The sequence below is a fragment of the Coregonus clupeaformis genome, unplaced genomic scaffold (genome assembly GCF_020615455.1).
Source record: "Coregonus clupeaformis isolate EN_2021a unplaced genomic scaffold, ASM2061545v1 scaf0053, whole genome shotgun sequence".
Lineage (NCBI taxonomy): Eukaryota > Metazoa > Chordata > Actinopteri > Salmoniformes > Salmonidae > Coregonus > Coregonus clupeaformis.
The window spans coordinates 692,988-764,698 of NW_025533508.1; the positions used below are offsets into that span (position 1 = coordinate 692,988).

The following is a 71,711-nucleotide window of genomic DNA, read 5'->3' on the forward strand; positions in this document are numbered from 1 at the left end:
TATAAAACATATTTTGATTTGTTTAACACTTTTTTGGTTACTACATGATTCCATATGTGTTATTTCATAGCTTTGATGTCTTCATTATTATTCTACAATGTAGAAAATAGTAAAAATAAAGAAAAACCCTTGAATGAGTAGAGTTGTCCAAACTTTCGACTGGTACTGTATATGTTTGTGCCATTCTGACAAATTAACTGCATCTAATCTAGATTTAAATGGAAAATCATATTATCATTTACCAATTTTCCAAGAGTGATCCAAATGTTTGCTTTAGGATGCTCAGTATTAGCTTCACTGTGTCAATACCATTCGGTTCTAGTGTCACGACTTCCGCCGAGGCTGCCTCCCCTCCTTGTTCGGGCAGGTTTCGGCGTTCGTCGTCACCGGCTTACTAGCCACTGCCGCTCCCATTCTCATCACTCCACTTGTCTTGTCTTGTCAATCACACACACCTTGTGCTCATCCCCTAATTAGTCTGTGTATAAATGTTCCCTCTGCCCCCTTGTCTTTGTGAGTGATTGTTCTATGTGGGAGGAGAGTAGCTCGGTTGAGATAGTCTCTCATTTATTTTGCCAGGGTTGATTTTCCCCTGTGTCATTACATTTATTGTATTTTCTGAGACTGTGTTTGGTCAGGGAGGATTGTTTCCCCTGTACCTGTTTCGATTGCCGTTGAAGGCACATTGTATGTCTGGAAGGAATAAATCTGCATCCGGTTATTTTACTCCTGCACCTGACTCCGTCCATCATTCACCACATCTAGCTTGAAATATACTTATTCATCTTACCATACTAGAACTTATTAATTACTTTATATGCATAAGGAATGTATATGTTAGGGGTCAAGGAAGGGTAAAGGGGAACTTGGTGTGTGGAAAGTTATTGAGTGACATGGAAAGTTACTGAGTGAGAAAAGGGGAAGTGCAGAAAGTTCATATTCTGTTCAGATATATTATTGTTGAATATGAATGTTCCTAAGGTGGGAGGCAATGGGCAACAGTCGAGTTTCATTTCTTGACAAGGCAGGCCATTTGCTGCGGAACCAGGACCATGAGGGATGTGGAACTTAACTCGAGACAAGGTCAACAGTTGAAGAGAGAAGATACTGCTGGAAGGGGGTCCATAGGGGCCCACATTGAAGAACATTTGATTACAGTCCTATCTCACACATACATACTCACTTCTACGATCATGAAGGTCATAGAGTTAAGCAGGGCCATGACAATACCAGTAAGAGGAACCTACTGTGTTTCTGCCTAACACCAAAGAAGGATTGGTTATCTTAGACATGCAAGAGGGTGACTCCGCCTAGTTGGAAGGTATAAAGATGTGCTTGTGTGACTTGTATGTTTCTAGTCGTCTGTGAGTTTTTACGCTGTTTGTTCAGAACCTAACAATACAATTCAATAAGACACATGCGATACCATTATTAAAATAGTAAACATATTCTCTGCTGTTCACAATCCAAACTTAAACACTTTGACTCTGTATGGGGTGCCGTGTCCCTACATGAAAAAGCATCCATCGTTTTGGCAGTCATTCTAAAAAGTCATTATGACACCCCCATATTGTCAGATAACACTATTTGTCTGTCCTTCTATTAATTGCCAACCTCCATTACCCGTTTGAAGTTTTTTATTTACAAATGTTTGCTAGTGATTACAGGACCCCTTTTCCTCCTATTGATATTGTTTATATTCTTAACATGAGAGATCAGACAATCCTTAGATCAAGGCCACATCCCTCGTTAATTAATTGCAACATCCACCTTTGTTTAGGCTAGGAATGGATCATAATCTCTTCAAATCAACAATATAGATGTAATGTAAGTTCAAGGGGCATGAACTTAATGCCAACACCGATTAGGTGTTTTTTTGGTAAAACCTGGACTTCTTCCATGATCTCTGTTACGGTTTGTCGGATGATGTGTAGATATGAGTTAACAGGTCTTTGCAGCAGTGCTGCCAACCGTCCACTACCTAGGATTCTCTCCAAGCTACTATGTGAACCTAACATTTTAGAAAAGTAATTGTTGCCTTAAAACAGATAGTGTATGTTGTATCTGTATATTGTATGCATTTGTCTATGGAACAATATAAACAGCCCCCTTCTATTCTTGTCCTATCCTCTAGTCCATCACGTCAGGCCTTCGTACCTTTATTTTTCTTTAAGAGATTTTTGGCTCACAAGGGGGAGTCTTTCCTTCCTCTCAAATGTATAATTATCTTACTATCTAAATATAACTATTTACAGTATTCACATGAACCAAGCCAAGAATGAAGACAAAGGACTGTGAAATGCTCCTTTGTGAGTGTTACTCATAGATTGCTGATGTGACAGAGAATGAAAGCTGTTTGCTCTATCAAGATACATTTTCAGAAATTACCTAAATCATTCCAGTGTCGAGTCAAAGTATCTGTAATGGTCTAGTCCAGAGAGTCTGAGAATAAATTTTTATATGCCATTCACGCACACAAATGACATCTAAGAATAAAGAGGAATTAAGTTTTTATTGAATTCAGCTGAACAGGATTTAATTATCTTGTCTATTGTCAACAGGAATGTGCTTGGAGTTCCCAAAACCTGTGGTCGATCTCAGGGTTCAATCCAGTTTAGTGTTATGATGCTTGGGCTATAAAATCATTTTCTGCTTGAAAACCTTATATACAGGTTCATTCATTGACCTCAGTATTAGAGATGTCCCTACTCGTTATATATTTCATGGCCACGCAGGACTGTGACATACACCCTTAGCTCACCCTTTCCCTCCATGTGAATGCAAGGCATGTTGTGCTACACATTTATATCATTTTATCTGGGCGAAAGGGATCCAATGGGGCAAAACCAACGCCCTATAGACTCCTTGGATCCTTTCAAATACGTATTTTACGTAGAGATTGTAATAGAAATCGTTTCAGAGTGCATTCACAGACTGACAGACAAGTGAGGGCAAGCAACAAGGGGGAAAAAGGAAAACAACAGCTGTTATATTTCTCCAGACTTTCAAGTTCCTTAACCCTGTCTAAACTTTCTAGTCACAGAATTGTTCATAAGCATAATTATGACTCTACATGGGAAACATCTTCCACCCCAGCCTCCAACCCCCAATCCAGTCCAGCCATCTACAAGGCAACTTGAGGGTGTGTGGCAGAGGAGGCTGGTTGGAGGAGCTATAGGAAGACAGGCTCATTGTAATGGCTGGAATGGAATCAATGGAACGGAGTCAATATGTTTGATGTGTTTGATTTCGTTCCATTTATTCCATTCTAGGGGCCCCGTGTAGCTCAATTGGTAGAGTATGGCACTTGCAACGCCAGGGTTGTGGGTTTGATTCCCACGGGGGGCCAGTATGAAAAATGTATGCACTTACTAACTGTAAGTCGCTCTGGATAAAAGCGTCTACAAAATGATTACAATGAGCCTGTCATCCTATAGCTCCTCCCACCAGCCTCCTCTGGTGTGTGTCACGAGAGCCCCTTGATGTCTGTCCCCGTCTCCTCCTGTCTGGGGCTTCTGTTAAGAATGTGTGTGTGTACAGTACGTGAGGGGTGGTGGTATTTGTGTTTTTATTATCTAAACTAGTGTTGCAATTCTGGCACCAAAACAACACCCCATTGTTCATCTGGCCATTGTTTGTTTACCAGCATGAGAGGTGGACAAAGAAGGGAACCGTGCCTGGTCTACACTTTGGGGACTGGCGTCATGTGGCATCCCAAAAACATGAGGGTGTGGGGTCCTTGTTTTGGGGAGTGTGCCTTGACTAGCCATTGTCACCTGAGACTGATGGTATTTTACTTATTCATCAACTAAGATCTGGACCCAAGATAACTCACCTAAACAGTCAGGGCTAGTTCATATTCCTTTTCACCTAAAAGGATAGTGGTTTTGGTAGCTAGCTGCATTGCCAAACTTCCCTGTACTTCTCTGAATCAAGGGATGAACATGACAAGAAGGAGGAGTGAGAAAAGAAGAGAGGGGAGGAGGGAACAAAGATAATCACAGCTGGGAACGGCACTTTTTCCCCGTTGTGTGCCAACTTTCATAAAGAGCACGCTCCCCTATAATGAGAGAAAATGAGAGGCTGTTGATAATCGCTGTGATAGGCAGCCTCAATGGAAGGGCTGGGTCTCCAATGGCTGAGTGGACCACGGTCCGGAGCCTGCGATTGACTCACTATCAGCGTCGAGGTGCTGGGAAGGGCTGGCTGGCACTGGGACCCCATGGCTGATATAATGATATGGCTTCAGAGGTGTGGCGGCCTGGTTGACAACACTGGAGTGATACTGAGCTCCTACTGGGTGGCGGGCCAGATAAAAGGAGGGTGATGATGCTGTTGGAGTGTGTGTGTGTGTGTGTGTGTGTGTGTGTGTGTGTGTGTGTGTGTGTGTGTGTGTGTGTGTGTGTGTGTGTGTGTGTGTGTGAAGCTCAGATATACCAGAGATGGTCAGTGGCTGTGTAGTTAGTGAGATGAAGGATGACAGGAGACAACAATTTTAGAGTTCATTTTCTAGTGTATAGCAACAGTTGTCTCCTGATCACATATAGTTCTAGTAGGGTATATCCTGATCTAGTCGGCCAGTCCCAAGACTGTGAATAGGATGCTTTCATATATGATACATTATAAATACATTCCCCCTCACCCACCCTTCCCATGTCCAACAACGTCAGACTTTTATTCTAGTGTATGGCGACACAGTAGTCTCATCAATATGACATGACCTACCCTGGTGTAGCCCAGCCTACTCCCAAGAGTGTGACTATGATGTTTTCCTATAGGATTCCTATACAGTGAGGGAAGAAAGTATTTGATCCCCTGCTGATTTTGTACGTTTGCCCACTGACAAAGAAATGATCAGTCTATAATTTTAATGGTAGGTTTATTTGAACAGTGACAGACAGAATAACAACAAAAAAATCCAGAAAAACGCATATCAAAAATGTTATACATTGATTTGCATTTTAATGAGGGAAATAAGTATTTGACCCCCTTTCATTCAGAAAGATTTATGGCTCCCAGGTGTCTTTTATACAGGTAACGATCTGAGATTAGGATCACACTCTTAAATGGAGTGCTCCTAATCTCAGCTTGTTACCTGTATAAAAGAAACTTGTCCACAGAAGCAATCAATCAATCAGATTCCAAACTCTCCACCATGGCCAAGACCAAAGAGCTCTCCGAGGATGTCAGGGACAAGATTGTAGACCTACACAAGGCTGGAATGGGCTACAAAACCATCGCCAAGCAGTTTGGTGAGAAGGTGACAACAGTTGGTGCAATTATTCGCAAATGGAAGAAACACAAAATAACTGTAAATCTCCCTCGGCCTGGGGCTCCATGCAAGATCTCACCTCGTGGAGTTGCAATGATCATGAGAATGGTGAGGAATCAGCCCAGAACTACACAGGAGGATCTTGTCAATGATCTCAAGGCAGCTGGGACCATAGTCACCAAGAAAACAATTGGTAACACACTAAGCCGTGAAGGACTGAAATCCTGCAGCGCCCGCAAGGTCCCCCTGCTCAAGAAAGCACATATACAGGGCCGTCTGAAGTTTGCCAATGAACATCTGAATGATTCAGAGGAGAACTGGGTGAAAGTGTTGTGGTCAGATGAGACCAAAATCGAGCTCTTTGGCATCAACTCGTCGTGTTTGGAGGAGGAGGAATGCTGCCTATGACCCCAAGAACACCATCCCCACCGTCAAACATGGAGGTGGAAACATTATGCTTTGGGGGTGTTTTTCTGCTTAGGGGACAGGACAACTTCACCGCATCAAAGGGACGATGGACGGGGCCATGTACCGTCAAATATTGGGTGAGAACCTCCTTCCCTCAGCCAGGGCATTGAAAATGGGTCGTGGATGGGTATTCCAGCATGGCAATGACCCAAAACACACGGCCAAGGCAACAAAGGAGTGGCTCAAGAAGAAGCACATTAAGGTCCTGGAGTGGCCTAGCCAGTCTCCAGACCTTAATCTCATAGAAAATCTGTGGAGGGAGCTGAAGGTTCGAGTTGCCAAACGTCAGCCTCGAAACCCTAATGACTTGGAGAAGATCTGCAAAGAGGAGTGGAACAAAATCCCTCCTGAGATGTGTGCAAACCTGGTGGCCAACCACAAGAAACGTCTGACCTCTGTGATTGCCAACAAGGTTTTTGCCACCAAGTACTAAGTCATGTTTTGCAGAGGGGTCAAATACTTATTTCCCTCATTAAAATGCAAATCAATTGAAAACATTTTTGACATGCGTTTACCTGGATATTATTGTTGTTATTCTGTCTCTCACTGTTCAAATAAACCTACCATTAAAATTATAGACTGATCATGACTTTGTCAGTGGGCAAACGTACAAAATCAGCAGGGGATCAAATACTTTTTTCCCTCACTGTACATTCCCTCTTTCCCACACTGCAAAGCATATACCATAATGGCAGACTGGGATCTGGGGAGTGGCAGACGTCATAAATGACGATTATTTGGAGGGGCGTGAGCATGACAGCCATGTTATGGGGAAATTTGATGTACAGTTGTAGGATCTTAATTTGATCACCCTGTTGAAGGATAACTTTTCTCCAATGTAGAACATGTAAACCTTGTAGTTTATTTGAGGTTTAAAAAAGCTTCTGAAGTTAGTAATTTCCACTTTGAAATTCAGACTTGATTTTCCCTTATGAAAAATGTATCAACCCCTACAAAAATGTCAGTCAATTCTAATGAACATAATCATTCACATTTCCTGTTGCTGCAGGATTCTTTTCCTGCTGTAGAAAACTGGCTCAAATGAAGATACTACATCTGTATCCGGAATTTACCAAGCTATACAATCTCATCAAAATAATAAAACAATCCATAAACAATAAAGGGCATGATTATTCGAAACATGAAATTAGCAATTACTTGGCCTTGTTATCTACATTTAGTTTGTTTTTAAAGAAATTAAAAACATATTTTGCTTTTTTTACTTCATCATGAGTAAAGAAAAATGTATTGAATGATGGGCATGCATAGACTATACGCCACTATCAATTGTTTGAAATTCCATCAATTGTTTAACTCAGATGCTCTGGGAGAGGACCTTGTTAACTTTCTTGCAAAGCACAATATCTCAATGCGTTGGGTATGTCGCCGGAGAAACCTTATTGTTGCGCTCCCTAAAAAAAGTATAAAATACAGCCTATGGTCGATTTATCACGTCTCATACTGCACCTCTCAGCTACGTCAGAATTACTGTAGTGTGAAACTCATCTTTACATTTAAGTCATTTAGCAGACGCTCTGGATAAGAGCGTCTGTGAAACTCATCTTTACATTTAAGTCATTTAGCAGACGCTCTGGATAAGAGCGTCTGCTAAATGACTTAAATGTAAAGATGAGTTTCACACTACAGTAATTCTGACGTAGCTGAGACTTAGAGTTAGTGCGTACATTATTATTATTTTAATTTTTTCATACTGGCTCCACGTGGGAATCGAACGACGCTGGGCCAATTGTACGACGATCTCCCGGTCGTGGCCGGCTACGACAGAGCCTGGATTCGAAACAGGATCTAGTGGCACAGCTAGCACCGCGATGCAGTGCCTTAGACCACTGCGCCACTTGTGCAGTTTATTTTGGAGTTGGATAATTAAAATAAGTGCTCTCCATAAAATAAGTGCAACTATGTACAATCCCTGCATCTTGAATATTTTTATTCTGACACTTTATTTTCCCATTTATGGCACACTGTAATTTCGGCTACTTTGGTTGTATTGTTTTCTCTTTTTTACCTAGTGTCATTTATGCTGAGAACATAAATTATCAACATTTTGCATTAGCTATCCAGAGAAATCTGACACAAAGTGTGACATTTTCTACATACAGCAAGTATGGGAAAGAAATGAATAGGCTTTACTAAATCAAGAATACATGTTTTATTTGCATAGCTTAATTTCATCATATTTTGAATTCAGATGAACTTGCTCTTTAACTAAAACTGATGGAGTCGAGTGATAAAAATATCTTCTTCCATCTCTTCCCTGAGGAAGTGGGGAGTACGGAGTTCCTTTTATCCGGTGTTTTGGAGGGGATGCAGGGGCCTGCGGTGGCGCCTGATAGGGTAGGGTAGGCTACTTTCAAGCATTCATCTTCCCCGGTGGATGATCTGAACCGAAAATGTTAAGGGGTGTGGATTTGAGCAGGGGAGGGGGGCGTGCAGAGATTTGAGAGATTGTGGGATCTCCGTTTGTCTCCCTGGTTCTCCCCTCTTTGCTTATAAAAGCATGAAACACATGTCTCCACCACAGTTGTATTTCGCGCGCATTTGCATGCAGCAGGTGTCAAGGACTACATCAATCCATTCATTGAGGAAAGTGGCAACGTTGAGGTAGAAATGGCTGAATCGATGCTCATCTTGAGAATGTGTTCCATAATGCTGGTCCTTGGTTTTTCAGGTAAGAATACAAAATCCTAAACTGTTCTTCAAGGTTTGAATATTTCTATAAATAATCATATTAATTATGCCTACTTTGATATTTGTTGGGAGTGGGACTATTTTTTGTTTTTAATTGTATTTATTCGATTATTTATTTGTTTATTTGTTAATTATTTGTCAATATGCATTTGCCTATAGTTTAAATAATATATACATATATAGACACAAAATGTCACTGTTGGAGTTCATTTGTTTGAATATGGGGTATGTATGCCTCAGTGTAATGACTTTCTTCATTAAAATCCTTGGCAGAAATGGTTTTTATCCATATCCAATATACTATTTAAATATCAGTATATCAGAGCTGGTATAGCCTATATATGAAGATCATATCACTGCTGCAGATGTAGGATCTTAATTTGATCACCCTGTTGCAGGACAACTTTCCTGCGATGTGGGACATTTAAAACTTGGTGTGTGTTTAAAAAGGCTTCTGAAGTTTGTAATTTGCACTTTGACATTTCAGACTTGATTTCCACTTAAGATACATTTATCAACCCCTACAAAAATGTAAATTAATTATAATCCACATAATAAGTCATATTTCCTGTTGCTGCAGGATTATTTTCCTGCTGTAGCAAACTGGCCTCCTCTCACAGGGAACATGGTTCACAGTTTGTGTTCTGTCATGAGATTCACTGGACTTGTTTGTCTTACTTTTCATTTACATGTTTTTTAATCTTACCTAAGGGATTCAATCCAACTTTACAGAGCTAACTAATGTGAACATTTTCCTTGCCAATTTTCCCTACATGTACAGTATACAGCATTTTCAACACATTCCTCAAGTACATGAATGTGGTACTACATCTATACAGCATTCCTAATACTAGGACATAGGAGAGAATACTGAGTTTGGTCATTATGTTAAAAAATTTGATTGGATTTATTCTATCTCTACTGAGTTTCATCAGCGTGAGGTGTACCCAGAGCAATGTTCAAGCTCATCTGTTCCTGATGCTGAATTGTAATTAGGAGATAAATGCTTTCTGAATCCATCCCAGCCCATAATTTGGCAGTGATCTTTAAAATGCCGAAGAAGAGATGCCAACTAACTACTCTTATTCTAATTCCCCCACATCTAAACTCATCCTAATTAATCCAGACGTGATTGTTAAAGCTGTATCTTCCCTCTGCTGTAATTTGGTTTTGGCTCCAAGAGCCCCCTGACCTTGTTTTCCACCCAAATTGATGATAGGGGATAGGAAAGCAAAAGGTTGGAAATCTATCCAACCATTTCACCTTTCAGTGGCCAAAAGAGACAAAGGACATAAAGAAAGAAAGTAAGTTATGAGGCGAAGGAGATGTGGCCATCTAAGAGAACTGGGACGCAGACACAGAGCCTGTCTCATCCACAGCCACAGAGCCTGTCTCATCCACAGCCACAGAGCCTGTCTCATCCACAGCTACAGAGCCTGTCTCATCTACAGCCAGTCTCAGCCTCAGCCATATAGCCTGTCTCAGCCTCAGCCATATAGCCTGTCTCAGCCTCAGCCATGCAGCCTGTCTCATCCTCAATACAGGAAGGAATAGTGTGCTGCTCAGGAAGTCCACCACTGCCAAGGTCCCTGCTTGTCTTTTACTGGCCGCCTGTCAGCGTGCTGCAATTAGTCCCTAGGAGCCTATTTATAGGCCTATCTTACTATCTCCAGTTAAACAATAGGACAATAGGGTACACACATGCTCTGTCTGATGGCTGATGGCAATCTGCAGGGCTTCAGCGTTGACAGGAGCAATTGAGACCTCTCTCCTTCAGCAGGTTTCCCAGGTCAAATCAATCAACTGATCTCTCTTGTAAATGTACAGTGTTGATGAGTGCACCATTACAGTCTGTAGTAGAGATACAGTGTAGAACATAGATGGTAGATAAATGACAGGTGTGGTTTGGTGGTATTTGATTAATCATACTAATGTATTCTTAATCAATTCGATAGGCAGGCCCAAATGTTTGGCTCTGGGTTCTAATTTTCAATAGTTATTCCAGAATATGGAAGTTTCAAGTGGTGTTACTGTTAAGTGTCTAAAATGTTGTTATAATATTGCTCTTCTTCTTCACTGTCTCAGAGTCCAAAATGCAAATCATCTCCCACACAGCAGATGTGTTACTGGGTGAGAATTCCATGCTCCTCTGCAAAGGTTGGTACAATGTTCTGGCCAATTCCATAAGAGCAACATTTTACCCTGCTTGAACAAATACAATATAATGCGAAAAATGTAAAGGGTAGAGTGTCTTCTGCATATTGTAGTACACTGGCATATGCAGTTGTATGAATTTATATATCCTTAACAAATTATTAATATATGATACACACAATCACACATAACCCCTCTTAGCTGGTGGGGAAGGAGAGATCACCTGGCAGAAAGATGGAGAGGATGCTGAAGATGAACAGTTTCAGAAAGTGGATGAGACATCGTCAAAACTGTTCATCAGGAATGCCAAGATGGAGGATGCAGGACGGTACACATGCCTCTGTGAATTTGAGACAGGTCACAGAGATAATGTATCCTTGACCATCTTTGTCTACGGTAAGATGTTTAAAGTAAAACTTTTCACCTGGCTAATATGACCAAGAGTCAGTGTTGAAGGGTATTTCTCGTATTGTTTGAGTATTGAGCTAATTAGTGTTGGCTTGCAAGATCAAAGACGCTATATTGCTCATATCCCTGTCACACACACACACGTTTGACCCTAACCCTAACCCTTAACCCTAACCTTAACCCCAAACCCCAACTCAATTCCTAACCCTAAACCTAACCCCTAACCCTAACCCTAATTCTAACCCTAAACCTAATCCCTAAGCCTAAAATAGCCATTTTCCTTGTGGGGAATGGTGAAATTTTCACAGTGACCCTCTCGCTCTCTCCATCCCTCTCTCAACTCACCCAGAGCGGCCATCCTTCGGGCAAACACCGGTCTACCATGAGTTCCTGGAGGGTCAAGATGCGGTTATCACCTGCATGGTCACTGGCAAGCCGGGGGTGGAAGTCAACTGGGAGAGGGACCATCAGAAACTGCACTCTGACGGTAGGAGGGGTGCCCTCGCAATGGCCGCTTCTGATAGTTCACGTGGTATGGGGGTCTCTTAGCTTCCTAGCTCCTCACACTAGCTGCTGCGTGCCTGCCTGTGACTGATGGAGAGGTGGCGATGGTGGACACGCTGTTGAGGGGCGGGAGGGGTCATGTAGCTCATAGGCTAATCCGATTTGCCAACAAAATCGAGGGATGTTTTGCGGAAACATCTGATTAAAATCTGACAACCTTAAAGAGAGAGCGTGATTGCTTTTTGAAGCTTGGTTATAATGATGATGAAGCAGACAGAACGTGTTCCTGACGCTGAGATGGGGCTGATCTTTCTTTTCCCTGTTGCCATCTCTTGCTCCCAGCAGGTCGGATCACAAGACTGAAAGACAACTCTCTACAGATCAAGAACATCAACAGGAAGGATCATGGATCCTATACCTGTGAGGGCAAAATCAAGGACCGGCACATTTCCGAAAAGATCGTCATCACCATTTTTGTCAACGGTGGGGTCTACTCAAAGTGAAGGAGGGAATAAGGGATATTTTAGGATCTTTATTTCATATAAACTCTGTATAGACCAGAGGATTAGGTGTGGTGTTGTAGTTGACTATAATAAATCATGTTCCTCTGACCCTCCTGCTGTAGTTCCTCCCACAGTGAAGATCCATGAGGAGGTGAAGAATGTCATGGCCGGACCAAAGACCAATGTCTCCCTCAGTTGCCTGGTCGAGGGAGTCCCCCAACCGAACATCACCTGGACAACGTGAGTGTGTGTGTGTGTTTGCTCACACCACTCATGTGCATGTGTGTAAAGCCAGAGTTTCCTGCTCGATACAGTTTGCAATAAAACAGAGAGAGATCGAGAGAGAGAGCGAGAGAGAGAGAGAGCGAGAGAGAGAGAGAGAGAGAGAGAGAGAGAGAGAGAGAGAGAGAGAGAGAGAGAGAGAGAGAGAGAGAGAGAGAGAGAAATAAAACAGTGTATTGGAAAGTGTGTGTTTGGGTGAAGGCATCCAGTGTGTCTATATTTATGTGGTCATCTATGTCTCAGTGCACCACTAATGTGGCGTGCCATCCTGTCTGTGAGGTTGACTGTGTGTCTCACTTCCTGTCAGCTTCCTTATCAGCACCGTGCTAATGTTCTGTAGCACCAGGCCTCACGTCTGTCTGTCTGTCTGTCTGTCTGTCTGTCTGTCTGTCTGTCTGTCTGTCTGTCTGTCTGTCTGTCTGTCTGTCTGTCTGTCTGTCTGTCTGTTGGCGCTTCCCTCCTCAGCCCAGACTCTTCAGATGAGTCCCGCTACAAGTACAACTCAGACAAGAGTGAGCTGATTATCTCGTCCGTAGTCAGGAGTGACTATGGAGAGTACATCTGCACGGCCAAGAATAAGATCGCAGAGAGCAGTGCCATGATCATGCTGGATGTCTCAGGTGTGGTTTTTTAGAGAAAAACATACAGCTTTAGCTTCATAAAACCAAGCTTTCTCCAAAAGAACAGATTAAAAATAGCTTGTTATTTGAATACTTCCTTCCAGATGTTTACGTTCCTGATATACAGAGATATCATGGAGAATTTGATTCTGTGTATGCAACCATTTTCTGTCAGACAGTCTAGTGAGCCTGAGCCAATAGAAGCTGTTTCGGAAAACAAACCATTTGATCCCATTCAAACCCATTACCTGTGTACCATTTTCAATTTGAACGTTAAACCAGGGAAAAGCAGCAGTGTGTGTCTCTCATCAGATAATAAATAAAAGTTAATCTTCAGGTGTCTGCACAGAATGAGTACCTTGGAGGAAAATGGGGAAGGTTCATGGTTTTTCAATTTCAGTCAAGTGGAGGGTTTAGTATTTTTTAAAATCTAGTTCTGGGGAGGGTCATGTAATTTGTAATTGATGAAATTTCAATATTTCTCAGTATTTTAGAATGAGTTGCTTATTAGACTATATATGGACGTGTGCCTGATGCCACCCCTCATCTCTGATTCTCCACTGGTTGGACAATATCAGGTGTGCCTATAGGCTATTTAGAGTGGTCTTAATCAAATGTAGGCTAAAGGCTACGAAGTGCATGCTCGGAGAAGCACAGAGCAAAGTTATATTCCTAAGATAGCTGCTGGGATGGTGTAAATAAAACTAGGCTGCATTACACACTGCAATGGATATTCCAACCCTGAGCCCCGGCCACCTCTGCTCTTGTTGATCAAAAACATTTTTGTGTCCTGCCTAACCAATGGCTGTGCTGTGTAGGCCTAAGGTGGCAGTTCAGGAGGAGAGTCCTTTTTATTAGGCCTAGTCTAAAAATGCACTATCTTGAGCGCAGACTAGCCTATAGCCTATGTTCTGTTCAGTTTGAGGAGAGCACAAAGATGAGAAGGAGGATCGGAGGTCAACTTTGATAGCTTGCTACTACTATCATTTATTTTGATTAAAAACAATATGTTTCTTGCCCATGTATTTCTTCATTTTAATTCAACTTTACTAACAACAAGAGGGCTTTGTGTTGGAGCATATTTCTTCCTATTTAAGAAATAAGAGGTAGGTCTACCTGGTTGACAGACGAAATTAGGTTATAGGCTGCTATATCCATAGATTTGTCGGTCAATTCCTCCACCCACCATGCACTCTTTAAATAGCCCACCTCCGTGTCAGTGAAGGGTTGTTAAGTTAAAACCAAGACTCAAATTGAGGGGGTATGAGAGGGTATGCCATAGGCCTCCCCTTTATTAAAGAAAAGGACAAAAAGCACAGGCCTACCCCTTGTTAACTTAAGAATTTGAAGAAAATAAAACAGAATCCGATTATATAAAATGATCTACACTAAATGTACAAAACACCTGCTCTTTCCATGACATAGACTGACCAGGTGAATCCAGGTGAACACTAATGATCCCTTATTGATGTCACTTGTTATTCAATCAGTGTAGATGAAGGGGAGAAGACAGGTTAAAGACAGGTTAAGCCTTGAGATTATTATTATTATTATTATTACAATTGAGACATGAATTATGTGTGCCATTCAGAGGGTGAATGGGCAAGACAAAATACTTAAGTGCCTTTGAATGGGGTATGGTAGTAGGTGCCATGCGCACCGGTTTGAGTCTTGGGGAGGGGGGGGTGCTGAGGAATATTTCTGTCTTTAATAACACCATGTGATGTGAAATCCATAGATTAGGGCCAAATGAATTCATTCATTTTTTTGTTCAGTATAATTCTGTCACTATCATTTGATTAAGCTATTCACTTTCTGTCCAATAGAATATGTTTAAACCCAGACAGCTTTTAGGGAAACACTTGTGACCTTCTCTCGTTGGGTTAAACCATGGAAGAAGAGTAGCCAGCAGTTAAAGCTTACATTTTTTGCGTCGGTAGGCGTACTCCTCATATGTCTCAGATTTAATTATTTACAAACAGGGACAGTTTCGTTGCAAACAAGACAAACTGATTTGGCATTGGAGAAATACAGTATGATAAGATGAACACATAGGCCTATCTCTCTGTCCATTCTTAGCCTGTAATTTCGGTAATTTGTGTGGTATTAAAAAAGATTCTGCTAATATGTAAAATTACGTAGAATTACATGAAATGTTTATACATTTTTTCTCAGACCTGCAAATACGATGATAGATGTATGCAGTGCTTTTACTATAAAGGAAATCTTTCCACCTCTACTCTTGTCCACGGTGGTCTGCAAACCCATAACCTTCTGGCCCTGCCCGCAGCCCTGTGCGCAATCAAAATTCCTGCGTTGCCATTACAGGACAAAGAACAGTTTCTAAAACGTCATATCTAAGCCTCTGGTCTGTCCAAGGAGAGAGGGTAAACAGTAGACATGTTCCCAGCTTTCCGCTTTATGTTTTCATTATTATTTTGGGTATAGGGGAGGGTTACTTGTTATTTGTTTTTTATGTTCAGGGAGGGTTTAGGTTAAATATATTTTGCTGAAGGGAGGCCCATCCATTTTCATTTCAGAGAGGTTCGATTTTCTCCATGTAACCCTTATTATAAATAACGTTCACTCCCTAACCATACACAAGACCAATATCTTGCTGGCTTAACCATACACAAGACCAATATCTTGCTGGCTTAACCATACACAAGACCAATATCTTGCTGGCTTAACCATACACAATACCAATATCTTGCTGGCTTAACCATACACAAGACCAATATCTTGCTGGTCTTCGAAGCCATCTGAACACACAACTCACAATAATTTTTCCTATTTAACAGAAGATGAATATATATTGTTAATAATTTGCACATATTCTTATCTAATGTAATTTGTTTGTGATTGTCACACAAAGCACTCAGTTTTTCCTGTCTCTTGTTCTGTACGTGTCTCCAGAGCGTCCTGGAGCAATGCTGAGCCAGGAGAAGATGGAGGTGGAGCCTGGCCAGACACTCTCAGTGTCCTGTAACGTCTCAGGACACCCTATGCCCGCGCTGCAGTGGGTCAGGAAGACCAACAATGACCACCTCATAAAAGTGGTAAGACAGACGTTTTTTTTAATTAAAAAGACTGATGATATGATACGTTCACACAGTGGCATTAATTACTAAAAACATTGGGGGAGAACCAGGCAGAGAATTAGTTTTTTGTTATATTTCTCTCCTCGGAATTCCTGTCTGGTTGTGTTTGTGTGGACACAGGACGCTGGTGGAGGTCGAGTGAGAATGGAGGATGGCTATGTCCTGGTCATTGACAATGTGACACCCTCTGATGGAGGGCTATACAGCTGCATGGCTATCAGTCCTGTTGGCAACACCTCCACAGACTTCAGCCTGCAGAGTAAGGCCACTCTTGACCTTCCTACTCTTTTATGATAATACTTAGCGCTAACACAACATCCCACTGGACACAGACGTCCGTTCAATGTTTAGTTTTGATTTACAGTTGGTTGAGTTGTCAACTAACGTGAATTCAATGTCACCTTGAATTCACGGGGTAAAAAATATATGAAATTCCTTTACGTTGATGACTTTTTTCAAATCCAATCAGTTTTTTACGTTGATTCAACATCATCGCATTTAATTTTTTGGTTTAAATGACATGGAAACAACGTTGAGTCAACCAGTTTTCACCTTTCTATAAAGGGACAAGCAGCCACAAACCACTATAAAATTAAAAAATAACTGAAAACAGTGGGAGATTTTAACTAAAGTGTAGGTACTCTATTTACATTAGCAGTTTTCAAATTTTTTTGTTTCTAATGGCAATGTTCTTCTTCTTTCATCCTGACATGCTCATTCTCTCTTCACCTCTCTCTGTCTTTGAACTGCTCTGCACCTCCCTCCTTCCACCCTCTCGTTCTCCATTTTTCTCTTATCTCTCCTCCCCCAGCCTGGCCAGGTAAAGCATCCCAGGTGAGTGGCACCCCAGGGCCCACATCGGTCCACTTCACCATGGGGGCTTCCCTGGTGGACGGGGGCTCTCCCATCACCAACTTCATCCTCCAGTGGAAGACAGGAAGTGAGAACAATTGGCAGGAGAGAGTCATCCAGTCCACAGGTAAAAACCTCTCAGTGACCAATCTATTTCATGAAATACTGTAGATGATGTTTGGGACAGTTACATAAGATGAATCCAATGAATACGTTGAGGACTAGAAGTCGTATCTGAATACTGATTTCCCTAAAACCAGGGGAGGCCTCTGATGACCATTTTAGTGATGTGACTGAGTAGTTTGAGTGTATAAATATAAAAGTGATATGTGTGTGTTCATGCACTCTGTTGTTTGTGTGCAGACCCCCTGGTGATCACACATCTGTTTCCCTACACCTCCTACTCTGTCCGATTTGCCCCTCAGAACAACCTGGGTCAGGCAGGTTTCTCAGACGAGCTCACCGTCCGCACACAGGGCATACGTGAGTGTCACCCTCCTCTTTCTCCTCTCTCTCTCTTCACTCCGAATCGCATCATATCTAGGCAAATGCAGTATAATTATTATTAAATGTCACCAACTATCATTGTTCAAACTGCATTACTTGTGTTAACAAGCTATATCCATATTGTGATACAAACTATATCCATATTGTCTACTGTTTTGAGTGTCTATCTATATTGGCTGGAAGAAATGTTCATCTGCCATCATTCACTCATTCCACTGTCACATGATCATCCACATGACATCGTCACCTGCTCGCTGACGGCTACTCATGCTTCATTATTGCCCCACTCCTGATGTCATCATCCCATTCCATTGGCATTCGGCCCCGCAGGAGGTAAAGTACTGACACGTGTTGTGAAACTCTACAAAGACAGTTTTTTCATGGATAACCAACCTACCATAATGACAGTAGATTTTACTACAACACTGTGTAGTTATAAGCTGACTGATGCATGAACACGCCTGACCTCCTGTACCTACTGTACCAACACACTGCCCCTCCCTCCCTCCCCAGGGGAACCAGATAGCCCGTTCCTGGTGGCCAGCGAGGGGAAGGTTGAGGGCAATATGTTCTCAATCCCTTTAACGCAGTTGGACAACGGAGGCTCCCCCATTATCCACTACATTGTCCGCTACAGAGTGGTGAGTATGCATGCGTTTTTGTTTTTCAGTGAAGACAAAAGATCAAGACATTACAGAGTGTGCATGTCCTTAACCCCCACTCTCTGTCTCTGTCTTAGAATAAGGTGGACAAGGACTGGAGGCAGAAGGACCTGCCATCCAACTCGACAGTGATCAACCTCCATGACCTGCAGTATAATTCAGACTACCACATGGAGGTGCTAGCCGTCAACCCCAACGGCTCCTCCAGCCCCGCCAAGCTCAACTTCAACATCCCACAGCCTGGTAAGCTGCTATGGCATACTGTAGTAGTGAAATAAAGCTTGAGACCATCTGAGAGGTGGGACAAAAACAGGATTGAGCAGAGTAGCGTAGTGCTGCCACCACCTTTCGATTAACCGGTATGGCCCGGTATGGTCAGGTGTCCGAGGCAAGGACACACCAGAACTCAACAACAATATAGCAAACAATTATATACTTTATTAAACATTTAATTTCATAAGACTGCGTGGATTATCTGAGATAGGCGCCCTACTATATTTATGCAGTCTATGCAACTCAACTGGAGCCTGAGTAGGAAGACAAAAACTGTGGTGTAAGGTACACATAGGCTATGAGCTTAATTACACACTAGGAGGTGACACTGCACACAAACGTAGGAACATGTGGTTACATGGCAAACTGGACATCAAATACTCTTAAAGCATGCGACCGACTTCACTGCAGACAGGTGCTTGGACCAACACAAACAGTCAAAAGACCCACACGATAGTGATAAAGGCATATATAGGACCCAGCCCTCTTAAGCTACAATAACTGTTCTGCCCGCCCTTCATAACCCCTGCTGTAATTTAAAAAGCTACTCCTAACAACTAAACACATTTAACAGGACTTAGCCAACAGAATAGGTACAGACATGACACTAAACATTTAAATGTCATATTTAAACACATTTAGCTTGTCTAGCTGACGAGACGCTCCTGTGGGGTCTGAGCGTGTGCACCCTTGCTGAGACGGCAGGCATGGCAAGTTGCAGGCCGACAGTAGGTACATACCTTAGATGCACTGAGTTGCCTTAGCTTTAAGCAACAACCCAAAAAATTGCTTTCTTATCTGGTTGCCGTCGGCAGCCCTACACAGCAGCGAATGACACCCTCCCACCATTATAGGGTGAGTGCAATATAATTGCTAGGGCTACAGAGCCTCACGTTCATAGAAGGACCAGCTCCCCCGCTACCACCTTTCTGCTCTCTCACCTTATAAGAGTTTTTCCAGAGTTCCGGGTAGAGCTGGCAAACAGGCACAGGTGCCAGCAATTAGTTCATTATTTGGTGATGTCATTCCTTGCGAGCTGTTTCACAGCTTTACCACAGTTACATACTGGAAAACGGACTATTGCCCAAAAGAGAGGAAAATATCTCTGAACTAAAAACAATTACAGAACAGAGCAGCCAGAGCAGGATAAATATGATTATCTCTCCCTCGCTGTGTCTCTCTCTCCTTCTCTCCCTCCCTTTCATCCCCTCTCTCACTCCGTCCTTGCCTTCTTCCCTTTCAGTAGCCAAGATGAATCAGGGTGGGATGGGCAAAGGGGCTGTGGCAGGCATTGTCATGCTCATCTTCTTGGTGCTACTGATCGCCATGGATGCCACCTGTTGCTATACCAACCGCTGCGGCATGCTGATGTTCTTGGCTGTCAAGCTGTTTGGGCAGAAGGTCCCTGGGATGAAGACTGTGGAGGAGGGTGACGGCATCTCTAATGGGTAACACTGTTCTCTAGCCTACTGTCTGTCTGTTCCTCAACGTAACATATTCAGAGGGTTGTAGTGTGGTTATGTGTGTTTCTCTATATGAACCCTCCTGAGCCTCATTTTATGTGTGTCCTTCAATGCAGAGACTTGAAGTTGAATGGGCTAGGCATACCGAGGGATAGCATCCCAAAACTGCAGACACAAGATGTGGCAAAGAATGGGTTGCAGGCGGAGGTCACGTGCGACAAAGCGCCCCTCACCAAATTCGAGTAGGTGGCCCATGTTGATGTCAGAGGGGTGGACACAGCCCACCCTCGCCCTAAACGGGCTGTGATCCATAAAAAATGGCAAAAAGAGGCACCTTCGCACTTATAAGTCAGCAAGTGTGTTTGATCACTGACTAATTATATTATAAGTAATATAACCATGTGCAAAGTGACTCCCTTAGCCATTTTTTGATACCCATTTTAATTGTTAGGTAGCCACCACCCACTTGCCACTGCTAGAGTCTTTGATGACTTGAACTGACAAACACAGGAATACCCTCTCAGAATTAGAAGGCACACAGTCTTATTTGCATGTGCGTATTTCGTTACTGAGGTAAAGACTCATTAAATATTTCCATGGCTAGCTGTATTGAGTTGTATTTTATTTCTAACCTGACCCATCATTTCCTGTCAGGAAAACGTCCCCCAATGGAGATCCTGCCACAGAGGCCTGAGTTACTGAACAGGAAGTGACATCATAGTATCTGAAGAATGGAACCCGTAAATGCCAAAGTTGAAAGGAGGAAGTATTGTGAGTTGGGGGTCTTAGTTAAATGTTTTTTGAGAGTTCCCAAGACAGTCCAAGTTGAGAAAGAAAAAGGATTAGGAAAGTTATCTGTGAACTCTAATGTCTAACATCAACAGACGGTTGTAATTTCATCCAACCCTGTGCAATCTCATGTTAAGTGTTACGTTTCCCTGATTTTATATTTCAGTACATTCATGTTATATTTCAGCTCTTTAAGGCTGCTGTAAATTGTCAGGGAGACCTTCGTAGTTTATGAATTGAATCATAACTCATTATTTATTGAAGTCTATATTCACTTTAATCTGCAAAAAATCTGTAAGTGACATATCATTATTTAATAAGGACAGTTTATCCTAACATATTAACATATTTCCACATTCAATATACAGTATCCAGCATAATCACATTAACAAATAACAACGTGTCAAAATTACATCTCTTCAAGGATTGTAATCATGACAAATATACAGAACTCTTATATATTACAGAGAAATATGATATGCTTATTCTTTTAATAATCTGTTGTTAAATTGCATTCCCTGTGTGCTCATGTAATCGTTTTATGTTTGTATTTGTATAATACTGTTTATTTTGTAAATTGTACACTGTACATTGTTTGTATATACACATGCAGTATAACAGCTATGTATTTAGCTATTTTAAAAAATTGACTTAAAAACATGCTTGTTTTCATTCACTTTTCTTGAGATGACCATACTGTAGGCCAGGACTGCCCAACCCTGTTCCAGGAGAGCTACCGTCCTGTAGGTTTTTGCTCCAACCCTAATCTATCACACCTGATTCTAATAATTAGCAGGTTAATAAGATGAATCAGGTTAGTAACACCTGGGGTTGCAGTGAAAACCTACAGGAGGGTAGCTCTCCAGGAACAGGGTTGGGCAACCCTACTGTAGGCCTTGTGGTCTAGATATCAAAGTTCTCTGACCACCTCAGTATGTTTGTGGTTGGCTGTAGATAACTGCATCATCATCCTCTGCCTTGTTATTATGCTGCCTCCTTTTAAGGGGAACAGGTTTTAGTGCAGACCTACATTTGTATTTACCCAGTAGTTATTACTATATTACAGACACTACGATATGTAAGCCTGTTATTGCATTATTGCGTACACGTTTTTTGCAAGTTATTATGCAAGTGTTTTGATACAAAAGAAAATCCTTGTGCAATTTACTTTGAGAGTCTCACTCACTCTGTGGTTATTTACCTGGGTGAAGGAGCAGGCCTGATTTTGAGCTCTGCGTAGTTCAGATCATCAGGATCAGTGATCGGCTTGGCTGACCGTCTCATATTTTCATAGATGTCCTCTGGTGTAGACAAGGTTGCTTTCTGTATCTAACAGTCAGAATACAGTCAAAATACTGAGCACCGGCCCCTGACATAGAAATACTATTTTTCTACTCTTTGGCATACTTTAATTAACTCAAAGTTCAATGGGATTGATTTCCACATTTACCATTCACTTTCATACGAGCTGGTTTTTATTATCTAAGAAAAACAGAACAATAAATTCCATGTGGAAGGTTTGTTTGGCAATGACAACATAGCCCATTGCATCACTTTGAAGTGACACTCCACAGTTACCACATTTAGTAACTTCCCTTCAGACAACAGACTGACTGAGTTGGTGAAGGGTTGTAGAAGCAGACAACCACAGTAAGGCCACTGTTAGTACTTTATTTTCCTCTGATCACCTACCTGGGGGACTGGTTTGGTCGGAAGCTTCTTCTCGGCCGTGATCCACTTCCGTCTGTGGATGATAAAACAAAGCGAGAGGCCTGTCATGCTTTCCACTGTGGGCCAAACCAAACCAAACCAAACCAAACCAACAGTTGGTGGATGTCAATGCCAGTATGGTATATCTTTTGAAATAACATTTGGTTGAAGGTGTGTTCTTTCCCCGTCCCTAATCTTAGTGAAGTTAGCAGTCCTGTCCTCTGAAACCAGGTGTAGGTCTCTGCTGCAGGGTTGGCGTTATTGCTGCAGGTCAGAGTCAGATGACTGCCTTTCACTACCTCAGGGCTCGGGCTGGCCTTAAAAGAAACGTCCCTTGAAGCATCTGGAAGCAGACGTACAGAAAACAACATTGTTCTGTGTGTATTCATTTGACTGGATGTTAGTAGTACTGCATTTATACATTAATACAGACAATGAATCAACCAAGCCATCTGAAATGTACATTGGCCACTGCGAAGAGAAGACAACACCTTGAAGATAGCTGACTGCTGAAAAATAGCTTCAAACCAACATTTATTGCTGACTTACATATCACATCCAGCAGTATTGATGTAGATGTGCCTTGCCCCAGACCACAGGTGTAGCACCCAGTGTCATTAGGGGAAAGTGGACCTAGGGGATACTGCCCACCAGGGACACCAGAGACACCAGGGAGTGGGCGGCCATCTTTAAACCAGAGGAACTCCATTTGAGGAGGGTTACAGTTGGAGGTGCAGGCCAGGGTGACGTGGTCTCTCTCCTTAACAGGGCCATTTTCATTTAACTTTAGGGATAAGACTGACATGAAGAAGAAACATGTATAACCAAATATAGGACATGTTGAAGGGTTAATAACTGACCACCATAGGTTAGGTAATACCTTCATTGTTTAGTATGATGACATGTACATAAATCTAGATTTACCTGATATGTTCAGGTCTACACCCCCTGGTCCTGTAAATCCCTGATTTGAGTGAAATCTGAAGAAAAATCTGCCACTGTCATCTTCAGTCACATTGTTGAGTTTCAGTGTGCAGTTATTGTCTTGGTCATAAAACTCTGTTCTTCCACTGTATCTTGTCTTAATCAGTCTAGATGTGTCATACACTACATCTCCCTGCTGTGAGCCGTCTAGTTTTTTACCACCTCTCGGAGTGAACCATAGCTTTCTTATAACTTGCTGGGTAGCTGGGTAGCTGTATGTACAGTCAAATGCCACTGATGAGCCTTTTGATGCACAGATAACAGCAGTCTTGTCACGGTACCAAACAGACCAGGTCTGGGCCAGTGTGCCTGAAAACAGCGACTGAAAACATCAGTGTCCTTGTGATAACCCCCCCCCCCACACACACACACAATACATTGATTTATTCATTTTCCACTGATGGATATAATTCACTGAAACAAAGATAAAACATACCTGTCAGGGAGAGCAGAGTTAACAGAGATAACGGTAGGATGTATTGACAGTGCATAGCGGCTTTAGCCCTGTAGGAAGGAGAGTTGTATTCCAGAAAATATATAATCAATACAATCTTTGATCCAAGAACGTAGTACCAATAGCTCTGCTATGTGTTATCTGACCAGCAGTGGCCGGGCTAATTCTTCTTATTGAAGAGTAGGGGGTTGTGGAGGAGTACTGATGTCAACATGAAACATCTATAACTGTCAAACTTCTGCTTTTTGGAGAGAAAAAAATTCCAACAGCCACAACAGTACCACAGCCAAACTGATTTGTGTTATTTTGCAATAACACCCACTGTGCAAAAACTGGTTGAATCAACGTTGTTTCCATGTCATTTCAACCCCCCAAAATCAATGTTATGACATTGAATCAATGTGGAAAACTGATTGGATTTATAAAAAGTCATCAATGTAAGGGCATTGTCTTTTTAACCTAAATCCAATGACATGGTGACATTTGTTGTTGACTTCACGTTGAATTCACATTAGCTGACAACTCAATACCTCTCAAGTAATTCATTCAAAACTAGACGTTGAACTGACATCTGTGCCCAGTGGGCAGAGGCAGTATATAATATGGTATGGCATATACTTCAAGATTAATATACTCAACAGTTTTGTTTGAATTAATTACTTGAGAGGTTTTGAGTTATCTGATTAAACCAAAACTGTAGTAATTCCACCATTACTACTGAATGCTGGATAAAGAGATGACACAGACTTATTTTGCTGCTATATAATTATTATTAGGATTTTCAAAGTTGTAAAGGATAGACAGAGATACACACATACAGAGATAATCTGAGTTGTAGTGATACACAATTCTGGGATTATATCTGGATTATAATGAATACAGAGTTCAATAACAATTCCATGCATAAATACTCATAATCCCTCACAACATTATATAGTTCAGAATATGTTATCACATACAGAAGGTAATTTTAAGGTACTTTTACGATTTTATGTTGAAATAGCTACAGCCTGGACATGAAAGGGACGTTTTAAAAGGATATTTTAGAGCCATGAGAGTTTATTTGAAAATGTAAATGCTCTAGCCTCCAAACTTGATATGTACAGGTTTTCCATATTTGTTAAGGAGTTTTTGAATCCATGACTGGTTGTTTGAATCTTTGCTACTGATAATGTAACAACCCTTGACCCCCTTCACCACCGCACACGTGGTCTTCGGACCGCAGGGCGCCACTTCACAGGCCATCTCGCCGGAGCTACAGCTGCAGCGGTGGTGGCAGTTCTCCTCCTCATAGAAGACCTCGCCGGACACAAAGTAGCGACCCTCGTGGTGACAGCCGCAGTCCTTCATGTGGACACACTTGTCTTCGCTCAGCAGGAAACCAGGTTTGCACTGACAACCCTCCCCTGGAGGAGTGGTGCATCCTGGGGCGGAGGTCATGGAGTAACATGTGGCCGGGCACCCCGGGGCCGAGAGGCTGTAGACACTGTTCTCTGGACAAGGGAGGTCTGAAAACACACAGGGAGAAAGAGAGGTCAATGGAATTAATCACAATTTTCGAGTTTATGGATTTCATTTAAAATGTAGGGTTCGAATTTGCAGTCTTATTTTACTGTCAGATTCCTGAGAGATAAAATAAGAAACCCACACACTGTCAGATTCCTGTTTTAAAGAACTGACAAATTACGACTCATCATAAACCTGAAGGCTAATGATACAAAACCAGAGGACTTACGGCAGAAGTCTTTACTCCTCCAGGCCTCGATTTTCCCTCCCTTCTCCTCACACTCTTCCACATAGTTGGTGATGATGTCACAGGCTGCCGTCAGTAGGCCGTTGTTGAGGATCATGTCATAGATGCAGTCTTCTTTGTACTCAACAGAGTCCACTCTACCAATGCAGTCTCTGAGGGGACCACTCTTGTCCACAATGACATCACAGGCGCTGACATATTTGGGCTTTATAGGGGGGATGTCTACAACTGCACAATCTTTGCACTCATGGGAGCAGCCCGGTACGTCAGCTACCCAGTAACTGTTTCCAAACTCCTTGGGACTCATGGGCTTTTTCCCATCGGGCAGAAGCAGGTCGTCGTCAGGGTTGTCATTGAGGTTGCCACAGAGACCACAGATGGCGTTGTGGTAGGTGCTCGGGACCTTCACCCTCACCTCGCTGGACCAGTCGAAGGAGACCTTGAGACCGAAATGAGTCTCCAGCACAGCAAAACGGCTGTTTCTGTAGATCTGAACCTCAGTGTTGTTGGAGTAGTACGGTAGAGACGTCAGGACATCGTTCACCTAAAATACAGTCCAATGAAAATAGAGAGTGGAATGGATACTATTCCACAAGATAGATTTTTTTTCAAAACAGTATATTATACAAAATAGATCATAACAACAGTTAGTACAGGACCTGTATTACTCACCAGGACTTTGCCGTGATAGTCGCCTGTGATAGTGTAACTACTTCCCAACACAACAACAGTCACCACCTTGGCGTAGGAGACTCTGGTGCTGCCCCTGTTGTTGTTCTCCAGAGTCACCTCAAAGCTCTCCAGATCGGGCTCTTTGGAGCAGACCCCCGCCAGCTTGTAGATACAGTTTCCCTGGAAGTCGAAGCGCTTCCCATCAAAGGTGCGGAAGTGGGGGTCCCCCTGTGCTGAGCAGGTCTTGAAGCTGAGGGGGTAGCAGTCCTGAACCCCGTTGACCACTGCACAGTGCTCACTAGCCTTGCACTTCCTGGGCATACACACCACCTTCTGTGTGGCTACGTCACACACACACACTTACTCTGACACGTGTTGCCCTCCCAGAAGGTTTCTTCAGGCAGGTAGTAGTGGTCATTGTGTGTACAGCCACACCCTGTCTCCTTGACGACACAGTGTTCATCGCTGAGCACGTAACCCTTGTCACACTGGCAGCCCTTCACACAGACTTTGGAACAGATCTCGGAGACATTGGGATTGGCACAGGTAGCAGGGCAGGCAGTGCCACATAGCTCATAGTGGCTGTGGTACGGGCAAGCCAGGGCTGTTCGAGTTGAGAAAAAAACAACATCACAAATGTAGGCCTTATTTTGCAAATGCACAAGTGGTTCTATCGTGTCATTATGCACATTTAAAGATGTCTGAGTTCCTAAATGTGATGTTTTGTTATAGCTGAGTACTTACGGCAGTTGGAGGCCTTTCTCCACAGTGGTGAGACAATGGCCCCAGCCTGCTGACATTCGGCCACGTAGTTAGCCAGGGCCTCACATAACACCTCCTGTCGCCCCTCATTCAGACACACATCATAGAGGCAGTCTGAGGCAAACTCCTTCACCGGCACTTTCTTATGACACTGGTCAAAAGGGCCCCTTCCGTGTGTCATCAAACCACAGTACTTTGGTCCAGTGTAAAGTGCCCGGTCTGTATCTGAGCACGTGGGGCAGTTGCCATTACAGACGTGCCAGCAGAAAGGGTCACCGTCGGCAACGCTCCAGGACGCCACCCACGCTGTGGTATTGGTCGAAAGCACGCCTGTGGGAGTGGTGAAGTCATCTGCTTTGTTACCATTGTAGTTGCCACAGATGCCACCGAGGTTGTCGTAGTAACTGCTGCTGATGGTCACCATGAAGAGGATGTTCCAGTCAAAAGTGATCTTGAGGCCAACATCTGTCTGGATGGTCCCTTGGATACCAGACACTGTGATTCTGATGCTGCCAGACTCCAAACTCACAGGGAGGTCAGACCTAATGCCATCAATCTGAGACAAGAGAGAGAGAAGAGGATTTAAAGAGGACTTAAAGCGGATGGAGAGCATGGAGTATTCTTACATTCAACTTCAACATGGAAAATCTGTATAACTGAAAGCCACCCACCTCCACTGTCCCTCTTTGGCCACTGAGAATGGTGATCCTGTGACCACTCAGGTCTATGTTGGCTGACTTGAAGAAGGAGCCTTTAGAGTTGAAGCGCAGCTCGTTCTTGGTCTGGATGCTGAACTGAGGCAGGGAGGGGTCTTTGCCCGTCGTGTTCACCAGAATGTAGGAGCAGGTACCCATGAAGGAGAAGGGCTGGCCATCGAACGTGGTGTAGTGAGGGTCACCGAACAACCAGCAGTAGGCCTTAGACTGGGCCACACATACCGCCTTATTAAGACAGAAAACTACCACACAGTTTTCCTTCTCACGGCACTCAGTGTCCTCACAGGGGTCTGACAAAATGTGTATTAGAGATGTTAACATATCTTGCTCATAGTAATATCAAAATAAGAACATCAACAAAGTCCATAATTCCACATCAAAATGTACTAACACAAAGCCATATCTGTTTGGTTTTATTATTATTCATGTTTTTTTTTACCTGTGCTGTAGCAGTCCATGACTCCATTCTTCAACCCACATTTCTGGCCCTCTTTGTGAGTTCTTGCAGGTGAACACTCCTGAAGCACAGCTGCAGGTCTCAGAACAGTTGCCCAGCATCACAGACTGGCCAGACTGAAAACCAGCAAAACATGTAAATTATATCATTGAGTGTTTAAACTATGGTGGTAACCATAAGATGATTGTAAACAATAAATATTTACCAAGGATAGCGCTTTATTATATTACTTGCACTTTATATTTGCATTTAGCGTAAAACAGATATAGGCCTATAATTGTACTAATCGCTTTAGGATACCATTGCATTTTTGGGATATGAAATGGCAATTTATTTGTCAATACACAAAAAAACAGTAATCACCTTGTAATAGTGTCCATCAACCACACAGCCACAGTTCTCCAGTAGGACACACTTGCCACCATCAAACACAAAGCCGTCGTCACACTGGCAGCCCTCCTGGCATAGTGGGCATTTGGGAGACTCACTGAGAGAGTCACAGGTGGAAGAACAGGTGTCGGCACACAACTCATAGTGACTGTTAGCTGGACACGTCAGAGCTAGAGGACAGATGGAAATGGGAGGAGATGCATGTTATCAAAAAACATAATAAGCTTCAATGATCAGCTTCAGCTTCAATTGTTTTTCAACAGAGCATTAGGTCAGACAAATATTGCACACTAAGATAAACCAGGATAAGGTAAATTAACTTTCAATATCAAAATTCACTCACGACAAAACTGGTCAGATCTCCAGCTGCTGACAATGCCACCAGATGCCTGACAGAAAGTCACATACGTCTGTAAGTGGCGGCACAGGGCATCCCCACCCTCTCCCTCCTTCATGCACTCCTCAAAGTGCTCTTGTGGTGGCACAACAGCATGGCATTGGGCAAATGGACCCTTGGTTGACTTTATGATGCTACAAGCCGCCGGGGGTCCAGTGGAGGGAGGACACTTCAAGCCACCGTCACATCCTGTCTGACATTTGACCCCTTCCAGAACCACCAACCACCCCGCTGCAAACTTCTCCATAGACGGCTCCTGCAGCCCACTGGGCAGCAGGAAGTCATCTTCCTTCTTGTCATTATAGTTGCCACAGAGACCACCGGTAACACCTTTGTAAGTGGATGGAAGCTGTATGATGGCGCCAGCAACAGTGTCGTAGGTCCCCATCAAGCCAAAGTCTGTTACCAAGACGATGTTAATGCCATTCTGGTAGGCCCTGACCTTTCCATCTCCGAGTGACAGTGGGAGATTTGCTGCAATGTCATCCACCTGTGAAAGGAGAAAAGATTGAAAACATCAGTTTTTCTAATCAAGTGTTGCTTTTTAATACTGAAATGAATAGATCAAGACAGAAAACTACCGTTATTTCCCATATCACTCTGGGAGACATAGATATCTTGTATTTGTAGGCCTGTATTTCAACCCTCCTGGTGACCATTGCAACATCCATCTTGGTCAACTGCTGCACTGACACAACAAATGGAGCCATCGAACCGTATTTCTCCACAACCTCCAACATTTCGTACACACAGTCCCCGTGTAGGCTGAAGCAGCTGCCATTGAATGAGTGGAATCTCCTCGCCCCGCTCACATGGCAGGTGCCCATGCTCATGGGTACACAGGCCTGCACCCCGTCTTGGACCTGGCACTTCTCATTGGGACCGCAGGCAAACTTCACATTACACTCCACGTCTCCATCCTTGTTACACACACAGCGCTCTTTGCACTGGCCGTTGGGGAAGAACACCTGGCCCATCTGGTAGTATTGGCCTTGGTGAACGCAACCACATTCAGCCAGCGGCACACACTCGCTATCACTCAGTATGAAGCCGTCGTCACACACACAGCCCTCGGTGCACAGGGAGTTCGCACAGCTCTCAGGCTCATCGAGGCCGCTGCAGGTCTGGGGGCAGCTTGAGGCACACACCTCATAGTGGCTGTTGGCCTTGCAGGAAGATGCTACAACACATTAGGCCAAACATTATATAATTTAATGTTGGAACCAGGAGCTGCTAGCTAGACAAACCACTTCTGACTTTTTGTAATGATCATAACTTTTACAGTGGTGGTTTTGAAATACACATTTGATGAGGTGTGTCTGTGCACTACTTACGACAGAAGCTGTCCGACCTCCACTGTTCCACCTTGGCAGGGGCATCCTGGCAAGCAGTGGTGTAGGTGCTGAGGGCGTTACAGAGGGCAGAGGCATGGCCACGGTACAGACACATATCAAACATACAGTCCTCATAATACTCTGTGGGTCCACCTTGGCGTGGCAGTGCTTGAACGGACCGTTCTTGTCTGTGATCCTGCCGCAGTACTTCCCTGTTTGGTAATCCAGCATCAGGTTGTGGTCACAGGTGGGGCACTTCTTGCCGTCACAGTCGCTGGAGCAGCCAGGGTCGTTCCCCACTTTCCAGCTGTCCCCAAATAATGTTGGGGTGTTGGCAGGGCTCTTGTCTGGTTTGAGGAGGTCGTCGTTCCGTTGGCCATTCCAGTTTCTGCAGAGCCCTCCGATGAGGTCTGAGTAGGAGCTGGGGAGGGTTAGGGAGACGTGGCTGTTCCAGTTGAACTTCAGTGTCAGGCCAAAGTTGGTCTTCACCACCCCGAAATACCCACTGCGGAAGATGGACAGTTGGCCATATTCTACATCAAATGGCAAGTTCACATACTGGTTGTTGACCTGGGAAGAGAGAAAGAAACTTTAATGAAACATGAAGGACGATACTGTCCTGATATTTCTTCTTACAGTAAGTAGTATAATCATGAGCGCTAATTTACTAAATAAACTCAGAACGCAATTATGTCATTCATTTGGAATGGAAAACATTTTAAGGTAGCTTACCAATACTTTGCCAGGGTTGTCCCTACTCGTGGTGATGACGTTTTTGAAGACAGTGATGGTGACTGTCTTTGTGTAAGACACTGCCGTGTTCCTTCCCCTATTCTGATTCTTTACAAGTACCTCAAAAGGTGCCAGAGATATGGCGTCTTTGCTGACCAATTTGGAGAGAACGTAAGTACACGTTCCCTGGAAGTCGAACCTCTTGCCATCAAATGTGCGGTAGTGGGGGTCGCCTGAACCTTGGCAAGTGGCATAAGATTTTGGGTAGCAATCTCTCTTACCACCACGCAGGCCACACATCTCTGATTTCTTACATGCTGTTGCTTTGCATTCTACCTTGGCTGTTCCCGGATTGCATTCACACTGCTTTGTGCATTTGTCATCTTCCCAGAACTTCATTCCAGATGGATAGTATCGTCCTTCATAAGAGCAGCCACAGCTCTCCTTGGAGACGCATGTGTCTCCACTGAGGACAAAGCCCTTCTTGCATTGACAGGTCTCCACACAGGGTTCCTTGCACTTTGCTTCGGCATCTAGATCTGAACAAGAGGCAGGGCAAGCTGTGCCACATGCCTCATAGTAGCTGTTTGACGGACATTCCAGTGCTGCAAATGTGAAATGAGAAAATGTATTGAAATAATAGTGAAAAGTGCAACATAAAAATCTTCATGAAATGTTTGGAGAGAGGAAAACTCCCGGCATCCAGCGATTGTCCTCCACTCAGGGCTAATTTTGACCCCCTCTGCCAAACAGGCGTCATCATAGCTTTTCATGTTCTCACAGAGGAACTGGTAGATGCCTTTATTGATGCAGATGTCATAGGCACAGTTGTCCATGAACATGCCTGGGTCCAGGACCTTGTGGCAGCTGGCAAATGGGCCATCTTTTTTGGCCAAGAGACCACATATCTTCTCTCCTTTGTATTTCTGTTGGAGAGCCGGAGTGCAGCTAGGACATTCCCCTTGGCAGTCATCGTGACAGAACAAGTCGCCGTCTTCAGTTCTCCAGCTCTGGGCAAACTTCACCACTGTGGGTTCCTTGTTACCTTTGGGGTTACTGAACTCATTGTTGCGATCCCCGTTGTAGTTCCCACAGAGCCCACCCAGGGTGCGGAAATAGCTGCTGGGGCAGTGATGTAGAACTTCATGTTCCAGTCGTACATAACCTTCAGGCCAAAGTTTGTCTTCAGAACAGCATAGCTGCCACTATGCACCACCGTTAGGTTTCCCCCGGCTAGGGTCACAGGCAGGTAGACGTTCTCACGATTCACCTAAGAAAATATCAATGAGCATATGGAAAAACCACTCAGTTCACCTCGTGAATTGACCAAATTTACCATGGAACCGACCCCAATCCTGATAATTTAACTCTGGTCTTTTGTTACTTACCTCAACCTTCCCTTTATGCGTGCTGATCACAACAGTCAGCCCATAGACCGTGACTGAGACTTTCTTTACGAAAGACACCCTCTTGTTCCCTCTGTGGTTGTTCTTGGTCAGGACAATGAACGGGATGAGGCCAGGTTCAGATTTAACAACCGTGGCCATGACGTAAGAGCATGTGCCCTGGAAGTAAAACCGCTCCCCATCAAAGGTGAGGTAGTGGGGGTCGCCCACAGCCCTGCACGTTGCTTTGGAGATGTGGACACAAACCCCCTTTGTACATTCTTCCTTTTCTCTGCATTTGACGTTCTCACAAGGATCTGGTGGTGGAGTGGGTGGTGCAGTGCCTGAGGGAGTACAGAAGCAACTTTCAAGATGAACACTAGTTTTCATGCAGTGCATTTGTTGTGTTGTGTTGCGTTTTGTTTTGTTTTATTGTGTTGCATTGCATTGCGATGTGTTGCATTGCATTGTGTTGTCTAAGAGTTGTCCCCTTCAACAGGGTGAGTGTCGAGGGGCAGTTGATAGGCCAGTTAAGTGGATGTGTCAATTAAATAGCGTACCTTTGGAACATACTCCTGTTGTAGCGTAGCCGTCTCTTGACATGCCACCATAAACGTAAACAGCCATGAGGAAGTCGCCTTTGATGGAGAAATGCTGTTGCTGCTCTCCCAATGGAGCATTAACCCACATGTACTTAGGGTCTGAGATTAATGATGTCCATTGGAGAGATTTCACACATTTATTTTTCTCACAGACTTTAACGGTGTTGATCCCTTCCCCCTCGGAGACGATGACCAATGTGCTCTCGAACTTGCTCTGTGTGTCCACTGACCACTCGTTGGCCAGATCAGACATTGGGAGGATGTTGGTGAGGAACGGATCGTAGGGCTTGTTGTTGCTGAAGTACATCACCATTACCTTTTTATCACTTTTGATGATCAGCGGATATTTGGGTTGGACAGAAACCACATACGCCTGCCCCGCATTCAACTCCTTAGTAGTGGATACCTTTCCCTCAAAGATCTTCACTAGAGTGTTGTCCTCTGAGGCTACAAAGTTGACAAAGTCTGTTGAATGTGTCATGTGCATGGAAGGAACCAGGTAATTGGTGGAAAGGCTCTGTACTGGTAGCAGTTGTTCATATACGTGATTGCAGCAGCCTCCATCTGCGACGCACTCGTGTCCCCCCAGGACCGCCACAGGGTGCTTGGCTTTGACCCTGGTCCCAGTGAAAGTGGTGTAGCTTTGGTAGAGGTAGATCTGGTATGGGTCCATGGTAACAATCACCGCCTGTCTTTGCTTCCAGGAATCCATACCACTGAGATCCATGTTGGAGAAAGGGATGATCGTGATCTTGTTGGGCTCTTTGCCGTTGACAATAGACACAAGCTTGTGCATGTTGCTTGGACCCTCCTCGGGGGTGAAGACCACATAGTCAGTACCCAGCTGGTCAGTTGGGAAGACCACACTACTGTCTCCGATCGAGAACTTGTAGTTGAAGGCCACCACTGAGATGTCAGAGTTGGAGGTGACCTGCACTGTTTTGGTGGAAGTTCCTGGACCCCCAATTTCAGCGTTACCAGGTATGGCAATCCATTTGGTGTTCTGTTTCTCTATTTTCACCGAGGTGGAGAAGCCGATTGCATTGACCTGAATTTGAACAACGGCTGGATAATCCTGTGTGGTTATGGCCAGTTGAAGACTCTGATCATCATGGTAGCTCAGCAAATAGTTAGGCATAAAGGCAGTAATGAACTCCCGCCCCACTGGGCATGATCCATTGACCACTAAACATAAAGGAAGAAAGAACATTTTACAGATGAGCACCTGCATTCTTTTCGCAACCATTTGAGTATCAGTTTTATAATTAAAGGTATACTATAGCTTAAATACAGTACAATTATCTTGCTCCGACTGCTCTTGTTGAATTCACTGACTGTCAAGAGTCAATTTAGTAAGGCACAAAATCATTTGTTTTTGCTTGAATGACATGATCGTATACAAATGTAAATGATGTGTACATAACAATACACATGTCGCTTCCCCCTGCATCGCTATATAACCAGTGTTACATGTCTATAATACCGTGTGCCCTACAGAACAAACAACAGAAATGTCCTATCTAATTAGAGGAGGCTAGAAAGCTTTAATTTGCCAAGCTACTCTATTTATGTTTCCCCAGAATGTTTGATAATAATAAATGATCAACTTGTTCAATTCTGGTAGTAATTACATGACATGGAATATTGAAAGGTAAACTGTGATTCTTACTTGTGAATAGGGTGGCAGCCACACAAAGCAGGAAAGTCGTTGTCCCCATGGCTGGAAACAGAAATGCAAAGTCAACAAATGATATGAAAATAATATATAAATGGATGTAAAAACAAAATCAGTTTTGTTTTAGATTAGATTATAGAGTAGCTACTGACAGGAGAGAAAACATATATAATTCATATTATACTTTAATTCATTCATATCCATCAATAAATTACATCAACAATTTTTTTTTAATTACTATGCATTAATACATTGTACATGTATCTATAAAGATAGGAAATCGTTTTTTTCAATTCACTTTCAGCTCCCTAATAATTTGGTCGTTGAATTACACTATTCACCATGTTTTCTAATCCAAAAGACTGATCTGATGTCCATACTTTACCTGTTGGTGGGACCATGAAGGATATAACAGACAGGGAGGGATGAGAGGGTGTCTTATATTGTGAAGACAATGGGTAAAAAAAAAACACATCCTTGCCAAAATATTGAATTACCGTACTTATTAAGTCAACATAGCGTATGCATGACTGTAATGCATATATTGACAACTTTGTGTCTGAGGTTTCCATCTAACCAAAACATTTACATATGCTTTTTCCTTATAAACAAAAGAAATTGGAAACGAACATCTGTTTCATACAATTTTACCTCAATCTACCTCAATATATATAAAATATCTTCTAATTTTATTGATTAATTAACCAGGTTTGTCCCATTTAGATTTTGTAAGAGAGATCTGGTAAATAATATTGCTGAACATTTTTCATAGACTCATTTACTATGGTCTACTGACCTGATTTTTTATTTTATTTTTGCAATAGAATATAACTTTTAAAAAGGTCCCACTTTATATTAAGTATCACATAATGGTAATATATCAGCATAATGTAACTAGTGTGGGTAGTTGTTACATAGTACTATCAACTATTATACCTTCTATAAGGCATGTAAACCATGTCATTATTATATGGTTTTTAGCATCACTGATGTAAATAAACATTTGTTCATAATTGACTTGGCCGGTTAAATAAAGGTTAAATAAAAATGTAATACAAATTGGGACCATATAAAATAACAATGTACTTTCAAATTATTCAAAATATCATACGTTTTTAATTTATTCTTTTATGGCATTATTTAAACATGGGTTACAATAAGTGCTCATCACTTATACATGGATGTTTTAAGTGTATGTCAATTGAAGATGTTTTAAGTGTATGTCAATAGAACATGTTTTAAGTGTATGTCAATAGGACATGGGCGAGGAGAGCTTACACAAACAAACCAAACCATGGATACCGTTACAGAAATCTTGATCTTGAAACAGGATATGATAGCCACATCCCAGTTAACAAAGAAAACAATCTTTATTTACTGTGAGCTCAATCAAGAATAGGGTGACAGAGGTCTGAACAAGAATTAACTATGGACCCTTTTGAGGGTTTTGGGGGTGTGACGAGAGGGGTGAGGAGTTGATTTATTAAATACACATCATGTCCTGGGCGTGTTTGTATAGTTTAAGGGGAAGGTGAGTATCTGAAATGCATTACAGAGCTGCCAAGATATTTATTAAACGCTAACATAAAAATGTCTCCTCTTATAACCGACAGTAGGCCTACATGGCACTGCAGCTCACAGACAAAACATTGCTCTTGCTTAGTTTCTTTGACACTTTGAAATAATGGGCACAGACTGGCCTCATCACTGTCATCAATATAAATAAAGGGCAAATGCTTCATATGCATGAATGGGTTCACAGTCCAGCTCTGAGGGTGATGGTGTCAAAGGGCACCTTTTTGAGCTGCTATCACTAGGGTTGTATTTCATTCTTTATCTAAGTGACAATGCAAATTCCTCCCATAAAATGAAAAGTTCCTATTAGTAACCTTTTCCTGTTGGGTTAATGTACGGATTTACAAAACAAATATACTTAAGGTGGAGATGGATGTGTGTTGTATTTGTATATGTACCTTCTGTTGGTGGGTCAAGGTTTGTCGAGCATGTCTTGTTGCAACAACTTGTAACAACTATTTGTTGATGTGCTAGTTGAACAGTTGCTTTTCAAAATGCCTGCGTTGCAGCAACAGTAAATTGTTAATGTAATGAACTGTCTCACAGAGTGACTCCAAGTGCCATGTAATGAAATTTGAAATATTTCTGTAATATGCCCCAGACATGGCAGTTACATCCACCTCATCGTGTAGCATAAACTTTTCAACCAGCCCAACTGTAAGGTGGATACTAGTTTCCCCACAGTTGTTGTTACCATTCCACCTTTGACAATAACAATGGACAAAATGTATGTCCATAAATATCTATTAAGAGTAAACATACTCTACATTTCAGATATGTAAACACATTATGTGATCTGACTGTTTACTGTTGACTAGCATACTGTAGCTGTTATGGGGTTGCAAGCCTACGTCTCTCCACGTTGTGAAGTTAGAGCAGCTCTTACCATCTAAAATGTGTGAGAGCAATAGTGAGAAAGTGTGGGTGTGGTGCTTAGTGCACACAGTTATGGTAATTCACTTGTCCCCTCATGCAAATCTTATGAGAAAAGTCATCCTTACAGTGGGTATCATAAGTATTCACCAGCCTTGGATTTTTTCACATTTTGTTGCGTTACAAAGTGGGATTGAAATAGATTTAATTTCAATTTTTTTTTAAATTGATCTACACAAAATACTCCATAATGTCAAAATGAAAAGAAAATTCTACAAATGTGTACAAATTAGTAAAACATAAACAACAAAAATATATACTGAACAAAAATATAAACGCAATATGCAACAATTTCAATGATTGTAGTGAGTTACAGTTCATGTAAGGAAATCAGTCAATTGAAATGAATGAATTAGGCCCTAATCTATGGATTTCACATGACTGGGCAGGGGCACACCTGTCAGGTGGATGGATTATCTTTTCAAAGGAGAAATGTTCACTAACAGGGATGTAATCACATTTGTGCACAAAATGTGAGAAAAGTAAGCTTTTTGTACGTTTGAAAAAATTCTGGAATCTTTTATTACAGCTCATGAAACATGGGACCATCACTTTACATGTTGCGTTTATATTTTTGTTCAGTATAGTTGCTGCATAAGTATTCACCACCTTTGTTTAGGAATGCTTAAATTAGTTCAGGAGTAAAATGTGGCTTACTAAATCAAATAAGAAGTTATATGGACTCACCCGTCCCCCACACATGTAACATCTGTAAGGTCCCTCAGTCAAGTATTGAATTTAAAGCACAAATTCAACAACAAAGACCAGGGAGATTTTTGAAAGCCTCATAAAGAAGGGCAGTGATTGGTAGATGCAGAACGATAACACATCAGACATTTAATATCACTTTAAGCATGGTCAAGTAAAGAATTACACTGTGGATGATGTATTAAATCACCAAGATACATCAAAGATACAGTCGTCCTTCTGTACTGAGCTGAAGGACAGGAAGGAAACTGCTCAGGGATGTCACCATGAGGCCATTGGTGTTCTTAAAACAGCTCTGGAGTTCAATGGCTGTGATGGGAAAAAACTGAAGATGGATCAACAAGATTGTAGTGACTCCAAAATAATGACCTAAATAAGTGAAAAGAAGCATACACATATACAGAATACAAATATTCCAAAACATGCATCCCTTACGCAACAAGACACTAAAGTAATACTGAAGAAAAAAACACGACAAAGGAATACACTTTTTGGCCTTAATGCAAAGCCTTATGTTTTGGGGAACTCCAACACAACACATCACTGAGTAACTGCCTCCTTATTTTCAAGCATGTTGGTGGCTGCATCATGATATGGGTATGCTTGATATCGGCAAAGACTGGGGAGTTTTTCAGGATAAAAAGAAACTGGATGGAGCTAAGCACAGGCAAAAATCCTAGAGGACAACCTGCTTCAGTCTGCTTTACACCAGAACATAACCTACAACACAAGGCCAAATCTACACTGGAGTTGCTTACCATGAAGACAGAGAATGTTCCTGAGTGGCCAAGTTACAGTTTTAACTTAAATCTGCTTGAAAATCTATGGTAAGACTTGAAAATTGCTGTCTAGCCATGATACCCAACATCTTGACAGAGCTTGAAGAATTTTGAAAAGAATAATGGGCAAATATTGCACAATCCAGTGTGTGCAAAGCTCTTAGAGACTTACCCAAGAAGACTCACAGCTGTAATCGCTGCCAAAGGCGTTTCTTACATGTATTGACTCGGGGGTCAATACTTATCAAATTAAGGTATATTAGTGTTTTATTTTTCATTCATATTTAAAAAATCTTAGAATTTCTTCCACTTTGACATTAGAGCGTTTTGTTTAGATCAGTGAAAATAAATAAATAAATCCATTTTAATCCCAACTTTGTAACACAATACAATAAGAAGAAACCCAAAGGGGGTGAATACTTATCTTTTCCCTGTTTTCCATATCTGACTAACAAGAAGTATTTATATAAAAAATACAAGTAGGCTGGATTACATAGGGTTGCAGAGAGAGTAGCAAAGTATACTGCCAGCAGTACTGTATAATACTTTACCAAGAGGGAGTGGAAATGTTTCAGAAGGCAGCAACACACACCTATATTTGTGACATTGAAACACAGTGCTGTAAAAGCTTTGACTTCTCAAACAAGTTTAGATTTTTCAAGTCTCTGTTTCGTGAGCCTCATCTTGTCCTGTTGTATCATCACGTGGGACCATCTGGAGTTATTGTGTTTCAGGCTTGTGTCTTCAGTGCAAAATGGGTGACATTGCTAATGCTGCCAAGAGAACTATCCCTAATGATACCAAAGCCGGTCTGCCCCTGGTTGCAAGAGCCACCTCACAGCATTCTGTAGAAGAGGAAGAGAAGAAAAGGTACTTCAGCTTCACCTCCCAAATACCTGTTCCTCTAGTAGTACTGCCTGGTCACTGAACCTTTCATTGAGGTCATTGTGAACAGTTCCTGTCATGGGAAGTTGCACTCTGCAATGTGTTATTCTTGCATGCAGTAAATCAATACACAATGCTCATATGACTCAATTGCCCTCTTGAAGTGAAATGTCAAATACTTGTTTGACTACAAATTTTGTCTACAATTCATACAGTGGCTTGCAAAAGTATTCACCCCCCTTGGCATTTTTCCTATTTTGTTGCCTTACAACCTGGATTTAAAATGGATTTTTGTGAGGTTTGTATCATTTGATTTACACAACATGCCTACCACTTTGAAGATGCAAAAAATTTTTTTTTGTGAAATAAACAAGAAATAAGACAAAAAAACAGAAAACTTGAGCGTGCATAACTATTCACCCCCCAAAGTCAATACTTTGTAGAGCCACCTTTTGCAGCAATTACAGCTGAAAGTCTCTTGGGGTATGTCTCTATAAGCTTGGCACATCTAACCGCATGGATTTTTGCCCATTCTTCAAGGCAAAACGGCTCCAGCTCCTTCAAGTTGGATGGGTTCCGCTGGTGTACAGCAATCTTTAAGTCATACCACAGATTCTCAATTGGATTGAGGTCTGGGCTTTGACTAGGCCCTTCCAAGACATTTAAATGTTTCCCCTTAAACCACTCGAGTGTTGCTTTAGCAGTATGCTTAGGGTCATTGTCCTGTTGGAAGGTGAACCTCCGTCCCAGTCTCAAATCTCTGGAAGACTGAAACAGGCTTCCCTCAAGAATTTCCCTGTATTTAGCGTCATCCATCATTCCTTCAATTCTGACTAGTTTCCCAGTCCCTGCCGATGAAAAACATCCCCACAGCATGATGCTGCCACCACCATGCTTCACTGTGGGGATGGTGTTCTCGGGATGATGAGAGGTGTTGGGTTTGCGCCAGACATAGTGCTTTCCTTGATGGCCAAAAAGCTAAATTTTAGTCATCTGACCAGAGTACCTTCTTCCATATGTTTGGGGAGTCTCCCACATGCCTTTTGGTGAACATCAAACGTGTTTGCTTATTTTTTTATTTAAGCAATGGCTTTTTTCTGGTCACTCTTCCGTAAAGCCCAACTCTGTGGAGTGTACGGCTTAAAGTGATCCTATGGACAGATACTCCAATCTCCGCTGTGGAGCTTTGCTGCTCCTTCAGGGTTATCTTTGGTCTCTTTGTTGCCTCTCTGATTAATGCCCTCATTGCCTGGTCCGTGAGTTTTGGTGGGCGGCCCTCTCTTGGATTTAATGGTGCTCCGTGGGATGTTCAAAGTTTCAGATATTTTTTATAACCCAACCCTGATCTGTACTTCTCCACAACTTTGTCCCTGACCTGTTTGGAGAGCTCATTGGTCTTCATGGTGCCGCTTGCTTGGTGGTGCCCCTTGCTTAGTGGTGCCTTTCAGAACAGGTGTATATATACTGAGATCATGTTACAGATCATGTGACACTTAGATTGCACACAGTTAGACTTTATTTAACTAATTATGTGACTTCTGAAGGTAATTGGTTGCGGCAGATCTTATTTAGGGGCTTCATAGCAAAGGGGGTGAATACACCACTTTTCCGTTATTTATTTTGTAGAATTTTTTGAAACATGTTATTTTTTCATTTCACTTCACCAATTTGGACTATTTTGTGTATGTCCATTACATGAAATCCAAATAAAAATCCATTTAAATTACAGGTTGTAATGCAACAAAATAGGAAAAACGCCAAGGGGGATGAATACTTTTGCAAGGTTCTGTACATTGCAGAATTTGTGTAAGAGTAACACACTATCTCTTGTCAGGGTTTAGCCCTTAGTGATTATGCAATGGTTTAATATTTCATCACTAAATCAGTGATCCATACTTGGTCACATTGCTCTACCCCTAAACCTGTTGGTAGGTCACAACTTTACCTGGGAGTGGGTGGAGGATGAGCGAGCGGGTGAAGCTTTGATTGAGAACCTCCAGTCCTATTTCAACAATGATGGTGAGTGTACTGTTTGGCCTGACCTCCATTGACCTGTGGACCTCATAGCGCCCCCTGCTTCCAGGCCGATACGGCTGTGGCTCTGATTGGAGATGTCTCCTCCAATGGAGTCCGTCCACCACACATCAGGCTGGGGGAAACCCTGGGGGGAGTTGAGGGTGATGACGAAGCTGTCACAGGATGACTGTACAGAGAGCTGGGGCTCCTTGATGGGGGCTAGGGGTAAACAAAAACAACAACAATACTCACATTAAACTCTTAACATAGGAGAATTCTGACTGCAAAAGGCTTTAGGATGACTATAAATTGATTTTATAGATGACTATAAATTGGCTTTATAGATGACTATAAATTGATTTTCGGCAGATAGCCTAATACTTTTATGTCTCTTAATCCCCCATAGATGCAAGATTTCAAAACAATCTGAATGGACAAAAATACTTACTCTCTAACCTGCCAATCTGAATGGACAAAAATACATACTCTCTAACCTGCCACTAAAAGTAGTAGCTTTTCCTGGGTGCTTCCCTGTTCATCTGTCACATCACAGGTGTATTGGCCCTGGTCACTCGGCTGCACACCACTCAGTCTAAGTGAGGCATTTCCCACAGCGAGCTGGTCTTCAAATAGATGAGTTTGAAGACATGCATGGCTATACTTGTTTCAGTCAGAAGTACCAAGATTCATGATAACTGATGAAGTAGGCCTATTTAAACTTTATCAGTTATATGTGGATGAAAAGTATCAAGAGGTTGGCTAACTAAAGCCTTTTTCACATTGGCAGTTTGAAGTGACTCAAAGAAAAAAAAAATTGCATATCCGATTCGAAACTGTTCTTTTTCTTGCAGTCTGAACAGCCAAAAAGCACATGGAATCAGATATTTCAAGCCACGTTTCAAACCACCGTCGTAGATGGTTCGAAGTCAGATACAAATCAGATTCCTGGCCATGCGACTTTAAATACAGCATTGCGATAGCTTATATCCTACCTACATCTTTTGATTACTGATGCACGTTTCTGACTGTCTGCCTGGTGGCCGAGAGACCTACCTATGCCTGGCTGTGCCCCTCCCATCTCTCTCTTTCCCTTGCTACCTCACTCTTTCTTCGCTGCAAAAGATGCAAGAGTTTGTGTTCTCGAAAGTAAACTACAACAACTACACTGAACAAAAATATAAACGCAACATGTAAAGTGTTGGTCCAATGTTTCATGAGCTGAAATAAAAGATCCCAGAAATGTTCCATATGCACAAAAAGCTTATTTCACTAAAATGTTGTTCACAAATTTGTTTACATCCATGTTAGTGATCATTTCTCCTTTGCCAAGATAATCCATCCTCCTGACAGGTGTGACATACTGTATCAAGAAGCTGATTAAACAGCATAATAATTACACAGGTGCACCTTGTGCTGGGGACAATTAAAGGCCACTCTAAATTATGCCGTTTTGTCACACTACACAATGCCACAGATGTCTCAAGTTTTGAGGGAGCGTGCAATTGGCATTCTGACTGCAGGAGTATCCACCAGAGCTGTTGCCAAATAATTGTATGTTAATTTCTCAACCATAAGGCATAAGTCCTGTGTAGCTCAGTTGGTAGAGCATGGTGTTTGCAACGCCAGGGTTGTGGGTTCGATTCCCACGGGGGGACAGTATGAAAAGAAAATGTATGCACTGTAAGTCACTCTGGATAAGAGCATCTACTAAAATGTAAAATGTATAAGCTATGGACAACGAACACATTGGCATTTTATCGATGGCAATTTGAATGCACAGAGATACCGTGACGAGATCCTGTGGCCCATTGTCATGCCATTCTTCCGCCGCCATCACCTCATGTTTCAGAATGATAATGCACGGCCCCATGTCACAAGGATATGTACACAATTCCTGGAAGCTGTCCCAGTTCTTCCATGGCTTGCATACTCACCACACATCACCCATAGAGCATGTTTGGGATGCTCTGGATTGAGGTGTACAACAGTGTGTTCCAGTTCCTGCCAATATCCAGAAACTTCGCACAGCCATTGAAGAGGAGTGGAACGACATTCCACAGGCCACAATCAACAGCCTAATCAACTTTATGCAAAGGAGATGTGTCGCACTGCATGAGGAAAATGGTGGTCACACCAGTTATGAGGGGTTTTCTGATCCACGCCCCTACCTTTTTTAAAAAGGTATCTGTGACCAACAGATGCATATCTGTATTCCCAGTCATGTGAAATCGATTAAGGCCTAATGAATTTATTTCAATTAACAGATTTCCTTATATGAACCGTAACAGTAAAATCTTTGAAATTGTAGCATGTTGCATTTATATTTTTGTTCAATATAATTTGAGTGTACCAGATTTACTTTTACTATGTTACGTCTAGTCTATGCAGGCTGCGTGGTGGCCCAACACCATAAGACATTTTATAATGGTGTTTCCTTTATTTCGACACTAGAACAGGTCACTAGCGGCTGTTCGAGCTAGGTCAGTGGTTCCCAAACTAGAGGTCACGACCCCTTGTGGGGTCGCCTGATATGAAAATTGGGTCACGGGAGAATTTCCAAAATGCTGGAGAAAAAACACACAAAAAATATACATACATTATAATATCATGTTTGTCTCTCAAAATCATTGTATTGTGATTAACCTTAAAAATATAAATGAAAATTATTGTAATCTAAAAGTTAAAAGTCAACCAGAGACTGCTCTTAGATCATGGGAAAAGGGCACACTTGACCGTTGAACTTGAATCATTCCCATGGTGAATGGCTAAGCCTGCTACGCTATAAAACCACAAGCTATTGCAGAGACTTTGATATTACCGGCTGCAATTGATACCCTATATGACCAAAAGTATGTGGACACCTGCTCGTTGAACATCTCATTCCAAAATCATGGGCATTAATATGGAGTTGGTCCCCCCTTTGCTGCTATAACAGCCTCCACTCTAAAGTGGAAGGCTTTCCACTAGATGTTGGAACATTGATGCGGGGACTTGCTTCCATTCAGCCACAAGAGCATTAGTGAGGTCGGACACTGATGTTGGGAGATTAGGCCTGGCTCGCAGTCGGCATTCCAATTCATCCCAAAGGTGTTCGATGGGGTTGAGGTCAGGTCTCTGTGAAGGCCAGTCAAGTTCTTCCACACAGATCTCGACAAACCATTTCTGTATGGACCTCGCTTTGTGTATGGGGTAATTGTCATGCTGAAACAGGAAAGGGCCTTCCCCAAACTGTTGCCACAAAGTTGGAAGCACAGAATCGTCTAGAATGTCATTGCATGCTGTAGCGTTAAGATTTCTCTTCACTGGAACTAAGGGGCCTAGCCCGAACCATGAAAAACAGCCCCAGACCATTATTCCTCCTCCACTAAACTTTACAGTTGGCAATATGCATTGGGGCAGGTAGCGTTCTCCTGGCATCCGCAAAACCCAGATTTGTCCGTCGGACTGCCAGATGGTGAAGCGTGATTCATCACTCCAGGGAACGCGTTTCCACTGCTCCAGAGTCCAATGGCGGCGAGCTTTACACCACTCCAGCCGACGCTTTGATTGTGGCTGCTCGGCCATAGAAACCCATTTCATGAAGCTCCCGACGAACAGTTCTTATGCTGACGTTGCTTCCAGAGGCAGTTTGGAACTCGGCAGTGAGTGTTGCAACCGAGGACAGACGATTTTTACGCACTTCAGCACTCGGCGGTCCCGTTCTGTGAGCTTGTGTGGCCTACCACTTTGTTGCTCCCAGAGCCGTTGTTGCTCCTAGATGTTTCCGCTTCACAATAACAGCACTTACAGTTGACTTGGGCAGCTCTAGCAGGGCAGAAATTTGACGAACTGACTTGTTGGAAAGTTGGCATCCTATGACGGTGCCATGTTGAAAGTCACTGAGCTCTTCAGTAAGGCCATTCTACTGCCAATGTATGTCTATGGAGATTGCATGGCTGTGTGCTCAATTTTATACACCTGTTAGCAACGGGTGTGGCTGAAATAGCCAAATCCAATCATTTGAAGGGGTGTCCACATACTTATATATAGTGTATTTGGGAAACGGAACGAACTGAATGCAAGCATGCCGGGGAAATACAAAAAAAATCTACAGAAGACTGACCGACTCAGTGAAATCCGTTTGACTGTGATCCTGGCTCTGTTGACATGCGGTAAGTGAAATCGAAAAGCTGATCGAGCTGTCATGTGACCGAATGCTGCACACAACTCATTCACAGGTCACTATGGAGGAGTTTGGTTCCTGACTGAAAGGGAATACTGTGCCGTCTCCCTCCGAGCATTAAAACTCATGGTACGCGGATTCAGTGCTCGCGTCTGCATTAAAAACAAATATCGATCCAGGTTGGATGTGACAGGAGATGAGGTGAGCACTGTCGACCACGCCCCCTGACTTTGAGAATCTCAGAAGTGACATGCATCAAGCACACTCATCTCATTAGTGGTGGTGATAACCTAAATTATGCCAGACTAACTTGCAATTGACTGTCATAGCCCCACATTAAAAGTATATTATGGTGAGTTGAGAATACAATAAGAAATACTGTTAGAATGTTTTGCTATTGACTGCCATAGCCACAATTAAAAAAGTAAACATTGCCTGTTAGTTACATAATCTTTTTTCACATGGTTGGGGTAGTGCGAATTTTCAGATATTAAAATGTTTACAAATAAATAAATAAATACATGTTATTTATAAATGGGACAACTGTGGAAGTAAAAAGTGATTTGCAGTAACCTGGCCTAGACCCCTACACAAACAGCAGCATGGAAAAACTCCCTAGAAGGAAGAAACATTTAGTACTGGGTAGAAGTACATATGCCCACATTAAAAAATACTATATTATACTATGGTATAAATACTATAGTATTACTATATTTATATACTATAGTAATCGATGTAGTGTTTTTGTGGACGTTACTGTAGTACAGTGCATTCAAAAAGTATTCAGACCCCTTGACTTTTTACATATTTTGTTATGTTACAGCCTTATTCTAAAATGGATTTTTTTTCCATTGAACATCCTTGAGATGGTTCTAGAACTTGATTAGAGTCCACCTGTGTTAAATTCAATTGATTGGACATGATTTTGAAAGGCACACACCTGTCTATATAAAGGTCCCACAGTTGACAGTGCACGTCAGAGCAAAAACCAAGCCGTGAGGTCGAAGGAATTGTCTGTAGAGCTCCGAGACAGGATTGTGTCGAGGCACAGAACTGGGGTAGGGTACCAAAAAATGTCTGCAGCATTGAAGGTCTCCAAGAACACAGTGGCCTCCATCATTCTTAAATGGAAGACGTTTGGAATCACCAAGACTTTTCCTAGAGCTGGCAGCCCGGCCAAACTGAGCAATTGGGGGAGAAGGGCCTTGGTCAGGGAGGTTACCAAGAACCCGATGGTCACTTTGACAGAGCTCCAGAGATCTTCTGTGGAGATGGGAGAACCTTCCAGAAGGACAACCATCTCTGCAGCACTCCACCAATCAGGCCTTTATGGTAGTGGCCAGACGGAAGCCACTCTTCAGTCAAAGGCACATGACAGCCCACTTGGAGTTTGCCAAAAGGCACATAAAGGACTCTCAGACCATGAGAAACAAGATTCTCTGGTCTGGTGAAACCAAGATTGAACTCTTTGGCCTGAATGCCAAGGGTCACGTTTGGAGGAAACTTGGCACCATCCCTACGGTGAAGCATGGTGGTGGCAGCAGCATCATGCTGTGGGGATGTTTTTCAGCGGCAGGGACTGGGAGACTAGTCAGGATTGAGGGAAAGATGAACAGAGCAAAGTACAGAGAGATCCTTGATGAAAACCTGCTCCAGAGCGCTCAGGACCTCAGACTGGGGCGAAGGTTCACCTTCCAACAGGACAACGACCCTAAGCACACATCCAAGACAATGCAGGAGTGGCTTCGGGACAAGTCTGTTAAGGTCCTTGAGTGGCCCAGCCTGAACCCGGACTTGAACCTGATCGAACATCTCTGGAGAGACCTGAAAATAGCTGTCCAGCGACGCTCCCCATCCAACCTGACAGAGCTTGAGAGGATCTGCAGAGAAGAATGGGAGAAACTCTCCAAATACAAGTGTGCCAAGCTTGTAGCGTCACACCTAAGAAGACTCAAGGCTGTAATCACTGCCAAATATGCTTCAACAAAGTACTGAGTATAGGGTCTGAATACTTATGTAAATGTGATATCAGTTTTATTTATTTTTTAGCTAAAATTCCTAAAAAGCTGTTTTTGCTTTGTCATTATGTTGTTTGTAGATTGATGAGGGGAAAAACAATTTAATCCATTTTAGAATAAGGCTGTAACATAACAAAATGTGGAAAAAGTCAAGGGGTCTGAATACTTTCCGAATGCACTGTATATTGTAATATTTACTGTAGTGTTTTGCGGCCATTACTGTAGTGTTTTTACGGACATTACTGTAGTATATTGTAGAATTTAATGTCGTGTTTTTGCAGACATTACTGTTGTATTTACTACAGTGTTTTTGTTGTATTATCTTTGACCTAGAAGTGGAAACCTACTGGAAAACTATTAAAATAACACATTTCCCATAACCTGTAAGGAGGTAGGATTGGGTCTGAACAGCACATCTACTCTTTTCTATAACTTATAGGGAACACAATATGTGGTCTATACTTGGCATGTATGTTTCTCACTCATGGGTGGCAAAATTTGAATATTGGGTAGGAAAATATAGTATATGCAAATGAAATATTAGTATATAGATTTTGTATGTGGGTGACCATCCAGCTAGGCCAGACAAGGATATTTGTGGTGTGCAGCTCCCATTCCTCGTATGATGTTGTGTTAGTCTGAGTTCTGTAAGGAATGTGTCAACTGTATTGTGTTGAACTTTGTGTATAATGTATTGTAGTGTAGTTCTGACTTTCCAAAATGATTTTCCATGAAAATGGACTTTAGTATAAAAGGCTGTCCTCCCTTTATGTTTTCATCTATGTAAACAAGCAATGATAATTGCTCTGGCATGGACTGAAGGTCATACTATTCTTCTGTTTTCTTATCCTTTTAGGTCTCCTGGTCAGACCCCTTCCTGGATAACAGGAGCACCAATCCCAGCAGCATTAGCAGCAGTGGATACGTCAACAATCTGCTCCTCTGCTCAGCAGGCATCACACAGCACACTGTGGAAGAGAGGAGAAGAAAGGAGCACTCAACCTCAGTCACTGAAATAAGCAACGTTTCCCTCTATATCTGACTAGTACTTTATCATGAACTGTAGTAGAGTATTGTGAACAACACTCACAGCTTGCTCTGGAGAAGGGCATGGTCAAAGGGGGGTGGATGTGGTGGTGGAGCCAGCTGCAGTCAGCTTAGCTTCGCACAATAACATCACCATCTCTGAGACCTGCAGCTCCCCCGAAACATGTTGTGCAAGTATGGTATCACATCTCGATGGACTGTGTTAGGTACATACTGTACCAGAAGAATAAAACACATGGATGATCAATAATCCAAAATATCCAATCGTAAAAATAACTCTATATAAAAGATCTGAAAACAACATTGTAGTCAAAGAACAAACCTTGGAAACCTGATCTTTTACCTGGTGGTGGGTGGAGTGTGAGAGACTTGGTGAAACTCTGGTCCAGGACCCTCAGTTTCAGATCTGCTGTAACAGTCAGAGTGCTGTTCAGCCTCAGGGTCACCTCACTCTCCAGCTCATAGCGCCCCCTGCTGTCCAACTCCATAGTGGTGTTACTGCCCATCACACCTCCTCACAGTACCTCTGGCTGGGGAAACCCCTGAGAGGCACGGAGGGTGACAACAAAGCCGTCACAAGTGGCTTGGACGGACATCCTGGGCTCATCATAAGGGGCTGTTTTGAAATATTATATTATACTTTTGTAGGTGCAGTTATCATTTACACTACACAATATAGATGCAGCAACAATGGAACTTACCTGCCACTAGAAGTTGCAGATTTTCCTTGGTGCTTCCCTGTTCATCTGTCACATGACAGGTGTATTGGCCCTGGTCACTCGGCTGCACACCACTCAGTCTAAGTGAGGCACTTCCCACAGTGAGCTGGTCTTCAAACAGATGAGTGCGTCCCTTGTAAACAACACTGTCTTTCCAGCTGATCTTTCCCATAATAATAGCTGTGGACCACCTCGGATTCTCCACGCTGCCAGTTGACGATCAGGTATTTGAGGTTCAGGTTTTTAGACGGAGGGAAAGAGCAGCTAAGGGTGATGTCACTGCCTACCTCCTTATTTTCAAACATGGTGGTGGCTGCATCATCAATCAATCAAATGAATTTATAAAGCCCTTTTTACATCAGCAGATGTCACAAAGTGACATACAGAAACCCAGCCTAAAAACCCAAACAGCAAGCAATGCAGATGTTGAAGCATGGTATGGGTATGCTTGACATCAAAGACTGGGGAGTTTTTCAGGATGAAAAGAAACGTGATGGAGCTAAGCACAGGCAAAATCTTTGAGGAAAACCTGCTTCACACCAGACAATGGGAGAGGAATTCACCTTTCAGCAGGACAATAACCTCCAACACAAAGCCAAATATAAACTGGAGTTGCTTACCAAGAAGACAGTGAATGTTCCTGAGTGGCCAAGTTACAGTTTTGACTTAAATCTGCTCTTATGAGACTTACCCAAAAAGAGTCACAGCTGTAATGGCTGCCAACGGTGTTTCTAACATGTATTGACTCAGGGGGTGAATACTTATCTAATCTAATGAAGGTACATTACTGTTCTATTTTTCATTCATCTTCAAAAAAAATTTAGAATTTTCGTTCCACTTCGACAGAGTATTTCGTGTAGATCACTGACAAAATAAAATAAAAATTAATCCCACTTTGTAAGACAATAAAATGAAGAAATCCAAGGAGGGTGTAGACTTTCTATAAGCACATATGTTTACCTGGGCTTATTTAGGCATTTATTATTTGTTTTGTTCAAACAGTGTTGAATATGTATTAAACAAATAAGACTTGATGTCTGCACACTAATGCACTAATCAATGTACACCTGTGATCATTGATGAGGGATCCCATTTATTTAAGAGTTACTAAAAGTTGTAAAACTTTGACATAGGACCTACCACTTGTCCAACTTGCTACATTTGCACACACTGTATATATATTTTCTGTTGTATTTTTTTTTTACTTTATGTTTTTTTACCCCATATGTAACTCTGTGTTGTTGTTTTTATCGCACTACTATGCTTTATCTTGGCCAGGTCGCAGTTGTAAATGAGAACTTGTTCTCAACTGGCTTACCTGGTTAAATAAAGGTGGAAAAAAAAAAATACACACCATATGAAAACACTTCGATTTTACTTACTGATAATAAATGGTATGGAGACCACGTGCAACCTGAAAGACAAAGCGAGAGAGAGACACATGCTCTTTGAAATCGGCTTCTAATAATCCATGGACTGACTTTATCCTATATGATGCATTATAGAGCCTATTAAGCATGGGGATTCAATTATACATACACCCCTTCGTTTCTAAACTTTGTTAAACATTTGAGTGAATGAATGAAACGTTAGCGCATACCCCATGTTGTGCAGGAAAGTCCCAACTTCTTCTTCTTCTTCTGCTTCTTCTTCTGTTGCTTTTATAAGGTGGTTGGCATCCAACTTTAATGGTGCATTACCGCCAACAACTGGACTGGAGTGTGGACCGTAGACATGAAAGGCATAAATCCTATCCATTAATCTTGTCTCCGTAAGGAAACGAAATACGCAAAGAAATACATCATGTGATGTTACATTAACAGTACAATTAAACTTGTCTCTTCAACACCATTACTCCTTGAATCTAATAGCAATCTCTCCCTTTCCCTCTCATAGTGCTGGAACTGAAAAAGAACGTGTTCCACTGTCTCCATCTCCTCCCGAAGGTGATCACACTTCCCAGTTGGATGTTTTCCTATCATTGTCAATGTGCGGTTCAGCCTTGTATGTCCCAGTATTTGCTTTGTTATTACACTTTCCTCCCTTCTTTCTCGACCTGAGGACCTCCCTGCCCACACCTTTTCCTGGATCTTATACAGGTGTCTTCCCTTTCCCTCCCTGTTCCACAATTGTTGCCATTTGTTTTTAACCACTGTTCTTATTAGTCCCTTGGCTTCTGCTTTTCTTATTGGCATTTCCATGTCAACATTAGGATGTTTGAGAGCCTGCTTGGAAAGAACATCCCTCCTCATTCCCCTCTACTCCCACATGAGCTGGCACCCAGAGGAACCTCACAAATACCCCGATATGTGTCTCAATCTAAACAAGCACTGCAAAATCTCATACAAGACATCTTGTCTGCTCTGTGACACAAATGAATTTAAGCTCATCAGTGCTGCACAGGAGTCAGAGCAGCTGACTACCCTGTTTGGCCTCACCTTCTCCACCCACTTTGCAGCCAATAGTATGGCCAGCAACTCCATTGTGTATACAGATACATGATCCGTTGCTCTTTTTGTCAATGCAACCTTAAACTGAGCAACACTAAAAGCTGCACCTATCGTCCCTGTTTTAGGGTCCTTAGATCCATCAGCGAATAAAGTACATTCAAGAAAGCATAGTACTGTGTTCTTAAATGTTCACTTACAATATTTACTGGATCAACTCATTCCTCACCAGCTCTTGCCCTCTCAAGCAACCCTAGGTCTATCATTGGCTGAGGGAGCAACCAAGGTGGGATAGCAGGAAGCACCACAGAAGGGCTGAACTTGTTCTCAAACAGTCCCATCTCTTTCGCCATGCCAATATCAATCCATCCGCAATGCATCACATTCAATATTTTCTTTCCTTTGAAAACTACTCTGTTAATATGCTCCACCCACGTCATTCAAGTGTCAAACCAGACCCCAAGGAACCTAAACACTCCCACCCTCTCTAGATTCCGCCCATACAGCTTCAGGCATATTTCCTTCCCAAACTTCCTTCTAGTAAAAAACAGTCTGTGTTTTCTCAACGGAGAACTTGAAGACCCAACTCTTCCTCCAACCCCCCATGATTTCCAGTTTGATAAGCAGACCTTCCTTCCACATCATATCATAGTCCTTCCGTATGTCCGACTCTAGGCACATTACAGGATCAATGGTTCCACTGCCTATCCTGAACCCACTTTGGTCTGATGACAATAGGCCTCTGCTCTCTAGGAAGTAAGTGAGCCTTTCTGTTACTATCCTTTCCATACGTTTACAGACAAGAGATGTCAACGCTATCGGCTTATAGCTTGATGGATTAGTAGGGTCTTTCCCTGGTGTCCATATCGGCACCACCACAGCCTGGTCCCTTCCTGACACACCTTATTGTAAGGGCCCAATAATTTCCCCAATTACAGTGTCACTAGTGGCTGGGGACTTTAATGCAGGGAAACTTAAGTCCATTTTACATAATTTCTACCAGCATGCTAAATGTGCAACTAGAAGAAAAAAAACTCTAGACCACCTTTTCAACACACAGAGACACGTACATAGCTCTCCCCCGCCCTCCATTTGGCAAATCTGACCATAATTCTATCCCCCTGATTCCTGTTTACAAGCAAAAACTAAAGCAGGAAGCACCAGTGACTCGGTCAATAAAGAAGTGGTCAGATGACGAAGATGCTAAGCTACAGGACTGTTTTGTTAGCACAGACTGGAATATGTTCCGGGATTCTTCTGATGGCATTGAGGAGTACACCACATCAGTCACTGGCTACATCAATAAGTGCATCGATGACGTCGTCCCCACAGTGACCGTACATACCCCAACCAGAAGCCATGGATTACAGGCAACATCCACACTGAGCTATCAAGCAGAGGCACTCTAACCCGGACGCTTATAAGAAATCCCGCTATGCCCTCCGACGAACCATCAAACAGGAAAAGCGTCAATAGAGGACTAAGTTTTAATCGTACTACACTGTCTCTGACGCTCATCAAATGTGGCAGGGCCTGCAAACTATTACAGACTACAAAGGGAAGCACAGCCGCAAGCTGCCCAGTGACACAAGCCTACCAGACAAGCTAAATTACTTCTATGCTCGCTTCGAGGCAAGCAACACTAAAGCATGCATGAGAGGATCAGCTGTACCTGACGACTGTGTGATCACGCTCTCCGTAGCCGATGTGAGTAAGACCTTTAAACAGGTCAACATTCACAAGGCCGCAGGGCCAGACGGCTTACCAGGATGTGTACTCTGAGCATGCGCTGACCAACTGGCAAGTGTCTTCACTGACATTTTCAGCCTGTCCCTGACTGAGTCTGTAATACCAACATGTTTCAAGCAGACCACCATAGTCCCTGTGCCCAAGAACACTAAGGTAACCTGCCTACATGACTACTACTATGAAGTGCTTTGAAAGGCTGGTCATGGCTCACATCAACACCATTATCCCAGAAACCCTAGACCCACTCAATTTGCATACCGCCCCAACAGATCCACAGATGATGCAATCTCTATTGCACTCCACACTGCCCTTTCACACCTGGACAAAAGGAACACCTACATGAAAATGCTATTCATTGACTACAGATCAGCGTTCAACACCATAGTGCCCTGAAAGCTCATCACTAAGCTAAGGACCCTGGGACTAAACACCTCCCTCTGCAACTGGATCCTGGACTTCCTGACGGGCCGCCCCCAGGTGGTAAGGGTAGGTAATAACACATCTGCCACGCTGATGCTCAACACGGGGGCCCCTCAGGAGTGTGTGCTCAGTCCCCTCCTGTACTCCCTGTTCACCCATGACTGCATGGCCAGGCATGACTCCAACACCATCATTAAGTTTGCCGACGACACAACAGTGGTAGGCCTGATCACCGACAATGATGAGACAGCCTATATGGAGGAGGTCAGAGACCTGGCCATGTGGTGCCAGGATAACAACCTCTCCCTCAACGTGATCAAGACAAAGGAGATGATTGTGAACTACAGGAAAACGAGGAACAAGCACGCCCCCATTCTCATCGACGGGGCTGTAGTGGAGCAGGTTGAGTCCACATCACCAACAAACTATCATGGTCCAAACACACCAAGACAGTCGTGAAGAGGGCACGACAAAGTCTATTCCCCCTCAGGAGACTGAAAAGATTTAGCATGGGTCCTCAGATCCTCAAAAGGTTATACAGCTGCACCATCGAAAGCATCCTGACTGGTTGCATCACTGCCTGGAATGGCAACTGCTCAGTGCGTACGGCCCAGTACATCACTGGGGCAAAGCTTCCTGCCGTCCAGGACCTCTATACCAGGCGGTGTCAGAGGAAGGCCCTAAAAATTGACTCCAGCCACCCTAGTCATAGACTGCTCTCTCTGCTTCCGCACAGAGTTCCAAGTCTAGGTCCAAAAGGCTTCTTAACAGCTTCTACCCCCAAGCCATTAGACTCCTGAACAGCTAATCAAATGGCTACCTGGACTATTTGCATTGTCCCCACCCACCCCCTCTTTTACGCTGCTGCTACTCTCTATTTATTATCTATGCATAGTAAGATCTACACCTGTTGTATTCAGCGCATGTGACAAATACAATTTGATTTGATTTGATTTGACTGAGATGAGCCATCATGATGTAAAACATCTAATCCTTCCCAGGAGATTTTAGCCCAGCTTTAGCTATTACTCTTTTCTTCTTAGACAATGTAAAAGGGAAACTCACTGCCTCCTCCACCACGTCTCTGATCCAGACCCACAGATATTCTCCTCTGACCCTCTCTCTCCCACGCTGTCCCTTCTTTGCCAAATTATTTGAGCTGTGCACCTTCACAAATGCCTGGGCTAAAATCTCTGCCTTCTCCATGTTTCTCAATGCAACAGTTTTCCCCACTTTTCAGCATAGGGAGACCCCAATCTTGTCTGTCCCCACTCCCCACTCTTAATCATCCCCATACCTCTCCCACAGGGGTAGTCCTGCCTATGTTTCCTCAGAACCGGTGCCAATACTCCCTCTTTGCTGTCCTAATGGTCCTCCTTACTACTGCTTGTACTTAATCAGGTGCTCGTAGTTATTGGACCTTTTCAACATCCTGAAAGAACCGTTCCTACTCTTTACAGCTTCTCTGCACTCTTCTGTCCACCAGGGAACTGCCTTTCTCCTTCTCCCCACTGTACCTGTGGGTATCACCTGCCTTGAGGCCTCTACTATTGCTCCTCTTACTACATCATTCACTGTTTCTATATCTGCACAGAGATCAACCTGAGACAGCCCCTGTTCATTCAACTCCTGAAACTGCCCCCACTCCGCTTTCCCAAACATCCATCTCCTCAATCCATTTCCTGTTGTATCTTCCACTCTCATTCCTACAGTACATTCATGATAGGGTAGTGATCACTGCCCCCTGTAGGTTCCTCCCATACCTCTCAACTACATCTGCCTGCCATTGAACTCGAGAACTTCCAGTTACTGGGTCAATCCTGGTTCCCCAGCCATCATTAAGGCACATAAGCCCTTTCTCATCCAGTAGTTCCTCAAACACTTGTCCATTTACATCAGTCCAAAACCCTCCCCAGAGCATACTGTGGGCATTCAAATCCTCACACCACATCACCCATCTCCTATCTTGACCTTTTACACTCCCAAGGGCAATCAACTCTAGTCTCTACAACACGGGTTGTAACAGTTCACTATAACCAGATTCCCTCCTCCCAACCACACTTCTACCACTACATACTCATGCTCAACTCTCTCTCCCACAAGCCTATATGGGATCCCCCACTTTATAAAGGTAGCACACCCTCCCCCTGCCACCCTATCTCTACGGACTACAACTTAACCTTGTATTACAAAATGTAGAGTCGTTTAAGCCATGTCTACTGGAGACATATCACATCTGGTTTAGCTGGTAAATCCTCAAGAAACAGTTTGAACTCTTGCCCATTGGCTATCAAACTTCTCACATTCCATTGGAGGATAACACCATTATAAAATTAACCAAGACATGATTCCTGGCTGGACTGATTCTCAATCTCAATGTCAGTCCTGTGATCACAAGATACTTCACTGCCTCTTCCACAACGATCTGTATTTTATTCTTAGATTGCTATTTTTCTGTGCAATTGATAGCTGCTGTTACAAATGTAATAATCTTTCTTATATCTACCATTCTTGTGGTCTCCCCCATTCTGCTCCCTACATCACGCCCAACCTGCATTCCGCTCTGTCCTGGAAGATCCGATCTTCTAGGTGCCCCGCTTGTCTCTGCGTGAACTACCTTCACTGCTTTGGAATATGAGATTTTACACTCACTTCTCACCTGCTGCACTTCCACCTGTTTTTTCATCACTGCACAACCCCCACATGCCACAGTATGGGCGCCCCCATAGTAACAGCACTTTATCTAGACCCCATCTCCACATTCCCCATATGCATGTTCTCCAAGGTGGTGAAGGGCTTTGTAGGTCAGAAGGAGGATCTTGTAACACTTATGGGAGATTCTGAAGCAATTTTGGAATCCGTCCAATAGAGTTCCAGACACTTGTAGAATCTGTGCCATAATTAATTGTTCACTAAGTAGTGTTGATGTAGTGAACTACTTTTTCAAAGTACCTAGTTAAGTAAACTATATTTTCTTAAAGACTTGCTCTGGTACTTTGGCGACTAAGAAAGTATTTTTTAAACCTGCCGCTTTGGGCTGGATGTGTCAATGTGTAGTTCATACATGCATAATCTATGAGCAGAACTACTGTCTTACTTCAATTAGCTACTAGTTTAGCAACTAGTTTGAATGCGACTATTTTCTTGAAGCTGTGCTGCGCCATTTTCCCTACATAACCTCCCATGTGGGCCAGCTCCTTAGCAATTCTAGTTCTAGCCCCTCGCATTTCAGTGACAGCTAGCAAGAGGGCTGCCCAGCGTTATCCAATGACGTTGCAGGGCGGGCCCAACGGCTCAGTGGACACAGCAGGGAGAGCAATGACATGGTGCACATTTCTTCACATTTGTGACATAGTACGTGATGTTCGGGAGCCACTTTTGGCTTGTGAGTCCTACTTTCAGAACTACTGGTTAAAAATAATATAAAAGTACAGGAGAATATCTCTAAGGGTAGCTCAGGTTTCCCCAAACTTGGTCCTGTGGATAATAATCAACTAATCATCAAGCTTTGATTATTTGAACCAGCTCTGTAGTGATAGGGCAAAAACCAAAAGGTGGGAAATGCTGGTGTAGCTAAACTTCTTCCAGTGAGAAGTAATTGGTAGCTTGGTAAACTATAGAGTAGCTGTTGGAGGCTATGTAGGACTTTACTTTCCATAGGAAATATATTTTTGTTCTTTAGATGATGGGTACTGTACATCATGCTGCTACATTGGAAAACACATCCAGGCTACTCACAGTGCGTCCACATGGATTGGGAATCTCCCCTGTGCAGTCTAAGCACATGAGAATGGGAAATCCCCTGGCTTTGATCAATGTCGCCCTCTGCATTCCACTGGAACACCAAAACACAACTATTTGCTCTGGGTGTAATTAAATAAAACTATACAGTTTCATGTCATTATTTGACCAAGAGGAATCTACTAAAATAAGAAATGTTACAGGAGAAAATGACACTCTCCCTGTATTGCTGGTATAATGCCAACATGCCAGTTCCTTCCTGTTAAAGAGATTTAGCAAAAAGACATCGCAATTGGGGGTTAATCTCCTTTTATTACAAAATAACAAATTCTGGAAAGTATGATACATTGACTGGAACACATGTAACAACTTTCATTAGATGATATAGCTGCCATCATTTCAATCAATAAATACGTTTTATTTATAAAGCCCGGTAAAACAACTGCCGATGTCAAAGGTGATTTACACAGTAACCTGGGCTAAACCCCTGAGCAAGTAGCAGCAAGCAAGAACTCCCTACAAGAAGAAATCTTAAGAGGAACCAGATTTGGAGTAGAGGTACATATGACCATCTAGTGGTGTGGTGTGCAACTCCCACTGTCTGAGTCCTATAATGAGTGTTTCAACTGTATTGTGTTGAACTTTGTGTATAATGTATTGTAGTGTAGTTCTGATTTTACAAAATTACATTCCATGAAAATGGACTTTAGTATAAAAGGCTGTCCTCCCTTTATGTTTTATCTATGCAAAGAAGCAATGATAATTGCTCTGGCATAAAGCCTGTTGAGTGACCATGGACTGAAGGTCATTCTATTCTTCTGTTTTCTTATCCTTTTTGGTCTCCTGGTCAGACCCCTTCCTGGATAACAGGAGTACCAATCCCAGCAGCATTAGCAGCAGGCTTTTAGGTCTCCTGCTCAGACCTCTTCCTGGATAACAGGAGCACCAATCCCAGCAGCATTAGCAGCAGTGGATACGTCAACAATCTGCTCCTCTGCTCAGCAGGTGTCACACAGCACACTGTGGAAGAGAGGAGAAGAAAGGAGCACTCAACCTCAGTCACTGAAATAAGCAACGTTTCCCTCTATATCTGACTAGTACTTTATCATGAACTGTAGTAGAGTATTGTGAACAACACTCACAGCTTGCTCCAGGAAGCCCATGGTGAAAGGCCATTGTGCAAGTATGGTATCATCATTCATCACATCCCAATGGACTAGGTGGTCCTCTGTAGCTCAGCTGGTAGAGCACGGCGCTTGTAACGCTAAGGTAGTGGGTTCGATCCCCGGGACCACCCATACACACAAAAAAAAATGCATGCACGCATGACTGTAAGTCGCTTTGGATAAAAGCATCTGCTAAATGGCATATTATTATTAATATTATTATTAATATTATTTAGGTACAAACTACACCAGAAGAATGAGAATAAGAACACATGTATGATCAATAATCCAAAATACCCAACAAAAAAATATTAAACCCGATTTTAAAAAAGTATCTGAAAAGAACATTGAGTCAACGAACAAACACTGGAACCCTGATCTTTTACCTGGTGGTGGGTGGAGTGTGAGAGACTTGGTGAAACTCTGGTCCAGAACCCTCAGTCTCAGATCGGCTGTAACAGTCAGAGGGCTGTTCAGCCTCAGGGTCACCTCACTCTTGACATCATACCGCCCTCTGCTGTCCAACTCCATAGTGGTGATGTAACTGCCCATCACACCTCCTCACAGTACCTCTGGCTGGGGAAACCCATGAGAGGCATGGAGGGTGACAATGAAGCCATCACAAGTGGCTTGGGTGGATATCATTGGCTCATCATAAGGGCCTGGTTTGAAATATAATACATACTTTTGTAGGGGCAGTTAACATCATTTAAACTATACAATGCATCAACAATGGAACTTACCTGCCACTAGAAGTTGTAGCTTTTCCTTGGTGCTTCCCTGTTCATCTGTCACATGACAGGTGTATTGGCCCTGGTCACTCGGCTGCACACCACTCAGTCTAAGTGAGGCATTTCCCACAGTGAGCTGGTCTTCAAATAGATGAGTGCGTCCCTTGTAAACAACACTGTCTTTCCAGCTGATCTTTCCCATAGTAATAGCTGTGGACCACCTCTGATTCTCCACGCTGCCAGTTGACGATCAAGTTGTTGAGGTTCAGGTTTTTAGACAGAGGGAAAGAGCAGCTAAGGGTGATGTCACTGCCCAGAGCTGCCACTTCTCGGGTTTGTAGACTGGTTGTAGTTACCACTGATATATGGAATAGGTGGAAAGAGAGGTGTGGGAGAGAGAGTGGTATTGGCAATGTAATACGCTGTTTGGAGGGTTCAGAGTAGAAGGTCAACTATAATGAAAGTTAAGCCTAGCTATCTAGCCGACTAAAATCAACTGCACAATTACGATGGAATTGAGTGACGACCAGTTTGAGCGGACTGGAGCTCTGACTTCACATAAAGAATAGCCCGCAATTGCACAGACAAATGTTGGGGTCCTGAAATCAGTCTTTTGATAAAAACGTCATTTTATGTGACATCGGAGCTCCAGTCTGCCCACTCTAGTATCAGCTCAACTCCATCGTAAATCGTGGAGTTGAGTTTAATCGGCTAAATTAAGACCAGACAGAGGCAGCATACAGGAGCTCTACAAAATGGGTCTTTATTCTCTAGAAGCAACCACCATCTCAATAATTTCACGCAGGGGCGCAACTTTGGTTTTAGAAGTGGGAGGGACATGACGCTTTTTAATTGTTTTATTATCCAGTCGGATAAACACTCCAAACAGCCTACCTGACCACTCGGAAGAGCCCGCATGGTCCTAAAGCACACCGTTGCCTCGTTTTGTATCACATTCCAATGATAAAACTGGGGGGGACAAAAATGCATTTTCAGAATGTGAAAAGTTGCACCCCTGATTTCACGTGAAAGAACTGAATTCATAGACACATGCCAGGCATTAGCCTACTAATGAATGATCCTCACCTCCAATTCTCGCTCTTAATAGAGCTGGGATGATAAACTGTAGGCCTACTTATGTTACTTTTCTGAGTCAATTCAGGTAGCGTTAAATGTCTTTTATTACTTTTTTTAAGAAACACAATTTATTTCAATCTCTAGTTGAGAGACTGAGTTTGGGAAACCCTGGTCTATAGGCCTACTTTGTGAGTGGCAGTGACTCCTGCTATGAAGGTATCTGCCCGTCCCCGTTTCGCTATCGAGAGCCACTAAACTCCCTCTTGCACTGTGCACACAAAGAAATTGAACGATACAAAGAAGCAGGAGCAACCTCAGGTTGTCAAAAAAACACACATTGAAATGTGACGTTTGGCGCAACTTTGACATTTCACGTCTGGAGAAACGTGGATAAAAGTCACAATCTGTCGTCATATTGGTAAAACCGTGAGCTCTTGTTGTACATCAAATAGCCTATGCCTGGAAAGTTTTTGTAGGACATTAGCCTACATTTACTGATAGATAAATTATCCTACATGTATAGCAACATATTTATTGTGAGTAAGCAATCTAGCTAGTGTTTTGAGGTCCGACTTCCTCAGGTGGTGAATAATATAGCCTATAGTATATATGCACAAAGATGTCAGCAAATTCTATGAAGAGCAAAAAATGAATCTGATCATTCTGGATCCTATTTTGGCAGGTTGCACATCAAAATATCAATCATGCATTCCCTGGATATGTTAGATGAAACAGCTTACTTTTTCAATATTAGGCTACCATCTCAGTTGACTTAGCACTGGGAAATTTTTTTGTAGAGACCTGCCACTAATAATGTAATGTAACTGTCCGTTAAAAAAAATATTTCATCATTGTAGGCCATTTATTGTTATCGAGCAAAATAGTTACATTTATCATGATATTACTTTTTGCGCACACATTCTCACTTATTAGAGTAATAATAGCAGAAAATCAATAATTGTTCCAATATTGTATCCCTACTTCTTTGCTGTGTAACCAAGAAAGGAGCGTTAACGTTAGGTAGTTAGTAGCTACTGTACTCGAAATGTAGCTAGCTTGTTGCTACCTGGATAGCTGGAACGACCTAGCGAACAGACGCGAACTGGCTGAATCGATTCAGTGGCTAGCTTTGCACTTAACTGGCTAACAGTAGCTACTAAGGGTAAGTTATAACCTACATTTGTGTTTTGTTTTTACATACTGGTAACCAGAGTCGTTCAAGGGAATTTGGGACATGGGTGACTAGTTAACGTTAGCTTAGCTCTCTCTGTGTGTTCGTGCCGTGGGAGGAGGGGTTTTTTCGATGGCAGAGAGCAATGGCTAGCTAGTATGCTAACTATTCTAGCTAACTAACTGGCTGAATAAGTTAACGACGGACTCACTCAAACTGTCTAAACTAACCCAAAACTTTACACAACGTTAGACACGGACACGAATGATCTGCTTGGCATGTTAACACACTGGTGGTTTGTTGTAACCGAGTATTGGAGCTAAACCGTGTTATTGGAGCCTGGCATGCTAATTGGCTATGGCGTCATAGGATTCGGTGCCCTGGACGGTTGGCACAGGAATCCTCATCTCTCCCAAGTGGACATTCTCTCTTTCTCCCCTGACCCATCTGTCTATCTCCTCATTTGAATTCCATGCTGTCACAGTCACTAGCCTATTCAAGCTTAACATCCATATCATTTATCACCCTCCAGGTTCACTTGGAGAGTTCATCAATGAGCTTGACACCTTGATAAGTTCCTTTCCTGAGGATGGCTCACCCCTCACAGTTCCTGAGGATGGCTCACCCCTCCCTACGTCTACCTTTGACTCATTTCTCTCTGCCTCCTTCTTTCCACTCCTCTCCTCTTTTGACCTCACCCTCTCACCATCCCACCCTACTCACAAGGCAGGCAATACGCTTGACCTCATCTTTACTAGATGCTGTTCATCTACTAATCTCACTGCAACTCCCCTCCAAGTCTCCGACCACTACTTTGTATCCTTTTCTCTCTCGCTCTCCTCCAACACTACTCACTCTGCCCCTACTCAGATGGTAATGCGGCATCGCAACCTTCGCTCTCTCTCTCCCGCTACTCTCTCCTCTTCCATCCTATCATCTCTTCCCTCTGCTCAATCCTTCTCCCTCCAATCTCCTGATTCTGCCTCCTCAACCCTCCTCTCCTCCCTTTCTGCATCCTTTGACTCTCTATGTCCCCTATCCTCCCGGCCGGCTCGGTCCTCCCCTCCTGCTCCGTGGCTTGACGACTCATTGCGAGCTCACAGAACAGGGCTCCGGGCAGCCGAGCGGAAATGGAGGAAAACTAGACTCCCGTGCGGACCTGGCATCTTTTCACTCCCTCCTCTTTACATTTTCTTCCTCTGTTTCTGCTGCTAAAGCCACTTTCTACCATTCTAAATTCCAAGCATCTGCCTCTAACCCTAGGAAGCTCTTTGCCACCTTCTCCTCCCTGCTGAATCCTCCTCCCCCTCCCCCCCTCCTCCCTCTCTGTGGATGACTTCGTCAACCATTTTGAAAAGAAGGTTGATGACATCCGATCCTCATTTGTTAAGTCAAATGACACCGCTGGTCCTGCTCACACTGCCCTACCCTATGCTTTGACTTCTTTCTCCCCTCTCTCTCCAGATGAAATCTTGCGACTTGTGACGGTCGGCCGCCCAACAACCTGCCCGCTTGACCCTATCCCCTCCTCTCTTCTCCAGACCATTTCCGGAGACCTTCTCCCTTACCTCACCTCACTCATCAACTCATCCTTGACCGCTGGCTATGTCCCTTCCGTCTTCAAGAGAGCAAGAGTTGCACCCCTTCTCAAAAAACCAACACTCGATCCCTCAGATGTCAACAACTACAGACATCCAGTTCTTTATTTTCTCTCCAAAACTCTTGAGCATGCCGTCTTTAGCCAACTCTCTTGCTATCTCTCTCAGAATGACCTTCTTGATCCAAACCAGTCAGGTTTCAAGACTGGTCATTCAACTGAGACTGCTCTTCTCTGTGTCACAGAGGCTCTCCGCACTGCTAAAGCTAACTCTCTCTCCTCTGCTCTTGTCCTTCTAGACCTATCTGCTGCCTTTGATACTGTGAACCATCAGATTCCGTCCTACCTGACAGGTCGCTCCTACCAGGTGGCGAGAATCTGTCTCCGCACCACGTGCTCTCACCACTGGTGTCCCCCAGGGCTCAGTTCTAGGCCCTCTCCTATTCTCGCTATACACCAAGTCACTTGGCTCTGTCATATCCTCACATGGCCTCTCCTATCATTGCTACGCAGATGACACACAATTAATCTTCTCCTTTCCCCCTTCTGATAACCAGGTGGCGAATCGCATCTTCGCATCTTCATCGACCTGGCCAAGGCTTTCGACTCTGTCAACCACCGCATTCTTATTGGCAGACTAAATAGCCTTGGTTTCTCAAATGACTGCCTCTCCTGGTTCACCAACTACTTCTCAGATAGAGTTCAATGTGTCAAATCGGAGGGCCTGTTGTCTGGACCTATGGCAGTCTCTATGGGGGTGCCACAGGGTTCAATTCTTGGGCCGACTCTTTTCTCTGTGTATATCAATGATGTCGCTCTTGCTGCTGGTGACTCTCAGATCCACCTCTCGCAGACGACACCATTTTGTATACATCTGGCCCTTCATTGGACACTGTGTTAACAAACCTCCAAACGAGCTTCAATGCCATACAACATTCCTTCAGTAGCCTCCAACTGCTCTTAAACACTAGTAAAACTAAATGCATGCTCTTCAATCGAACGCTGCTGGCACCCGCCCACCCGACTAGAATCACTACTCTCGACGGGTCTGACCTAGAGTATGTGGACAACTACAAATACCTAGGTGTCTGGTTAGACTGTAAACTCTCCTTCCAGACTCACATTAAGAATCTCCAATCCAAAGTTAAATCTAGAATTGGCTTCCTATTTCGCAACAAAGCCTCCTTCACTCATGCTGCCAAACATGCCCTCGTAAACTGACTATCCTACCCGATCCTTGACTTCGGCGATGTCATTTACAAAATAGCCTCCAACACTCTACTCAGCAAATTGGATGTAGTCTATCACAGTGCCATCCGTTTTGTCTCCAAAGCCCCATACACTACACAACACTGTGACCTGTACGCTCTTGTTGGCTGGTCCTCACTACATATTGGTCGCCAAACCCACTGGCTCCAGGCCATCTATAAATCACTGCTAGGCAAATCCCCGCCTTATCTTAGCTCATTGGTCACCATAGCAACACCCACCCGTAGTATGCGCTCCAGCAGGTATATCTCACTGGTCATCCCCAAAGCCAACACCTCCTTTGGCCGCCATTCCTTCCAGTTCTCTGCTGCCAATGACTGGAACGAATTGCAAAAATCTCTGAAGCTGGAGACTCTTATCTCCCTCACTAACTTTAAGCATCAGTTGTCAGAACACCTTACCGATCACTGCACCTGTACACAGCCCATCTGAAATTAGCCCACCCAACTACCTCATCCCTATATTGTTATTTATTTTTGCTCATTTGCACCCCAGTATCTCTATTTGCACATCATCTCTTGCACATCTATCATTCCAGTGTTAATACTAATTGTAATTATTTTGCACTATAGCCTATTTATTGCCTTTCCTCCATAACTTGCTACATTTGCACACAATGTATATATATTTTCTGTTGTATTTTTGACTTTATGTTTTGTTTTTCCCCATATGTAACTCTGTGTTGTTGTTTTTATAGCACTGCTTTGCTTTATCTTGGCCAGGTCGCAGTTGTAAATGAGAACTTGTTCTCAACTGGGTTACCTGGTTAAATAAAGGTGAAATAAAAATAAAAATAAAAAATATATAAAAAAACATCTCTGCATGTCTGGCAGACATATCAGTGTGGATGACGGATCACCACCTCAAGCTGAACCTCGGCAAGACGGAGCTGCTCTTCCTCCCGGGGAAGGACTGCCCGTTCCATGATCTCGCCATCATGGTTGACAACTCCGCTGTGTCCTCCTCCCAGAGTGCGAAGAGCCTTGGCGTGACCCTGGACAACACCCTGTCGTTCTCCGCTAACATCAAGGCGGTAACCCGATCCTGTAGTTTCATGCTCTACAACATTCGGGGAGTACGACCCTGCCTTACACAGGAAGCGGCACAGGTCCTAATCCAGGCACTTGTCATCTCCCGTCTGGATTACTGCAACTCGCTGTTGGCTGGGCTCCCTGCCTGTGCCATTAAACCCCTACAACTCATCCAGAATGCCGCAGCCCATCTGGTGTTCAACCTTCCCAAGTTCTCTCACGTCACCCCGCTCCTCCGCACACTCCACTGGCTTCCAGTTGAAGCTCGCATCTGCTACAAGACCATGGTGCTTGCCTACGGAGCTGTGAGGGGAACGGCACCTCCGTACCTTCAGGCTCTGATCAGTCCCTACACCCAAACGAGGGCATTGCGTTCATCCACATCTGGCCTGCTGGCCCCTACCTCTGCGGAAGCACAGTTCCCGCTCAGCCCAGTCAAAACTGTTCGCTGCTCTGGCACCCCAATGGTGGAACAAGCTCCCTCACGACGCTAGGACAGCGGAGTCACTCACCACCTTCCGGAGACACTTGAAACCCCATCTCTTTAAGGAATACCTGGGATAGGATAAAGTAATCCTTCTACCCCCCCTTACCCCACCCCCAAAAAAAAAAAATTGTAAAGTGGTTATCCCACTGGCTATAAGGTGAATGCGCCAATTTGTAAGTCGCTCTGGATAAGAGCGTCTGCTAAATGACGTAAATGTAATGTAAATGATGCACCTGTACTGACCTCGCCTTCTGGATGATAGCGGGGTGAACAGGCAGTGGCTCAGGTGGTTGGTCCTTGATTATCTTTTTGGCCTTCCTGTGACATCAGGTGCTGTATGTGTCTTGGAGGGCGGGTAGTTTGCCCTCGGTAATGCGTTCGGCAGACCGCACCACCCTCTGGAGAGCCCTGCGGTTGCGGGCGGTGCAGTTGCCTTACCAGGCGGTGATACAGCCCGACAGGATGCTCTCAATTGTGCATCAAATACCCCACAAGTTATTCATTTTTTGTTCACATATGGCGCAAGTGCAGGACCTTTCATTTGACGTGAGGAAGTCGGTCTACAACAGACCCACGTTTGGAAAGTCTGTTTGATAATACGTTCCTTTAGATATTTTGTCTCAGTTCCACTCTGCTCTTTGAAGGGGGGGAAAAGATGGCAGAAGTGGGACGTTCTTTTAAATCAGATGTGAGGGAGAATAATTGGATTACAGTGGGGAATACAAAAGGATATAAGAGAAGTCAAGTGGTAGTGGAATCTAGTAAATCCAAACCTAGTTCTGAAAAAACAATTTGTCGGAGTAAGGTTTTTGGATCGATGTTACCTGGGAGACCTGTCTGATGTCTCTATAAAAACCGTGGATGCGTTAGATAAGGTGGCGTCGGTGAGAGTAATGAGAAGTGGGCTTATTTTGGTTTTCTGTGTATCTTTGGAACAGAAGGAGCATGCTCTGCACCTTAAGAAGATATCAGATTGGAATGTGTCATGTTGATTTTGGAAGCAGGGCACCTATCAAGGGTGTTATCTCTGGTGAATGCAAAGGATATACGTGAAGAATTGGATCAAGCGGTTGGTGCACACCGACTGACCCGCATGGTGGATGGAGTGAGGAAGCCCACTCCATCCATTCTATTGTTTTTTTAAGAACAGTCTTTCCCGTCTCACGTGTATTTGGGTTTTATGAGATACCCTGTGAGAGCTTTCATACCCAAACCCATGCAGTGTGATAAATTATAATTATTTGCCCATGTGACAAGTGTATGTAGACAGGAGAAGTATTGTATGCCAGCTGAGCCTAAATGCTGCAATTGTGGTGATGAACATGCGCCCGAATTCCTGAAGTTCCCTGTTAGGATGTAGGAGATGGAGGAGGCAAGAATAAGGGCTGTCCAGCATGTCTCCTATACAGAGGTGGTGAGAAGAGTAGAAGAAAGGAGTGATGTTGAAGAAATAATGGTAGTAGGAGTAGAGACACCAGAGAATATTCGTTATCAACAGAGGGATCCTGACATGTTGCATGTTAAGAAGGTGTACTTTGTAGCGTTTATTGCATTGGTTATCAACTGCACAGCGCAAACAGAGAGGAAATCTGTGGAAATAGGCATCGTTGTGAGTGCGGCTGTGAGTGAGTCCACCCCCCTCCAGTACAGTAGGTGGCGGCAATACACCAATAGGCCGTAGTCTGCCATAACACCTCAAACAAGAAGAAGATATTTTGTCTCAAATTCCCCGATCTTAATGACAACAAATCCTACCCACAGGCACAGTATGTTTAAATGGAATTGTATTTAACTTCTGGCTTCCCACTGAATGTTTTTGTGCAACCCCATACAAAAGAGAGCAACGCTAGTGTATGTATACACCGGCATTGCTAAAAGCAGCTACACCCTCGACATATGTTTCATTGACTGCCATGTGGATATCAATAAAAACTTGAACTTGATGGCTTTCTGTCTGATTATCAGAGACCCTGGAAAAAGTTTTGCCTAGATGTGTACAGCTTGAGGTGGAGTTGGAGCAAGCTAGCTAGTGGACTTGTGGCAAGATGGCGGATGGCGAGATAACACAAGGGCGAGATGATGTGAGGCAGAAAGAAGGGCGCGAGGTTCAAACCCAAGACAACATCTGCGAAATACAAGCCGAGTACATTCTCCTTTCACTCAAGTACAGGACAGATAATTACATGTTACGCTCCTGAAAACCCTGAGCAGTCGACGGATAGTAAACTTGAAATTGAACCTGACAGAAGTGAAGAGGAAGAACCTGCACCGTTAGGTCAGGTGAAGGCTTCTGAGCCTCACCCCAATGATCAGGAAAATGCCTAAAATGGCCAATCTGTTTGTGGTATCAGGCTGGGTGAAGAAGGAGTTGTGTTCTGTCAATTTGGTAAAAGTATCCAGAGGTGGACTTGTGTTGATTTTTTTTGTGTGTCTGCTGCCCAGAGGGAGAGGGAGCTACGTGTTTCACAACTCGACGAGAGCTGTGTGCTGCTTTGCTTTCAGGAGCAGAGCGCCGCTGAAAGGAGTGATAACTGGGGTGGTGTTGAGTGTTGAGGTGGATCGACTTAAGTTGAGGATCCCCGGTGTCTGTGATGCATGCTGTTAGACTGAGGAGACCCTCTCTGTCCTTCTGAGTTTAGATGCAGTGTTTGTCGGATAAAGTCATGCTAGGGTATAGATGTTATCCCGTGAGAGCTTTTGTTCAGTGTTTAGGTACCAAGTTTATGGTCATGTTACAGCAGTATTAGGAGGGAGATTCTGAGGTGTGAGAAGTGTGCAGAAGGACCTGGGACAAAGGAGTGTGTCGTTTCGGTGGGAAAAGTGGAGTGTTTCAATTTTTGTGGTGGCCATGTTGCTGGGAATCAGATATGTGCTGTGCGAATGAGACAGGTCAAAGTTTCCAGGGTGAGAGCAGTGCGGAAAGTGTCATATGATGAGGCAGTGAGGAAAGTAGAGGATGGTGTGCAAAGGGTGAGGGAGAGGATCCCTATGAGTAGTAGGCCAGTACAGAGTGACCCAAACAGTTTGTGCTTTAGTAAGGTTGGCTTCTTGACGTTTATTGCTATGGTCATTAATTGTATTGCACAGATGGAAAGGAAATCCCAGAAGATTGAATTGGTAGTAGCACCAGCAGAGATGTTTTTGGGTGTCGAAATTTTAGTGCAGAAGAACTACAGGGGGTTTTGAGAGAAGGGGATCCAGCCTGGTAAGGATCTGTGAGGGCCAAAGTAGTGGGAAGGGGTGGTGGTGGTGGTGGTGGGGGGGGTTGAGGATAGTGGTGTGTATATACACTATAATATAATATCATATAATATAATATGCCATTTAGCAGACACTTTTATCCAAAGCGAATTACAGTCATGTGTGCATACATTTTAACGTATGTGTTTGGACACACCTACTCATTCAAGGGTTTTTCTTTATTTAAAAAAAAAATTACATTGTAGAATAATAGTGAAGACATCAAAACTATGAAAGAACACATATGGAATCATATAGTAACCAAAAAAGTGTTAAACAAATCAAAATATATTTTATATTTGAGATTCTTCAAATAGCCACCCCTTTCCTTGATGACAGCTTTGCACACGCTTGGCATTCTCTCAACCAGCTTCATGAGGTAGTCACCTGGAATGCATTTTAATTAACAGGTGTGCCTTCTTAAAAGTCAATTTGTGGAATTTCTTTACTTCTTAATGTGTTTCAGCCAAACAGTTGTGTTGTGGCAAGGTAGGGGGGGGGGGGGTATACAGAAGATAGCCCTATTTGGTAAAAGACCAAGTCCATATTATGGCAAGAACGGCTCAAATAATGAAATAGAAACGACAGTCCATCATTACTTTAAGACTTGAAGTCAATCCTGAAAATTTCAAGAACTTTGAAAGTTTCTTCAAGTGCAGTCGAAGAACCATCAAGCACTATGATGAAACTGGCTCTTATGAGGACCGCCACAGGAATGGAAGACCCAGAGTTACCTCTGCTGCAGAGGATAAGTTCATTAGAGTTACCAGCCTAAGAAATTGCAGCCCAAATAAATGCTTCACAGAGTTCAAGTAACAGACACATCTCAACATCAACTGTTCAGAGGAGACTGTGTGAATCAGGCCTTAATGGTCGAATTGCTGAAAAGAAACCGCTACTAAAGGACACCAATAAGAAGAAGAGACCTGCTTGTGCCAAGAAACACGAGCAATGGACATTAGACCAGTGGAAATTTGAGATTTTTGGTTCCAACCGCCGTGTCTTTGTGAGACGCGGTGTGGGTGAACGGATTATCTCCGCATGTGTAGTTCCCACCGTAAAGCATGGAGGAGGAGGTGTTATGGTGTGGGGGTGTTTGCTGGTGACACTATCTGTGATTTATTTAGAATTCAAGGCACACTTAACCAGCATGGCTACCACAGTATTCTGCAGCGATACGCCATCCCATCTGGTTTTGGCTTAGTGGGACTATCATTTGTTTTTCAACAGGACAATGACCCAACACACCTCCAGGTTGTGTAAGGGCTATTTGACCAAGAAGGAGAGTGATGGAGTGCTGCATCAGATGACCTGGCCACAATCCCCTGACGTCAACCCAATTGAGATGGCTTGGGATGAGTCGGACGGCAGAGTGAAGGAAAAGCAGCCAACAAGTGCTCAGAGTATGTTGTAACTCCTTCAAGATTGTTGGGAAAGCATTCCAGGTGAAGCTGGTTGAGAGAATGCCAAGAGTGTGAAAAGCTGTCATCAAGGCAAAGGGTGGCTATTTGAAGAATCTCAAATATAACATATATTTTGATTTGTTTAACACTTTTTTGGTTACTACATGATTCCATATGTGTTATTTCATCGTTTTGATGTCTTCATGATTATTCCACAATGTAAAAAAAAATTAAAAATTAAGAAAAACCCTTGGATGAGTAGGTGTGTCCAAACATTTGACTGGTACTGTATATATAGGGTTAGATGGTGGCGCAAGTTCCCTTTTCACATTTTTTTGTGAACAAATGTGCAATGCATTTTCCGAACTGGGAAAGCCAGCAATATTCAACAAAGCGTCTAGTCTGCCGGAAAACCACAAGAAGAATAAGAAGATCCCCTGGAACGGACCCAATCACACTGTCGGGATGGAACGCAACCAAGACGCATAGGTTACGTAATAATAATGCGACTGTCCATTTTGGACAACTTTGGCCTCGGTTTGCAGCGACGGACAAATACAACAATTCATGCTTTATTTAAATAGCTAGTTAAGATTGAATACTTTTGGAACGTCACGACTTACGGTAATAACGTTTTGTACATATACGTGCTGTATTAACTTGCTGATTTTTACATTTTGTCATCCTGGCTAACGTTAGCCAGCCAACTAGCGATAACGTTTGCTAACAGTTACTAGCCAATAACGTAAA

The 71,711-nt window shown here is 43.2% G+C and overlaps 4 protein-coding genes and 1 pseudogene across 8 annotated transcripts in view; 2 read left to right on the forward strand and 3 right to left on the reverse strand.

Annotated features, from left to right (window-relative positions):
* The first annotated feature begins 8,272 nt into the window (after positions 1-8,272).
* On the forward strand, positions 8,273-21,334 carry LOC121537587 (neural cell adhesion molecule 1-like). Of its 3 annotated transcripts, none has more exons than XM_045212823.1 (16): positions 8,274-8,429; positions 10,535-10,606; positions 10,805-10,999; positions 11,361-11,498; positions 11,858-11,998; positions 12,141-12,258; positions 12,766-12,920; positions 15,837-15,979; positions 16,142-16,280; positions 16,833-17,000; positions 17,237-17,356; positions 17,894-18,021; positions 18,120-18,285; positions 19,559-19,763; positions 19,895-20,020; positions 20,433-21,334. In XM_045212823.1, exons 1-16 carry the CDS (start codon positions 8,369-8,371, stop codon positions 20,470-20,472), a joined length of 2,115 nt encoding a protein of 704 aa, XP_045068758.1. In that variant the 5' UTR covers positions 8,274-8,368; the 3' UTR covers positions 20,473-21,334. The 3 variants fall into 3 exon arrangements, with proteins under 3 accessions (XP_045068760.1, XP_045068758.1, XP_045068759.1); XM_045212824.1 differs by having other exon boundaries at positions 11,861-11,998; XM_045212825.1 differs by lacking the exon at positions 19,895-20,020 and having other exon boundaries at positions 8,273-8,429.
* Positions 21,335-21,377: 43 nt separating this feature from the next.
* Positions 21,378-23,868, reverse strand: LOC121537322 (B-cell receptor CD22-like). 3 transcript variants are annotated; one of them, XM_045212827.1, is made up of 6 exons: positions 23,698-23,868; positions 23,202-23,570; positions 22,827-23,075; positions 22,260-22,620; positions 21,769-21,896; positions 21,378-21,563 (listed from the first exon to the last, which is right to left on the reverse strand). In XM_045212827.1, the coding sequence occupies exons 1-4, from the start codon at positions 23,750-23,752 to the stop codon at positions 22,343-22,345; spliced, it is 951 nt and encodes a 316-aa protein (XP_045068762.1). In that variant the 5' UTR covers positions 23,753-23,868; the 3' UTR covers positions 21,378-21,563; positions 21,769-21,896; positions 22,260-22,342. The 3 variants fall into 3 exon arrangements, with proteins under 3 accessions (XP_045068762.1, XP_045068763.1, XP_045068761.1); XM_045212828.1 differs by having other exon boundaries at positions 21,378-21,890; XM_045212826.1 differs by having other exon boundaries at positions 21,378-21,896.
* Positions 23,869-24,493: 625 nt separating this feature from the next.
* On the reverse strand, positions 24,494-27,842 carry LOC121537689 (annotated as a pseudogene).
* A 56-nt stretch (positions 27,843-27,898) lies between these two features.
* Positions 27,899-29,695, reverse strand: LOC123481231 (IgGFc-binding protein-like). Its single transcript, XM_045212818.1, has 5 exons — positions 29,462-29,695; positions 28,809-29,352; positions 28,439-28,635; positions 28,058-28,191; positions 27,899-27,908 (listed from the first exon to the last, which is right to left on the reverse strand). Exons 1-5 carry the CDS (start codon positions 29,693-29,695, stop codon positions 27,899-27,901), a joined length of 1,119 nt encoding a protein of 372 aa, XP_045068753.1.
* Positions 29,696-71,443: 41,748 nt separating this feature from the next.
* Positions 71,444-71,711, forward strand: part of LOC121543050 (RNA-binding protein 42-like) — an 18,434-nt gene continuing 18,166 nt past the window's right edge. The window contains exon 1 of the mRNA XM_041852745.2: positions 71,444-71,585. The gene's annotated coding sequence lies outside the window, so the exon portion shown is untranslated. The remainder of the gene's footprint in view (positions 71,586-71,711) is intronic.

Coding starts and splice junctions, on each gene's coding strand:
- LOC121537587 (XM_045212823.1), top strand. CDS start 8,369: ATGGCTGAATCGATGCTCATCTTGAGAATGTGTTCCATAATGCTGGTC. Junction 11,000..11,360: donor CTTGACCATCTTTGTCTACG/GTAAGATGTTTA, acceptor CAACTCACCCAG/AGCGGCCATCCTTCGGGCAA. Junction 17,357..17,893: donor CGTCCGCACACAGGGCATAC/GTGAGTGTCACC, acceptor CTCCCTCCCCAG/GGGAACCAGATAGCCCGTTC.
- LOC121537322 (XM_045212828.1), bottom strand. CDS start 23,752: ATGCACTGTCAATACATCCTACCGTTATCTCTGTTAACTCTGCTCTCC. Junction 23,571..23,697: donor AACTCTGCTCTCCCTGACAG/GTATGTTTTATC, acceptor CGCTGTTTTCAG/GCACACTGGCCCAGACCTGG. Junction 22,621..22,826: donor AATACTGCTGGATGTGATAT/GTAAGTCAGCAA, acceptor GTCTGCTTCCAG/ATGCTTCAAGGGACGTTTCT.
- LOC123481231 (XM_045212818.1), bottom strand. CDS start 29,695: ATGAGCATGGGCACCTGCCATGTGAGCGGGGCGAGGAGATTCCACTCA. Junction 29,353..29,461: donor AGATATCTATGTCTCCCAGA/GTGATATGGGAA, acceptor CTCCTTTCACAG/GTGGATGACATTGCAGCAAA. Junction 28,636..28,808: donor GAGATCTGACCAGTTTTGTC/GTGAGTGAATTT, acceptor TCTGTCCTCTAG/CTCTGACGTGTCCAGCTAAC.